The sequence below is a fragment of the Plectropomus leopardus genome, chromosome 7 (genome assembly GCF_026936395.1).
Source record: "Plectropomus leopardus strain MGB_pleo_1.0 chromosome 7, ASM2693639v1, whole genome shotgun sequence".
Lineage (NCBI taxonomy): Eukaryota > Metazoa > Chordata > Actinopteri > Perciformes > Serranidae > Plectropomus > Plectropomus leopardus.
In genome coordinates, this window is record NC_142182.1 from 4,339,875 (window position 1) to 4,411,963 (window position 72,089).

The 72,089-nt window shown below is 38.5% G+C and overlaps 2 protein-coding genes across 2 annotated transcripts; one reads left to right on the forward strand and one right to left on the reverse strand.

Moving 5' to 3' along the window:
- Window positions 1-382: 382 nt before the first annotated feature.
- zc3h18 (zinc finger CCCH-type containing 18) lies at window positions 383-37,522 on the reverse strand. The gene is made up of 20 exons (XM_088079701.1): window positions 37,341-37,522; window positions 34,619-35,592; window positions 32,283-32,367; window positions 30,009-30,157; window positions 29,533-29,628; window positions 28,832-28,974; window positions 25,485-25,514; window positions 25,047-25,161; window positions 24,399-24,664; window positions 17,643-17,825; window positions 15,905-16,030; window positions 14,226-14,318; window positions 12,766-13,044; window positions 8,545-8,678; window positions 7,630-7,657; window positions 6,718-6,920; window positions 6,337-6,551; window positions 5,608-5,701; window positions 4,464-4,560; window positions 383-1,619 (listed from the first exon to the last, which is right to left on the reverse strand). The coding sequence occupies exons 2-20, from the start codon at window positions 35,579-35,581 to the stop codon at window positions 1,409-1,411; spliced, it is 3,510 nt and encodes a 1,169-aa protein (XP_087935827.1). The 5' UTR covers window positions 35,582-35,592; window positions 37,341-37,522; the 3' UTR covers window positions 383-1,408.
- A 4,398-nt stretch (window positions 37,523-41,920) lies between these two features.
- On the forward strand, window positions 41,921-59,166 carry trhr2 (thyrotropin releasing hormone receptor 2). The gene is made up of 6 exons (XM_042496132.2): window positions 41,921-42,055; window positions 46,314-47,084; window positions 49,064-49,196; window positions 50,208-50,359; window positions 50,724-50,847; window positions 57,191-59,166. The coding sequence occupies exons 2-6, from the start codon at window positions 46,702-46,704 to the stop codon at window positions 57,776-57,778; spliced, it is 1,380 nt and encodes a 459-aa protein (XP_042352066.2). The 5' UTR covers window positions 41,921-42,055; window positions 46,314-46,701; the 3' UTR covers window positions 57,779-59,166.
- The last annotated feature ends 12,923 nt before the right edge of the window (window positions 59,167-72,089 follow it).

Sequence of the window (72,089 nt, forward strand, 5' to 3'; positions counted from 1 at the left end):
TTTAAAGCACCATTTACTTTGGTGTGTCACACAGACAAGTTCATGGTGACCTTGACCACCAGTATCTAACCAGTTCATCCTGGAGTCCAAGTAAACATTTGTGCTAAATTTGAAGAAATTCCTTCAAGGGGCTTTTGAGATATCGTGTTGAGGCATAAAAACGATATTGAAATGAACCCTCGCGCTGTTTGTAAAGCAATGACTTCTTCAATTCATACCATAGATTTCAATAAATTCTTTTTAGTATTGTATTTTTTTTTGTATAATTGTATATTCTACAGTTATTGTGCTTTCCGAAGCGTGATAGCGCAGCTTAATTTAAACAGTCACTTCTTTAGTCTTGCACTACAGGATAAAAAAACAAAAAAACAGGCATCTGACCTTCTCTTTATCAAAATAGTTTATTTAGAAGGCTTTTGTCACAAAAGCAAGACATATCTTGTCTCTAAATGTCCCCGGTCCAACTCTCATACTCCAACTAAAAATGTGACACAAATAAAACATCGGTTTATCACTTAAGAGCTAAGAAGAAAACAAAATGCTGTAGATTAAAAAAAAAAAAAAAAAAAAGAAGCAATACTTCACATCACTGTTGTCTATAATCATACGCTTTAACGAATTTGATGAATTGCTATTATTGTACAAGGTGTGACAGTGAACACTGCCCTAAAACACAGAACGCAGACGAGTCATTGGTTAAACATTGGCCCCCTCTGAACAAAGCCTGGGCTCGTGGTTGCTTACAGGGGCCGAATATGGATGCTCAAGAATTTGTAGATTTTTTACAAAGAAGTGTTGTGAAGCCCTGTAGGCTGTCAGTGCCCTGTCGAGCTGACCCAACAGTCACACCGCTCCGCAAACTAAAGAAAGAAAATGTGAGAGAACGAGACGATAAAAGGGGGCAGAGAAAGACAGAAGACAGAAGTCGATTGAATTGTATAAATCTGTCATTCATCGCACCAGACGAGGAAGATGCTTCCTTTTCACTGAAGGAACAGAGTGAGCAGCAAGTGATCAAGTGCACCTTACTACACTTCTGTGAAGTCTACACTCCAGTCCTGAGATGTCCCTCCCTCACCAAATGCCCTCCGGTTTTTCCATGATGAGGATATCCGCAGACAAGACATTCAAAGACTTTTAAGGGCCGTTAAAGTCGGGCGTATGGGAGTGAACGATGCTCTAGAAAGGAGCAGAGCCAAACCTCTCTGAGGGCAAACAAGCAGAAGATGGTTTTTGTGGTGACCACTTCCTGTTCACTTACACGACAGCCTTTATACATGAACCATACAACATTTTTTACATGTCCATTGAAGGCAGGGGAAAACGCTCAATCCCATGACCCTCACTGTGCCCCGGCTAACGAGGCCGTGCAGGCAGGCAGACGAACAGGCGGGGAGTGGGCTTCCGTTTATTTGGCGGGGATCTTTGCTCGTTTCCTTGCGATGGCGTCTTCCACGGCCTTCAGCTGTTTCAGCAGCTCCTCGCGGCGGGACAGTGTGTTGCTGGGTTTGCCGGAGCCCGAGCCAGCGGCCGAAGCGGAGCCCGGGGCGGCTGGTTTGCCTGATGGCGCCGCTGGGCCTTTCCCAGATGACTTGGGGGGTGGTGACAGAGGACGTTTTCTGCAGAGGTGAGAGGCAAAATTTAGGGACACAGTTTTACTTTTACAAGCAGAAAACACGGCCAAAGACTATAAAATAATTGATGTTGTCATATATATATATATATATATATATATATATATATATATATATATATATATATATATATATATATATATATATATATAGATGCGGGTGGAGATAACACTAATGCTCGCTGCTAGCTTGGTTAGTGAGGTGCATTTACAGCTATTAACTGTGATAATATATTCTGTTCATTTACAACAAACAGACTTAAAAATATCAAAAACGTTACAACAAAATGTTTATAGATGAGCAAAAAAAATATATGTTACAATAAAGCTTTCATGAACTCAAAAATACACTGATACACTGATATAGTGACAGCTACAGCTGCATGTAGGGATGCATGATGATGGATTTTTTGCTGATATCCGATATGTTTATATTTAACTACTCCTTTGCCAATAACTAATACTAATATCAATATCTCAACTTTTTGTCCCACCTAATTGTAGTGATCATCAAGTCTGTTCTGTAGTGGAACTAAGATCATATTATAAATAAATAAGAGAAATAACTTAACTCAGGGTTGATGTTTTGCACATGTTCATTGTCTCAATAAAAAATGTCATTTTGTCATTTTAAAGCCAGTATCTGCCGATACTGATGACACGCTGATATTATCATGCATCCCTAGTCACACCTATACTCTGCTACATCATGGTTATGATACCTAACCAACCATGTCACCGTGATAGTCTTCAAAGGACGGCACTCACCTGTATCTCAAAGCAGCTACTGCTGTAAAATTGGGCATTTTTAAACGGAGGTCTATGGGGATTGGCTGGCTTCTGGAGCCAGCCTCGAGAGGCCATTACAGGAACTGCAGTTTTTGGCTTCCGCATCGGCTGCATTTTTCAGCCGCTTAAGGGTAATGTTACTTAGAACTAAATGAGGAAATTGAAAACGCGGCAACAATAAAATATGAGCTGCGGCAATAAAATGTGGTAGGGCCACTATCCCTTTCGCTTCTCATGGCAATTGCATAATTTAAAGGACAGTGATACTCTTATAATCAACACATCGCACAAAAACTGAATACGTCCTGAATACAAGACTCTCACTCACCTGAGCTTCAGCGCTAGGTGAGTGAGAGCCCTCGTCAGCTTCACTGTCATGCGAGAGGGGGACACGCGCACCGCTTCACGGCTTCACCAACAGACAAGGGAGCAGCCCCACACATTCACCGTTAATTAAGCGAGAAAGAGACACCCTGGAGCGCCCTGAAGCTTCAGCATCAGGTGAGGGAGAGCGCAGTGTGCCTCTGGCAGCTTGACAGCAATTTTGGCACTTTATAGGCCTTGTTTGAAAAATTCAAAAAGTCTAACAGTCATGCAATGGTGGCTTGAGTATTTGTTGAGATTGATGCATAGGCCTTTTTTTGTTTTTGTTTTGTTGTTTTTTTTGCCATAAGGCTTGTTTGTTAATATTTGTATGTATTGTTTTTACATGTTCGAAATAAAGACTCCATTCATTAATTCATAGACAAATTATTACAGACCTACAAACTACTCATTACAACCTGACAAAGCCCTGTGAAACAGAAAGAGAGCATACTAATTCCAATAAATCTAAGATTTAAGACAAACTTATGTATTTATTCCCACAAATATTGAAATGACATTTGTCCTCTGGGAAAAAAAGATTAAAAAAAGAAAGAAATATGCGAATCCCGAAACTGAAAATTGAATACCTACCCAATAAACGAATAATCAAACAGCTGAATATAAGGGTCCATCTCAAATGAATACACACAAAACTGTTTGTTTCTTTTTTTGACCGAATCGTGCATACCTGATACATAATGTGCTGATTCAAATATGCACTTATGTAAAAAAACCCGAATTAATGCACAGCTGGAAATAGTTTAAACAATGTGAAAAGGTTGAAACAAAATTTTTAAGGGTGCACACACATTTAGTAAATCATTATTTTGAAACCACACAGTAGTTGGCAAGGACTTTACACAAATGCATTTACAAATTGCTGGTGCAATTCAATCAGTGTTAGGAAATGTCTGAGCTTTTTTTGCTTTTTCTTTTTTTTTTTTTTTAATAAATGAAACCGTGTCCTTATGATTTTTTTTTTTATTTTGTTATAAAGATTCATGTCTTCATGGGGATTCAGTGGGCAGTGGGTAAGAAGGTTGGTAAGTCCAAAGACACGCATTAAAATACTGTTGGTTTTGGTGTGTTAATGGGATTTGCTGACCATGATTACAGTGCAGAATAGTGGAGCATTCGTTTCAGCAGTAAAATACCCAAAGACACCACACTCAACTATTAAAAATGCAACAAGACAAAACATGATTGAAAACATATTTTAAGGGACTTTTTGTTGACATGCTGTTTTTTTTTTTTTTTTTAATCAGCAGTATTTTTAATTGTTCCCCAAAACAAGAGCGTTTAAGGCCATGTGTGACCACCTTAACAAAAGGTACTGCACTCGGCGTTTTTTTTTTCTCCAGAGTGCTCTGACATTTTAACAAACTACCTATTTCATACAGGGGAATCTGTACAAGAGCCAGTGAATATTATTATAAATATTATACAGAGAAGGTGTTAAGTCTGTGTGCTTCCACTTCTGTGGCATGTTCCTCATTTTGGTGAGCAAACATGATGAGCGGTGATGATAAGGACGATGTGTCAGACTGAAAAGTTGATGTTAGAAGTTCCACCCTTCCAGCTTAATGCCCCAACTATTTTTGACTTCTGTTGTGTGACAAAGTGTACGAGATTAAATGTCACAGTCCAGTGACAGCATGCTGGAGGTTGCACTAACCTGTCTCCCTGGGGGGGCATGGGTCGGGGCCCTTGCCCTCTGGACCGATCCATTCGAGGGGAAAGTGGGGGTCGACCAGGGATCCTCTTATCACGGCCTGAAAGAAAAAAAACTTGACGTTACTGAGGCTGTTGGAGGTATGGCTCAGTACAAAAGTGGGCCAGAGGTCCATTCTGAATGGACTGCAAGTGCCTCTCGACCATGTCGAGTTTCTGGAAAGCACACTTTATTTTCAAGAACAGTGACTTTGCAGCACAGAACTTTTATTTTGAAGAGCAATATCCTGCTGTGGAATGAGAGTTTTTTTTTTTTTTATAACAGCAACTATTTCACTGCCCTGTTCTTGGTATAATGTGGCCTGTTTTTAAATTATTTTGATTTTTTTTTAAATTGTTTTCAAACATAAGAATAGGCTTTAGGGACTGTTCTTTATTTATCTGAGGAGGGGGATGGATGTTTTTTTTTTTACCTGCCTCAAAGCTACAAATACTTGCACTTGAGCCTCCCTTATTGACTCGGGTAAAATGCATGAATTGTTCATGGGCTGTCAGAAATTTCAAAAATCAAAGGATAATTTCTATTTTCACAGTTTCTGGCTGTGATAGATGGTGTCATTTTTTGGTGATTTTTGTTTTGGCCGGCCCCCAGGATTTGAAGGCGTGCTTTCTTTAAAAATAAAATAAACATAAAATTAAAAAAATTAAAAAATAATGGCAAAATGTTTTTAGAGAAAAAGGAAATTGACAAACAATTTTAAAAAATTACCATCATTATTTAAAAGAAAAACAAATGCCAAATTGTTCGAGGTAAATTAGGATGAGGATTTGACAGATTAGAAAGAACTAATCACAACCACCATGAACTTTTATTTTAGAAACGGAACGAGAAGTACTGAAACCATGGAGACCTCTGTGACGTGTTTGTTTTGTTTGTACAGTTCCTTGTAACCCATGAGGTACTTGACCCTAGGAAATATTGTGCTGGCAATTAGATGAAACAATTGATCAAAGGACTAATAAGACAATAAATCAGCTGTTAACATGCAAGGGTTCCTTTCTGTAAGTCTGGTGTGTATTTGAGTGAAACAGCAAAAGATGCGTGAGAGTGAGAAGGTGTGTATGCTGTCAGTCGGCAGGTTTCTCACCTCTGTCTGGAGACAGAGCCATTCTCTTGCTGAGGGGAGAGCCCGGCCTGTCTTTGTCTGAAGGCAGGTACCTCTTTCTGCTGCCTTTATCGCCCTGCAGCCGACAAACGACAGGACACACAGAGTCAGGTAAAGGAAAACACACAAGAAAATTTAAGGAATTTAATCCTAGAGGCGAGGTCGGATTCCAACTTATGTGTATGTATCCAGTGCATTTCACTGTACAGAGGACCAAAATCGAATAAGCTCATCCTTGAGTCTACTCGAACATTAGAGGCAAATTTGAAGGAATTCACTCAAGGTATTCTTGTGATATCACTTCCACAAGAACGAAACTGACGAGGCCAGAGTGACCTTCACCTTTCACCGCAAAAATCAAATCACCTCATCTTTGTGTCTACTTGAACATTTGTGGCTAATTTGAAGAAATTCCCTTACGGTGTTCTTGAGATAATGCATTTACAAGTATGAGGTGGATACGGAATCAGTGACCTTGACCTTTGACCGCAAAAATCGGAATGAATATTTGTTCTTGAGATATCACATTTAAAACAATGTGCCAAACGGACAACACAAAAACACAAGCTGTCGCTGGCACGGAGGCATAAATATCTCTGGGATATCTCAACTCCCTTGCACAGAAAACTATCCAATACTTGTAGATGTGAGTGAGGAAATATGTGAAGGAATTTAAGGCTTTTTGAATGTGGAAAGAGAAACAATAGTAACCTTATTGAGGAGAGTGAGTTTGATGTCCTTGTGAGAACCTGAACCTCCGTAGCTTCCTGGGGGTCCCATGGATCCAGGTGGGGGGTGTCCTGGGTGGCCACCCCTGCTACCAGGCCCTGATCTGGGCATGGGGTTGCCTCCTCTAGATGGGGGACCAGATGACTCATTCTTTCTGCGGTCCTCCCTGAAGGATTCATCCTTCTTTGACGGTCTGTCTGTGTTGAGGACAGAAAAAAAACAGTCATCCAACCTGGTGTTCATGCTGGTGTTGACACCTGGCTTTTATCCGAATACCAGTTTAACTGAGACTTTGTGATTCGTATGGTTAGCTGTTGTGTAGCAGCCTGCCTGCTGCACGGGGACGTTGTTGCCCACACTAACCCCTGTTCCTGTCTCTGCCATGTGGAGGCCGGTCCCGCGGCCCTCGCTCCTTGCGAGAGTGATTCGGTGTTGGCGAGCGGGAGCTGGCAGAAGACACCGGGCTGGCCAGGTCAGCATACATGTCATCTGAGTCTGCGCTTCGCACCGAGCTGCTGCTGGATGATGCTGATGACACTGATGACACGCTGCTCACACTCAGCGATCTGCGGCGAGAGACAACAGGTCAAAAAGATAAAGATAAATAAAAGTCACGAACAAAATAGACAAAGTATAAAAAGTAGGTAAGTACTAACTAAAAGTAATACAACTGCAGTTAAAGAAAGAGAGTAGCAACTTCAAGTATAAATAGAAAGTGAGCAATTTTTTCAATCATGTGGTGAATGATTATTGTGCAAATGGGATGAAGAGGGCCTTATTTTATCCCTGTTTTTTATCTTTATTGTATTTCAGTTATTCTTTTTATTGTATTGACATATATAAATTGTACTGATTCTAATTACATCTATGGACTTCTGATTAGATTGTATTTTTATTTTTTATGTTGCTTTTACTGTGTATCTGTCTTTAACGTAAAGCATTTTTTTAATCTGTGAAAGGTCCTATATAGATAAACTCAAGTTACTCATTTTTTGTTTGTTTTGCTTGCTTTTTAAAAAAATATGCTATCATCTTATTGTTGTAATATTCCAATCTTACATATTTTAATGTACAGTTGATTGTTATCATTTTGCCGTGTGGAGCATGTTTGTATGAAAGGTGTAAATAAAGTTGAGTTGAGGCCCTGCTGACTGAGTGCTGTCATCACAGTGGTGTTTAAATTACAAAACACAATGCCAACATAGCTGCACGCACACACACCACACACGCATGCGCACACACAGACAAAACACCCTGAATAATAACGATACGTACCTGGATTTCCTGCAGGGTTTCCCGCAGGGACAGCACATGACGGCAAGAGAGATCACACAATTAATACATATTATATATATATATATATTTATACTCAAAAAACTGCTTTCTATCTGGTATCGAAACATAAATGCAGCCACTTGTAAGTGTCATTACTGTGATGATCACAATATCAATACAATATTTCTGTGACAAGATTCATAAGATATAAAGTCCAATTTCACAGTTCAGAAAGTAAAAACGGGGACAACTCTCTTGTCTTCTGCATGTTTGTGTTCAATTAATTTAACCCTTTACTTACGCTGCTTTAAGATGTGTTTCACAAGTATTTAAAACTTTGAACCCTGAACAAACTGGTTCGATTTCTTTGAAAAAAATGTAGGAAAAGAAAATGATTATCAAAAGAGGAAAAATCTGAGGAAAAAGTACATATCTATAAATTTAATCATTTATCATAATTACATATTTTAAATTATGTTACAAAATGGATACATTCCCCAGGTTATTTTCTTTCTTTTTTCTTTGTCCTTTATCCTTAAAATCTTTCTGTGTGTGCTAATTTCAGGTAATTTTCTTGTAGTTTCTTGCTAATTTTCATTAATTTCTTAGGTTGCTATTTCCAGTTTATCTAGGTTTCAAAGGGTTAAGTTACATTATCTGCCAACATGAAATAAAAATGTAAACCCCAAAACGTTTCAAGGCCTCATTTATCAAAGAATACAAATGTGTGCACGCACAGCTTTTACAAAATAAACAATTCAAAATCCCATCTAACGTGAAAACATCTGATTTTTCCACAAATAAGGTTATTTAAATAAATGAATCGTCCCTAAGATGCAACATTTGGGCAACAACATGGTCCAGACGGCAAGGGCCCCGACCCATGCCCCCCCAGGGAGACAGGTTAAAAAAAACAGTACCTGGATTTTCTGGATCCGGAGCGTGAGCGTGAACGTGACAGGGAGTTGGAGGAGGATCTTGATCTGGATCTGGAGCTAGAACCAGTATAACTGCTACCGCTTCCACTCACACTCCCACTCACTGTTCGCCTGGAAGAGACAGACACGGAAGTGAGAACACAGACGGTGCTTTTTTCATGTTTATTTTTATTAGCACACAAGATTAAGTAAAAGCAAGCAGATAATAAACATAACAAGAATCGTGCAGGAGAGGTGAAGGAACCCAAAGGGCCTTTTACTAAAATCCTCCCATCTGAAAATTCTCTCCTTAACGTGACATAAAACAAACAAACATAAAGTTAAAAGAATCATAAATGGAGCAGACGCATACACATCAACACAGCTAATACATTAACTACAGCACGGTTAAAGTTTTAATAAGTTTTAATAAAGTGAGGACTGGAGTTCCAACACCAGGGAAGGAAAAATGCATTATGGGTCCTTGAAAAGTCATGGAAAAGTTTTTTAATTTTGTCCATAGAAATGTGTGAGAACCCTGGTGAGTGTTTCCTCATCTGGTCAAAATGCCAGTGCCATAAACCAGTAATGGTTTATGGCATCAAAACAAAGATGCACGACCCAGCTACTCCATCAATGATTATTAAACACATTAAAAAAAACACAAAAAACAAAACAAAGTAGTAAATGATTATTAGACCACTGGAAGCAAGTGGAGTAACTTGTAATGGTTAGATGTGACATGGAAGTTTTTACGTTCCAGTCAGTTCACCACAGTCTCCCACTAATTTCGATAAATGTTGATGGAGATCTGCGGCAAGAGTGTTCTCAGTGTAAATAAGAATCTTTGCTCTTTGATCACAGTCTGAATCTTCATACAGGGTTCATACACATTTCTATCAATACATTTCCATAACTATATAACACTAACTAAAACTAAATAACCATTACTTTGAGGCCAATTTTTAAGAGCGTACATTTGGACACAACTTTCCCTTGCGCCTGCAATCATTGCAAAACAACTGCTGAAGATATTTTTCAAAATGCATTGCAATATTTCCGGATAGCTGCTGTGCAATCATGCATTTCAGGCAACAACAGTCTCAAGGACAGTCCCCAATATCTTGGACGGACGGGGAAATTTGATGCACATAAAAACAGTGCAGCAATAAGTTTTAATGTTTTGTCTTTCGGTAGTTTTGGAGAGGCTGATCTTAAAGCTTTATCTGTCTTTTGTGTTGTAATCTGTGACTCTATTAGTTTTGCAGTGTACCAGTGAGGTGAATCGCTCCTTCAAAGAGAGCAACACAGGCAGACAGTTCCTCAGTCCCGCTGCCACAGCCAGTATCACTATCCTATATCATATCTGTCAACCAGAGAGAAGTACTTTGTAGACATTATTAAAAAGCAGGTGTTGGAACTGGTTTTCCAGGATAGTTTCCAGCCTTGTGAGCCATCCTGCCCACACTCACACCCACAAAAACAGTCTCACACGCCCTTACTGTTCTTCCCTGCCCTTTAACTCTTCTTCCTCTATGGCTAATGTTGTTCTACAACACTGCAGATTTTCCTTGAGCCATCCACCCACTCCTTCACCCACACACAATCGCTATGGTCTGCCCCATAAACCACTTTCATACACCTGCAGTTTCACAAACAAAAATATGCAAATGTGTTGTGGAATACAGCTCTGCTCAACCCATCTGTTTGACAATGTCATCCACTGTCAACATACTTTTCATTGCAAATGCAGGAAGGTCAACATTCTCCCACCCACATGCACGCACCTGAAACTAACAACACAGCACACTGATGGTTTTCGTGCGTGCCCTCTCTGTGCTCACATTACATTTTAAGGATCCCTAAGCTTTCACTTCTGTGCCACGCAGCATGTAAAGCATGTGAGCGACACAGAGCATGAGTGGGAGAATTTGGAAGTAGTGTAGTGTTTTTTAAGTTGTAGGGTTCCCTTCCTCCGCCTCCATTATGCACCGGTACCACTGATACCCTGAGTTTTTTTAAAAAAAAAAGTTCTACCCAATGGATCTGTGTATTGTGCATACAAATTTTCTGCCAAAAATTGGCTGCTGCAAGTTTGACAGACAATTTTACAAAGAGCTGGGTGAGCGGCGCGGCGTGAAGGGAACAAACAGCTCATTGTTTATTTTAAAAGGCTATAATGCTTTTTGTACAATAATCAAATTATTTAAAAGATTATAAAATCGAATATATATTTTCACGAGCAGATAAAAAGTAACAAAAAAATATGAAAAAAAAATTTATATATATAATATATATAAAAGAATAAAAAAGATTATTCTGCACAAACATGCTCAAGTGTGCATATTCTGTTCCTACACAAAAATATAAATAAATAAATAAAAATACAAATAAATCAGTTAATAATTTTTCCTACATTTTACTAATTTCTTGCTTATTTTGGGGTCATTTTTTCTTCAGTAACACAATGCCCTCTTCCCTTGATTTTGAAAGAAATCCAACAAATTTGGATAGGTTTTAAAGGGCCAAGACAGGTCAAGTTTACGTTAGATTCATGACGTATTCTTACTGCGCAGAACGCACACCTGTGGCTTCATAATTATGACTCTCACTGCCCTTGTAAAATGAAAGCGTGTGGCAACTGATTTTAAGAAGCATGAGTGAAACCCATCCCAATTAAAGGCTTGAGACTGCAGTGCTGTGTACACACAAAAAAATGAGGAAGTAAAAGTAGAATGAGAAGAAGAGGAAGAGGAAGGAAGAGGAAAAGGACAGTCCCTTCAGTATTTCGAAGGTTGTTTTTGTTATTGTTGCAGCAAGAAATGCCTGATTTCATCACAGCTTTTTGAGTCTTTCTGGGCCCAATGGCATCACGTGACAGATTAATGAGAGTAGCTCGGCTGCTATGAAAATTGAATTCACTGACACGGCTTACTGGGAAATTTAAAATGTGAAGGAAGCAGCGTAATTGTTATTAGTAACACATGCTTTTCCTGCTATGACTGGATACTGAGCAAAAGGTTTCACACTGTTGAAAGTAAAAAAGCGCATAAATCAAATAAACTCAATGTATCATGGCTTAAAACAATACTTCATTTAACTTCATTATTACAGTACTTTTTTAACCATTATTTTAATAGTAGTTTATTTATAACTTTATTTTATGGCAGTAGCTACCTTTTTTGTAACTATAACTCATTTAATAATTTTGTATTTTAGTAGTAGTTTACAGAGATTTCAAAATATCGAGATATATATTGTGTATCGCGATATGGCCTAAAACATATCGTACTATTATTTAAAAGCCATATTGCCCAGTCCTACTTAAAAGTAATAATATTTTTAATTCTTAATACATTTCTGATGTTTCTTGTTGACTTTGATATATTATATATATATAAAGCCTGAATGGTGACAGGAGGATAATTCTAGTGGTTGCCTAAGTAACAGCTGACAACAGAAACTGCCCGTTCTCTGTAAATGTTTCACTACCAGTTCAGCCATGCACATTTGAATGCAAATCAACTAAAATATGACAATGTCATAACTTCAGAATTCCCCAAATAGTTGGTGTGTGTTGTAAAAGGTCACACCAGATTGGACACCGGCATTTTGACCAGTTGAGGAAACACTCACCAGGGTTCTCACACATTTCTATGGACAAAATCAAAAAAACCTATCTATGACTCTTCAAGGACACATAATACATTTCTACTTCCCTATTTTAGATTTAAACTTTCTTTAATGGTAATTCCAGCAAACTAAATACATGAAAAGAGAAACGGAAAGCTGGGAAAAATTTTTTTTAAAAAATGTACATGAACAAAACATCACACGTCTCCGTATATTAGAGGTATAGTACATCGACAGCAACACTAATTACATTTTCCGTTTATTACTGTGGAGAGTTTTACACAGAAAATTACTGAAACAACCTCATTCCAGACAACAAAATTGTGACTTTTTGAAAACTTTTGACGATTTTTACTAATTCCATGACCTTTTCAGGCCTGGAAAATGTAATATTCCATGTCTTTTCCAGGTTTTTCTTGACCATTGGAATCCAGACTAACGTCCGGTGATTAAGTTTGAACAGACAGGAACTGGAACAGGACTGTTCTTTTCCTGATTCCTGCCATAAATCAAATTTCTTTTGCAGTGTAATATAATCCGACTTTTGCCTCAAAATGAACAAAGAGCTTAAAGGTGAGCCACCTACCTCCGCGGAGGATGCTGCTGCCGTTCTTTCCGCCTGACTTCCCTCGGGTTGGGAGGTTTCCCAGGTTCCCTTGGAGGCAGGGGTCTCCCCGCTCCACCACTGCCTGCCCCGCCTCCTGCGCCTCCAGCCTCCCGGGGATTGGAGGGAGGCTTCCCTCCCTCTGGCAGAGGTTTGGAAGGCCTGCTCTGCAGTCCACCAGGTGGAGGAGGACTGGGGGCTTTCTTCATGGCAGGCTTGTCCCTGCGAGGAGGGGGCATGGCACCCGGCTTCAGCGGCATGCTTCGGGATGGAAAAGGCACTTTTTCAAGCATGCAGACAGTGATGGACAAGCATGTGCTATAAACTAGCATGTTAGCAAAGCATGTGCAACGCTATAGCTAGGGCTGCCCCTCTAAAGTCGGAGATTCGAGTCATCAGTCGGAGATCCCTCAGTTGACTGAGATTGCAGAGATGAGCATTTGATTTTTTTTTTTTGCTGGTCACTGTGCCATGCAGTGTGCTTCCAGAGATGTTTTAGTCTCCAGATTTTACAGCAGAGTGAACGCTCTTAACTTTCACGCTACTCATAAGTCGTCACTTTAAAAACTCATTAAACATATCTTTTATCTAAATAGGATCGACTCTATGTATTTCTGCTCCTGCACATTTGAATTGTTCAAATTTTGTTTTTTGACTATATTCTTTTTCATTTTTTGTGACATTTTTTTAATATCTACTTGATGTTAATTTGTTTTTGATTTCGTTTTTTGTTCTTCTTTTTGATTCACTATGTTTTAATGACTTGTTGATTTGAAGAGGAGACTTTGTCTAAGCCCTTTACACTTCTTTCCTCTCCTGCACACTTAACTTCACTTTCTAATTTTACTGTGTAATATTTTATCCATAATTTTGTGCAACTAAACTAAACTATACTCTTGCTAAGAAGTGGGGAACTTTCAGCTTACAGCAAGTTCATATGCTGCAGTCTCTGACTTTTGTTTCATATCTAGTGTCTGCAAAAAACAGTGTTGCACGTTTGTGACCCATCGTTAGTGCCGTTAGCTTGTTTACTATATCACATGAATGCTGAGGCCGAATGTCTCGCTGAGCCCCGTTAAAACTTTAAATCTTTGCATGGAAAACAAAACGAATCATCGAATATTCACATTTAACAGCCAAATCTGATTCGACCGGCAGTCGGGTAGAGCTCTAGCTATAGCTAATGATCAATACATAAAAACAATCAATATACAGGCATGATGTGATGTGATGCTAAAACAAGCCTAAACTTAACTACAGACTGCATTGTGCCTTGTAAAGTGACAAGTTGTATGTTACATTTTTTACTACAGCACACTACAAAAGTTGAGCGTGCTGTAGTTGGTTTACCAGCATATTTATTTAAGGAAAACAAGGATGAAAGCAGATGATGTAAGCATGACTGACTGTGGATTAAATGGATGTAAGTGTTTGAGATTTACCCTTTAGCTAATGCAGGGGGAAGATCTGGTTTGTTCTTAGCATTCCTCGGTGCTGCTGGACTCGGTGAGGGCGATGTGGAGAACGATCGAGACCTAAAAAACAACACAGAAGTTGGGAAAGTGGCATTATGTTTTCACACCTGCACTTGAAAATCCAAGATATCTGTTTCTGAGCCTATGCTTGTGTCTGCTTGTGTCATACTCTTTGTTCTTTACATGGCAGATCCAGTGTCCCTTTATCGTAATTTAATATCATCTGTCTGATATCTTTAAGAGATTGAGTTGCATGTTTTCTAATCATAGTAACCATTATGTCATGTATGGTTATTTATGGAATACTGATGTAATTTTTCTTTCTTGCAGCTATGACAGCAGGAAATCATTGCTTCCCATTCCCAATTACTCATCTCCTGAATTCATAAATGCCTCCACAGTGAACAGAGATTTCCAAAGCTGGGAAAATTCTTGATGAACTGAAGTCACAGGCTTCTAACAACAGTAAAACCATATCACAACATCCGTTTACAAACGCTCACACATTGTTCAGTATAATCAAAGTCTCATTCATCCAGTTGTAAACTCAGGACTTCCTGGAAAGCCCATAACAACGGGGGGGAACCGAACAGAAAGTTCTTTGAGTTCTCTTCAAAGCCAGATTCAATCCACAAAAACATTAATTTTACCTCGCTGAACATGGCAGCTGCTGGTTAACTACTGTTTCAATAAATAGTTTGTGACACTGTGCGACTTTGATGGATCCAAACTAACCCTTTAAAACACCAAAGTCATACAGTAACACAAACAAACTACGGATCGAGGCAGCGTTAGCCAGCAGCAGTGAGGTGAGATGAATGGTTTTATCAGTAACGTCAAGCTATGAAGAGAGCATGGATAAGTTTCACTTTCTGAATGACACTTGGATTATACTGCACAAAGAGTGAGAGATTTTTTTTTTTCATTTTTGGATTCTTCATTTACCTATAGCATGCAAAGACTTATTCTCCACGAACTCAATGCAAAGCGGACCGGAACAAGAGACAGTGCTTTTCTGTTGCTTCGGTGTGAATCAGTGAGATAATCACATCTCACTCATCTGAATATAACAGATGGATATAAAAAAAGGTGGGAAATAAATGTGTAACAGGAAATAAAAATCCCCTGAACTAATTAAAAGTAGTCCTGTTTTTTAATTTTCAATAGAAATCTATTTTTATATTTATTTATTTTTTGAACTGCATTGAGTTATTTATATACTTATATTAATAATAATAATAATAATAATATTTATTGCCAAACTTTCCATGACTTTTCAAGGACCCATAATTAATTTTTTTCTTGCCCACTTCCCTGACGTTTTCATGTAGGATTCAAACTCTATTCAAACAGAATTTTAGCGAACTGGCATACAGGAAGGTAAAGATACAACCCAGGACAAAAATAAGGAAATGTATTCAGTGGTAAACAAAATGTTGTCGCACATTTAATTGCACACAACAAAATGCCTTATCTTTTCCCAAAACTTTAAAAAGTTTACATTAATACATGACTTTTCCAGGCCTGAAAAACAAAATTGTGAAATTCTGTAATTTTTCCAGATTTTTCATGACTGTGAGAACCCTGTGAGATAAACACAGAGCTATACACACACAACATGCACGCACGCACACATTTGTTTGTACCTAGAGCGGCTGCCACTGAAGGAGCTGCGCTGGGAGGAGTGGCTGGAGTAGGAGCTGAATGAGGAAGAGCGGCTGCGGGAACGAGAGGACCCAGAGCCTGTGTAGGATGAAGAGCGAGATGACGACCTGCAACACAAACACACAGCACATGCAATCAGGATTAATAAACATTTTTTAAAGGGAACCTTTTGTGCTTTTCCTTATTTTATGTCACATACATAATGATACAATGGCAGGTTTAATTATCAAATATGGCAAAAGTTTCAAATAACAAGGTAAATGTATGTAAAAGTAAAAATCTCAGCCTTTGGACTGTCCTGAACACTCTTTTTTATGGTCTTCTGCTCCAGGTGCGACTGCCAGTGTTTACATTATGTAGCTACATGTGAACATTTTGGATTTTGAGGTTGGGGTCTGTGAAGTTCTTCTAAGCTTCCCAGTCATAAATTCGACCTCAGGGTGACATTTCTGACTGGGAAAATCAGAAATTCCAAATTCCCATTACAAATGGAAGACATCATTATAGAGGCAATAAAACAGAGCGTTTCAGACAAACGGAAAATAAAAGTAGGAACCTTAAAATGAGCATAAGAGATGTCTTTAAAGACCAATCAAACACTGCCGTTTTGCCTGTCCTCACTTCTTACACACACATGAAAACAACCAAAGTGGGGCGAGGGGTCTTTTGAGAGCAGTACGGGACATTCTCCATCCAATTACACCAGACAACAATCACAGTCAGCTTTGCACCAGCGGTTACATTTCCGACCAGGCGAGCGTATTTAACATTTATCCGATTGAGAATCCTCTTTACACAATGTAGATAAATCTAAAATTATAGGCACAGTGATTTTTAATTCAGTGGACAACATGATTAATAATTAAAAAGACTTTTTTTTAAATTTCTTTTCTAATTATGTTTTAAGTTAACATATACCTATCTTCTCCAGTAAAATAAACTGTAGGCATTTTCTTCCTCGCTTTCAACATGTTTTATTGTTTTACAACTCTGTATCAAGGTGGATGTGATTAGGCTTTTGACACTTATTAACAAAAAAAGACTCACTGATCTTAATTAAAGACAAATATAATTTGGCTGATTTGCATGCCGGTTTCAGAAGGGTTTCATTATAAGATTTCTGCTCTTCAGCAACAAAATTTCCATGTTGTTTTCAGTTTTTGGCTGACATTCCTTGTTTTAAAGGCATACTGAAAACATGTTTGCTGCTGATTTGTGATTAATGTGGCAACAACCAGTTTGACACATTCATCTATGTGTGATTGTCGCCATAATTAAAAGATGTGGCGCTAAGTATTGATTTAATTTTGTTGGAACTGGACAGTTCATAAGGAGTACGGCTGGAATATATCCTTACTGTACCACACTCTCAAGAGCGCAGAGTGTACTCTGGGCACAGGTGGAGAAGCAGAATGCCAGGCGCAGTGAAAGTGAAACTTAACTATTAATTGTGCTGGGTCTAAAAATGTGCTGTCACTCGCCTGTCTGATCACACTGGATCAACAGATCAATTATCCCCCCAGTGAGTCAAACTCTTCAAACCGCTGCTGAGGAAAAATAGAACTCAGGACAAGTTCTGCCTGCGCTGCATTCACAGACTCAAAGAAACGTCCAAATTTAGACAGGGGGGCACAGAAAAATAAAAAAGGGACACTCAGACACAAAATAACCTCCATTATGATGACACGGGATATCCTGACTTGAGGAACGAGCTCCTACCTGGAGGAGTTAGACAGAGATACAGAGGAGCCTGAGGGGCGATGGCGCCGGCGGCCTCTTGGTGGGGAGCCCAGCCCAGGGCGCCTTCTAGGGGATTTGGATCGACGCCACGGGTCCTTCCACTCATCTGGTCGCCTCATAACTGGAACAGCATCCTTCTTTGAGGGAGGCTCCATTGGCCTGCTGAGAATATTGGGGAAAAAAAATCATCAGAGGGGCAGCGGCACTACAATAGGGGAGTGCTGGTTATATTAAGGGGTGTAGTTAGTCTGAAACTGTTTGGGTGGGTGGGCACTGCATGCATCATCCACATGATTGCTGGGACCAAAGATTTTCCAGCAGTACACTGCATTGTAAAGAAATTATCTCTGTTCTAATGCTGTGGCTGACTGGTGTCTATAATACCTCATTCCCAACAAAATTAGCATGTGCATGCAAGGTTTCCAAACTCAGATAAACACGTTAAAAATGAGCTATAATCGGCTTTCTCATTGCCAGTAGAGCAGAGCTGTGTACACGGCTCTGCAGCAGACAAGTACACCTTTCTGTGTGTGAATTTTTTTTTTTGGTGCGCCTGTTGGACAGACCATAGAACAGGTAAACAGTAGAAAGCTGCATGGATAGAGATCTGTGAAAACTTTACATTAGTTACTTCACTTAGGTGGAGATGGACTGTCATTAGTGGTTACAGTTATCATTGCATCTCACTAGTTAGGAGCTGAAATTAGGGCAGATCCCATCAATGCCGATCAAAGCTGGAGGCGATAACTGTCCACAACCCAAAGACTTTTTACTGATTATCATCAGTGACAAGGAAAAGCAGTAGATTCTCACGTTTAACAATTTGAAACCAGCAAATGTGTTATATATATATTTAAAACATTACTGAAAGAAAATGAATTGCCAGCTATTTTGACGATCTGTTAATTTTCTACTCATCGATTAATCAACTAATTTCAACTGAATCAATCAACTAAAGTTCTAGTATACATGGGAGCTGATTTGCAATGAAGCGCCTGATAGTCCACAACTGAGATATTTTTAATTAACATGTATGGGATTTTCCCCTGCAGAGGATGGTGTCTATTTTTGGGAAAAGACATCAAGATTCAAGTGTTTATCTTAAAGGGTGTATCTAAATATTTGTTGGAGGAAATGAACAAGACGAGTGGACATTCCCACTGTGTGAAACCATACTGTATTACAGAAACTTGCACTGACTGCTTGAAGGAGTTATGTCTGTTGCTGCCTAGTTTCGGCAGAAGTTGACTATGAAAAATCATGTTATGACTGTGTTTGGGTTTATTGTTGCAACTTTGGACTATGTGCTGTACAAACCCTTTGAAGCTTAATATCACATGCAACAAGAAACAATTAAACTAACATCAATCTGAGACAGGGAAACAATATCTGCTCAACCACAACCCGCGAGTGGGCGTTATGTACTAAGTGCATAGACAATATGAGTAAATGAAAACCACATATCCCTGAGTGAGTAAGAAAACAGTGATGCAAGAGCGAGTGACCTCACAGCCACTCATTGAGCTAAAAATAGAATCACAACACAGGAGCTATTTTTAGCTCTCAAATATCTGTTACTATCAACACAACATTTCCTTTGAGGAAGGGAAGAAAAAAGGGAAGTGGGGAAATAAACCCTTTAGGCACACAGAGTACAACAAAACGTAGTAGGATGTTTGCATGCCTTTGTATGTTTAACAACTGTGTCTGAGGAACCTTCTAGATAAGCAGAAACCGGTCTGATGAAAGCAGTATCAGTAGATGCACGAGCTCAAGAGGAACTTTACATGAACCTAAGCAGTTTGGTTTCTAAAACAAAATGGGTGTTAAAAAATAAAAAAGTGTCTTCATAAAATGAGACGAAATAAAGACATTAAATCTTACACCAGCCGAAACAAATGTCCCTAATTTGCCTGTTTTAAATGTAATGTATGATCTAATCATATTGTTGTACACATGGAGTGAGTAATTGAGTTTGCATTATCTGGGTGGAGAGTGTTGTGGGGTTTTTTTGTTTAATTGCTGTTGTTTAATCATCATAAAACATATTTTGCTATGACAAATTACTCAAAGACACTGTGTTTTGAAATTATATCCCTGTGTGAAATAAAACTTTTAAAAATACAATTTGAAAAACTTTCAGATCTAATGTTAGAATAAAACCTGTGTCTTTAAAAAAGGGTGTTTTTTTAAAAACATTTAACCTATATTTAACCAGGTAAGTCCCATTGAGATCAATAATTTCCTTTTCAAGGAAGACCTGTTAACCTTCACAGACCAGAGAGATGAGAGTGTGAATTGCTGAGTAAGCACTATGTAATTCCCAGGCAAATATATCTGCGAAGAGAAGTTGATATAGAACTGCCCTGAAGGATATACAGTTCGGAAAATGCTGTCACCGACTCAGAGCATCAAAAATGTAAGCATATGATGGGTTAAAACGTAGGGAAGCAGGAGCCTCTAAGGTGTATAAGATGAAATTTCTTTGTACTCAGACAGTCGAACTCCCGTGAGTTGACTCAGCTTTATTCGTGTTATTGCACATCAAGGTCCATCACATCTGATTTAGCTGCATTAAATGTAGTTTTTTAAGAATATTTTTCACACTCTAGTGGTTTTGATGGGAGAGGTAAGGGACCAATTTGACTGAAAGAAGGGGCCTCTGAGGTTTGGGTATGGTAAACTTGTTTATTTTTTGTGGTTAACTTGTCAGATATTCTCTCTTTAAATGAACCAGAACAGTTTTTGGTGGATTCACTATTGTGGCAATCCACTGTTGAACAAGGTGTTTCACAAATATAATCTAATCCAGATCTCATTGTACTGTTAAGTGACTATAAGGAGGTAGACAAGCAAAGTTTCTGTTTGATTTTCTGTGTGCGTTTAGGTGTGTTCCTTTGTATCATTCTGAGTCTCTAAATTCAGAGGTTTTGAAGCACCAGTTATCTTGGTGCAGACCTCTTTATGAGGGTTTTTTCTTCAGTTTTTTGAGTTTGAATCTGAAGTGGGTAACTAATATGTCAATCACATTAGAGCTGATCAGATCACAATGCTGAATAAAAGGAAGAGCTGTTGCAAGGGAGAGTGTATACAAACTTTTACACCCAGTGCAATGAAGTTTCACTTTCACTACACCAGCTTAACGGTAAAAAGAAAATCAATATGTGGCGCCAGCTGTTGATATCGTGGCAGATTGCAAAAGTTAAATTAATGTGTGTGAAATCTTGTAGTGTACGTACAGGTTTCCACAAATAGTTAACCATACAAAGCTTTTTACCATTAAACCAAATATTTGCTAATATACTAATACTTGGCAGAAGGGACATCTGTAACTTCTGCAGTCACAGTGACATTGAAATTTTGTTTTACTGCAGATTAGAGAGTAATTAAAGAAATAAATCATCTTTAAAAGAAAATATTCATTTGAGATCAGCTATTACATTTCACTAATCCATACTACTATATACAGAAAATGTCTTGAATCTCAGTACCACTTGGCATTAAAATCTTCCACGGAAAAATTTAACTTAGCCCACCAAATGTGAATTAGGGCACTGCTGCAACACAGCTCACTGCTCAGTCAATTTTCCCTGAGAAAATCAACGCTCTGTATGTATTTTCAAATGTTCCACGTTGAAAGTGCTGATAGGTCCAACCAGTTCCTCTGCAATGACCAAAAGTAGATCAAAGGGATACGTGTACGTCCTTAATGACTTAGTCAAAGTGCAGGGATTCCCATGTTGCCTCTGGCAGGTAATATTGCCAAAGTGCTTTACGTCACCCATCACCGAACACAATAGCTAAACATGGGTGTCGGTTCCCAGGTGTTGACAACACGCCATCATCATTGTTAGTGTCTTCAATGCTGATGAGTTAAAAAACTAGTTTAGTTCCACAATTTCAAAACCACTGACTACAAATGCGGAAAAAACAATGGCAAAGTGTGAAACAACTGACTTCAATCATTCACTGATTAACTGTAGTCAGTTTTACCAAAGGAGGATTTTATAGACCGTTACTCACACCTTAACTTGCATTCGAAAAGCTAGAATAAAACGGGAGATTTATATATACAGTGTATAACATGCTCAAATTTTCTTTAGTTTTAAATAAAAAAACTCTCTCTCTTGAATCAAACAGGTAGGAGAGGAATGAAAATTTGATTTTGATGTGGAATAATAATCCAAACAAACAACTTCTGAGTGCTGAATCAAAGACAAAAGAAGTTAAATAAGTTATTCTTAACCTGAACATTTAATTTCCACTGATTGGTGTAATGGACAAAAATATCTGCACACTGCCTACACCATATACCTGAAAATTATATACACACCACATCTTCCTTTGTAGTATTCATTGCTTTCATAACCAAATAGCAAAAAGAGAACGTGTATGGTTGCACACAATATTACTCACTGTCATTTGCATAATAAACCAGGATTAATGGTTTGCCTCTGCAATCTATAATTAAGTTAGAGACCATGGGGGGCTATATTCACAAAGCTTCCTCATTACAATTATGACAAATTATGACATTTTCTAAGAATTTCCCCTTTAAGTTAAGAATAGATTGTGGTTATGAGTAAGTTATTCAAAAAGCATATCAGCCCTTACATGAGCTGAATGTGTAATGTTAAGACAAAGAGATAGGAGAAATATTCTAAAAATGCTGGATGACAGTAAGTTGATAAAATGATCTGTTCATGGAGGGAAAATATTTGTGACTGATACACGTCCCTTACTTTTAATAACAACAGACATTACAGTGATGACAATATCTATATATTTGGCAACTGGAAAAAAGCAACAGTGCACCGGTGGTGACCTGGGTCTGTCTCAAGCTTCCATCAACACAATCAAACAATGACACACTTTTACTAATTTTCATTGGATGTCATCATCTTGCAGGCTCACTAACAAGAATGTCTGTGACAACAAATCACACCTTTTAGAAGAATGCGTACTACCTAGTAACAGGGTCAACAATACCTCTTCATTAAGTTGTGACATTAAAAGAAATGCTGAGTGATAAAAAAAAAAAAAGATCACAATTATATCTATATAGTTTTCCTCGATAAAAGAACAAATGTTTGATATAATTAAAACACCTGTTTGCCCATAGAGGGGCGCTAATGCACTTTAAACACTAATTTCCACCTATCACTAAACAGAACAAGACAAGACGAGCCACCAAGTTAAAGGTAACAGTAACGCTATAATGTTACAATAACGTTCATAATGCTTATTAAGTTATCTTTAGTATGATGTTTTGACCATTGATAACAGCTGACCAATGGTTGAATTTGCCACTAAATGTTAAGTAAAGCAGCTGTATCGGTCAACTTATCTAATGCTAATGGTAAGCTAAAGAGTTAATGTGACTGAGTTGCAGCATTTTCATTTGAATGATAATGCTGCATGATGAGTAATTACACTTTCCTCATCCGTAAACATAATTACTGTCTGAGTCACGTCAGACTTTCATTGGCAATGGCTGATCCCACGTTACTTCAGATCATCATAAACTTCGTCATCTGACCGAGAAGTAGCAGAAATTAATACTGTGCATGCATAACTTGGACAGAATATACTGTCCGTGGTTTATTTGATTCTTTTTGTATATTCATTGTTTACATTGACAGCTTACACTTACAAAATGTTTCAAACATCTGGTTTAGGAATTTGACATGCTATTGACCAGGACTAAGATTTCTTATTTTTATTTTTATAATTGTTTTGAATCTACCTCAGATTTGTAAAATGTGCCACTGTTTGCAGAGCGTTTCTTCATCTTTCACTCCAGAGCAAAAAGCAGCCTTTAAAGTTTTTTTATCATGATAACATTCTTGGCCATATGGCCTAGCCCCATGTAGAGCACAAGTTTAGATGACTGAAATTTTACAACTTCATGACTGATACTAAGTTGTCCTGTATGTTTTTTCTGTATTAACATAAAGGAAACAAAAAGGAAACTTGAGAGAGCCATGTAATTGTAAAACTTGGCCAATAGCAGTAAGACAACAGTGGCATGTCTAAAATGCATTGTTTAATTAGTGTAATCACTGGCTCATCTCAAGTAAGAGTGTCCGGTTGTGTTTCATTCCATGTTATTGCAATTACAGGAACAACGAAGATAATGGTTGTGCAAGTTTCACCGTGGAGTGTAAGAGTCGGTGACGGTGACATAACAAGCAATAAATCAGGCATAAGAGACAAGCTGACTGAATCACTGGAATCCTGCAGGATTTTAACAGGCTTCTTTGGGTACTCTTGGTTAATTTATGATTGACTGGCATTCATTGACTTACACATGTGCCTACGATCAAATTAGAGTTTTTCCGCAGGGTTCATGAATCCTGTGTAGGTTTTCAGTACCAAGGTGATTTATGTGCAAATCTATTCAAAGATTTGCTAACATTTCATGAATGAGTTGTGCTACAGAATCAGCAGCACTCAATCAGTGGAACCGCAATAAAAGCGCTCAAGCGACACAATTGAGGACTATTAGCGTCTCTTAATTTTTAAAGAGCAAATAAAGACACTCCAACTATTGACTGACCAATGGTGTAACTTGAACATTCACTCAGTAAGTTTGGGACAGACTTTTTGCGGGCTACGCTTTGCTACGGTCCGGCCAAAAAAGGATACTACCATGATGATACCTGATGAACATCAATGTAATAGTATGTAATGATGTAATATAAAGAAAAAAAAAACAACTAAAACTTCACTTACTTGGGTGGCATGCCAAGGGGAGAGCGTGGTTTCAGTTTGTCCTCGTCTTTCTTCTCCCTGGGGTCTCGAGGAGGACGCATCCTCGGCCTCTCCTTCTCATCCCGCTTCATCCGGTCCCTCTCCCACTCCTCTTTCCGCCGCATCCGCTCCTTCTCGCGTTCCCGCTCTCTCTCCCTCTCTCTCTGCCGGCGCTCCCTCTCACGGTGATCTCTCTCCCGCTCTCGGTCCCGATGTCGCTCTCGGGGGTCACGATCGCGTTCACGCTCCTGTCGAGATGACTGTGTTAAAACTCGTGTGCGAAAACGTGTTTGGCTTCCCTTCTTTGTCTGTGGCACCTGGCCCACTCATTCCTGCTAAACTCTTACAACTCACAAATATACAATTTCAGTTTGACAGAAAAGGGCTCGGTAATTTTCCCTAAAATAGATTCCTCTCCACAAAAGCTACTCCAGCAGTAGTAAAAAGTGAATTTATTGTGGACTACTTTTGTCTGCATAAGTGCTCTCATGTCTTTGTGCGATCTGCTGTTGTGCTCTGACTGGACATCAGGCATTTTTGCTTTATTTTGTGTTGTTGAAGGGCTCAGTTTGGCGATGCAAACCTTAATGCTAAAGAGAAATATTAAAGCAGACTGTGAGGGATACTCACACTGTAGTGGTAAGGAAGAGGAGCTTCAGTGTACTGCACTCTGAAGTTTTCATACTGGCCACCTCGCCACAGGGCCTCCATTTCATAGTCGTAGTATGGATCAGCATACGGGTCACTGCAGAAAGAAACACATTCGACCAATTATAAAATGTCTTTCAACGGATACTTAAATGTTTTTTTTAAACAGAGAGGCAAAAAATAGGGCAAAATACCCGTTTTTGTTTTTTCCTTTCATGCTATTGTTTAATACAAGCCGCCTTTGGACATATCTTATAGAATGACAAAATTGCAGAGATATGTTTTAAGACTATAATTCAGTTTCAGTTTGAAGTCACTGAATGCCAAACTTATCCAGTCTGACTGCTCCGCAGGTTACATATTAATTTGTCTTCACTACGGCCAAACAAAGAGTTATTAAGGCTGCTGGTCTACACTTACCCATAAACTGGATCTCTGAACTCCATTTCACTGAAAAAGAAAGCAGATTATTATCAATGACAGAAAACAAAACAACAAACAAAGCATATTTAGTATGTTTAATGTACACTAATTGTGTGTAATCTTAACGCTTTGAAATCTGGATCGCCATAACTTTTCTTGTGCTGCATTCAGATGCCTTTCAAAAGTATTTCAACCTTTAAACCCTGAGAAAAATGATTTCTTTTGAAAACACAGGGAAAAAGGCAACGAGAGACTTGGCAATAAATCTCCTGCAATTTGTAATTAATTAGTAATTTAGAAAATGATTTTAAAAAAGCTAGAGAAAAAAAATATTGCTTAATAATTATATATTTTAATTCATTTTAGAGAATTATTATAATTTCAGCAATTTTGTCACATTATTTCCTTGTGGGAATTTTTTTTTCATTCCTGTTTTTTGTTTTGTTTGGGCAGGGTTTTTAGCTAACTTTCAGGTAATTTTTGGTACTTTTCTATGCCAATTTCTTGCCAATTTCTAGGTCATGTCTTGCTCATTGCCTTCTTCCAATGTTTTCTTTTTTTTTTTTTATAAAATCAAGCCTATTTGCAGAGTTTTGAAATGATTAAAGGGCAAACTTGTGTGTTTGGAGCAGCATAATGTAAAATATTTTCGTATGGAAAAGGATAGCCAGATATGCACCTTATCACAAATAATCATACAACAGTCAGTTCTGACCAAGTATTTTGAGAAGAGACAAGAAGTACTGCTGATAAAGAGTATGACAGCACTCGGATTTTAAACCATGCATGTATAACTCTGCTTTAATTAGCCTCCATTGAGGGTCGTTGTAATAAACTCTGGCCCGTGAAGAAGCACGCATTTACACAAAAAACATTTGAGTTAATTAATAAAAGCTCGTGAGAAAGGAGGGGAAGGAATGAAGCCTGGACACTTCAATGCAAACCCACAGGTATGCTCTAATGACTTCAGAAGATGTGGCAGCGTGCTATCTAATCAAGCTGTTAACTCTTAAACGCCATCAAAGTTAAGGCTTCACTGGTTTCCCAATAAATAGAAACATACAGCTTAAGGTAAGATGACACAAGAGCTGGTCTGTGGAAACATGTACACCTCCACAAAGAAGCACGCTAGTGTGCAGGAATGTGTGACGCCTGGCCGCAGTCCAATCCCAGTACAGGTTTGAACTGTTTGTGCTGACGGAGCTGAATAAATCCTTAAATAAACAAACAAATAATGATCTGCTGCCGCAGTTTATTGTTAACTTATCAATGGCGCTTGAGGACCTGCTTTTAATTATCTCCTGAATCACAGCCGTGCCGATCTTTAGTATAACGGCACTCCCTCTTGTGTCATATTGCTTAATTATACAGAGATTTTATCTTTGAACATCATTTACAGATATACTGGTGTGATGTAACTGGTGGTGGTGGTGGTGGTGGGGGGGGTTAATTATATAGAGTAACTAATGACAAAGACAAAAAAAGTGATTAAAAATTTTAAACTATTTAGAAAGCATCAGAGATGTTTGGTGGCGTATTCCTGTGAGAACTGTAGTTTTGTGGGGCAGTTAAGTAACAGCAAAAGGAAGAATAATGTCACAGAGGTGCTACTGACAGACCACGATGGACGCCGACTTCTCTGTGCACTTTATCATATTATATTATATTATATTATATTATATTATATTATATTATCTCTTATTCATTTAATCTGAGGTAATTTCGTAGCATTGCAAATGTGTTTCATTTTTACAACTGTTAAACTTTTTAAACTCAAAGATTTGTTCAAATAAAGAGGAAGCATCTTTTTGCTTTCTAAATTTTAAAAAGAAATGAGCCGCTTGACAGCATCTTCGTTACGGCTGACTGATGGTGCCTTTCGACAGCCATGGCTAGGTTGGTTTGGTTTGACCCGTCAACCCAGCTTTGCAGGAAGTTACATCACCATTACAAAAGTGCTACCCGCTTGAAGCTGAGTCATTATCTGATGAGGGCTTGTTTAAAGTGATGTTGTGTGAAAGCAGCGGGCTAAAGTTCCCGGGTCTTTCTGTGTGTTTTTTTGAGCGGGTGAGTGTGTGATTTTCCGTCACACAGCAGGCAGGTGAAAGAAGAGCTGTTTGCACAGATGCAGTAAGAGCTCGTTCATCTAAAGTTTCACTGCGGCAGTTTCTGCATTTACTTTCCTCCTTGCAGTATCAGTAGATTTGTTTTTATTAAACAAAACATGCAACCAAATCTATGCTAATTCAGTGATAAACACTCTGCATTTTCACGCTGATTCTTCACAATAAAAGACCTCTGTTATTTTGTTTTGTAAAAGCTAGGGCTGTCAGCGTTAACACTTTAAACGTGATATGATTAATGTGCACACATGACATTTTATTTTTTAAAACTGTAATAATCGCCGGCCAATGTTTCTGTCTTTAAAGGCGGTTACTGGCTGAGTTTTGTGTGAGAGCACTGCCACTGGTATAAACGGAAACTGGAGACCCGAGGAATCCAGTGTCACCAACCATGTCAACCAGCTTTTCAGGAACAAGTTAGGCAAAATTTTGGCGTTGGAAAAACAGAACGTCCATTTCACAGGAGTCCCTTGACCTTGGACCTCAACACACGTGAATAAAAAAAAAAGGTTTTGTGTGTACCCATGAGTCTCACCTTTACAGACAAACTCATTTTATGCTAATCCCATGCAGTTTTTTGCTGTCATTTGATTCCTTATCAAGACAATCTGATAAGATTTGCTTTCCCTTATCAATATAGACTTTAACATGTTTTTGAAATTCATGATAATGGAACTGAAAACGTGATTTAAAAAATATGATTTATCGCATTTAACTATGGAAATTCTACAACTAATCACAATTTAAAAAGCAAATTGTTTGACAGTCCTGGTAAAAGCTTTTATTGTGAAGCAGGAAAATAAGGAATTTTTTTGTTTTTTTGGCACACACGGATCGTTGTGGGTCGGCTGCGGTCGGGTGTGCTTTTGGACCTCTTTCCAAGGAGGGTCCATCTAAGGTGCAATTTGGCATGGAACGACGTGTCTAAACTGATCATGGAAATGCAAATTGCAGCATAGTTTTTAGTGGTAATGGAAACACGGCATAAAAAGCTGTAACTGATGGTGGAGCAGGGACAGGTGAGCATTTGATTACTATTGCACAAAATATATATGTTTGTATTATTCTGAAGCTTCGTTTCATCAAGTTTTGTTAAATCACGCAAGTCTGTTGTGGCTGACTGCATTTAAATAATTCAGGGGACACAAAGAAAAGAAAGTGCTGTTAGCAAGGTAAACAGGTAACCAGAAAAACAACGTGTTGGGTGTAACAGGTTCATACTCTCTGATGATGCGGTAGCTGCGTTCTCTGAAGAAATCATTTTCTTTGTCAAATTCTCTCTCGTCTTCTCCGATGGTCACGTTGAAGCGCTTCTCCTCAAAGTCTGGCTCTTGCTCCTTTCGGATGGTGGCCTTTTTCAGCACCTGTGGGACAAAGAGTCGTATAAAAAAAAACAATTCGATTAAGACATTGATAAGGCTGGTGGCGAATTTGAACCACACAGAGAACTGCAAGTTTTATGATGCCATAAAAAGAGACAAGACACCTCCAGTTGATGCATTAAAAGCTGATTTTTATGAGATAAGTGTGTTGTTCATTTACTATGACGTGTTTCTTTTGTTGTACACGCGAAGTCGGGCAGTTCCCCTTTTTTCACATGAAACAATGCCCTATCAGCATCAAGCCATATTTCAGTGAACATCACAGATAATTTTTTATGACAAGGTGGAGATCAAAATCTATTCGGCTTGAAAATACACTTTAGGAATATATCAAGGGGTGACATTTGACCAACTTTAGCAAAGACTTCCATATTTTTTCCTGATTTTGTTTATTACATTCAACATTAAATATTAAAATTTAGGAAACATGTGGGTGACAACATACCAACCAAAAATTGAACTACTATACATTATGAAAAAAGACATATTTGATGAAAATATGAATTATTTCTGTGAGAGGCATGGAAGTTGGAAGTTTACCTCTTTGGCATGCCTTAGACCTCGCTCCCAGGCACTCTCCACAGGAGGCTCCACTGGAGGAGGTGGTGGAGGGAGCTCCTCCACTGCAGGACCAGCCTAAAACAGATTCATGATAATAATAATTATTATTATTATTTTTAGGACTTGCACAGTGCTTTTCTAAGTACTCAAAGATGCTTTACATGAATAGCAAAAAAACCCAAAAAAACAAAATAAAGAATACAACATACTAAAAAGATGCTTACATGAAACAGAAGAACAAATACAACAAATAGAATACAAATACAAAAAAATTGAGGATAAGACAGTTCAGATTATACTGTAAGTAAAATGGCAGATAAGGTAGAACCAGATCCTCGTCATAAAACTGTAATGTATTTACGTAAAGTAACAATAACAAAGCAGTGAGCACAACCTCCTCAAAACTTACAAATATACACCATTTTCAGGATTTAAAAGTAAGAGAGTAAGAGTACCCAGGGATTATTGGGTATGAGTGGGTGTGGTCCTCCAGGAGGCGCTCCGTTAGGTGAGAAGAGGTCTGGCTTACTGATGAGGGAATAGTTCCCTTTGTCATTGACTCCGGGGTGGATGAATCTACAGTTCATACCCCATGTGCAATTTCCTGTGGGAAGCAAAATGTACGAATAAAGTTTAAAATCATTTGTAGTCAGTTGATAACACAGGCAGAGTTACCCAGAGTGATGTAAAAATAAATATGTACATATTTGTGGCACTTTCTTGGCTTAAGACACTGAAATAAGAGTGAGATGTTATTCATTACGGCTCAAGTAAACTACAAAAGCCCGAGGATAATGTTTTTTATTACGGATGAAACATGATGGTCTTAAGACAAATGCCAGTGAGAGGTATCCTAAATTATCTCAAATGCATTCTTGTAAAAATCTTGGTACAAATTGTGAAAAACATATAGGCCCATATCAACATTAACTGTGGTGCTCTATCCCTATTATCTCTTCTGTAATTATCATTAATGGAACAATAATTAACCCTTATATTTGTTGCTAGCTAACAAACAACTGTCTAAACTGCTTTGTCTCTATGCTTCTTATTGAAAACACGTCTGACTATGACCAACAGAAAAAAAGTCAAATCTATAGTAAGTGCAACAGCTCCTCCTGCTGTCAAACAACTACAACTAACAAGAGTTGACATAAATGGGAACATGATCCCTCACATGTTCATGTTTCTAATCACAGCAGCACAAATACATTACCACAGTTTCAGATCGTTAAACATCTATAATTATATAGATGTTACATAGTTGCAATTGAATGTTTAAGGGGGCACGGGATTTTAGAGTTCGAGTCAGTGTTCAATAACTGTTAATGTCTCTTCACTGAGTCTTATATGTCAGAGTTTAACCTAACAGCATTATTTGTGCGCATCAAAGTTCGACACAAGTCATAGCACGTTATCTTCACGTGTGTTACTTTACGGCCGTCCTAACAGATGTGACAGCAGCCCCGTGCTATAATCCTCTTTAGAAACACAACACTATAACTGTCAAAAATGAGCGCGGGACATGGACACGAAAAACCTGCTCATTAGGAATACATATCACAAACTGATTTTCTTTTTTTTATTAACACAGTAGGTATTTACAAAACATCAACCCTAAACTGAAATATTTTTTGTTATTTTGCTCAATGAATGAATATTACATACACTGAAAAGCAATGCATCTTATGTTTTATGTTATATGTTATATGTTATGTATAATATGTTTATTCCTCTACAGAGAAGATTTGATGATCACAAAAATTAGGTGGGGTAAAAGTGGATTTATTGATATTGGTATCAGCTATTAGCCAAATGAGTTGTTATCAGCACATCGGATATTGGCAAAATATCCAATTAGTGCATCCCTTATATTTGGGTTTTTGGAGTATCCCATTTATGTGTTTGAGTACGTAAACACCACATCCTGTTTTTTGAGGAGACTGGTAAAAAACTCAAATATGCTAGCTTAAATACTCCAAAGGAAACTGGGATACTGCTGCATGTAAGGTTATCCATGTAAGATTACTGCAACAATTTCATCACATACAACAAAATTTTGTGACTTTTCTAAAACTTGGGATGATTTTTATTAATTTCATTACTGTTTAATGCCTGGAAAATAAGATTGGGAAATTCAATAACTTTTTCAGGTTTTCCATGACCATGAGGAACCTTGGAATATGTGCTCATGTAAACGCCACATCCCGAATATGATCATAATCAGGATAAGCAGTGTAAATGAGTTATTCATGTCTGTTTAAATTTCTCATTGAGTTTCTAAACAATGTCTGAAATACCCACAAAGTCTCAAAGTCCAAAGTACATCTCACCATGAGTTAAAAGACTAATTTATTATCACAACAAACCAAGTACGACAGACGTAAAACTTTTTATGAATAGGCAGCATTCAGCCTCTAAAGCAGCATCATCTTTAAAAGCTTTAATGGTTTCCCAATATAATATAGAGAATCGAGGGGAACCATTAAACATGATTCTTTAAGATTTCCAACAGACATATATAGTGAGTTAGACATTTTACTTTTGAAAGATGAAACACCATTGCTCTCTGGTGGACAAGCTATGTAAGGGCTACGCTGCTCTAAAATGACCTGAAACATTTCTTTGCCGATGTGGCACTCACCTTAAAAATAAAATTTGCACTTATAATATCAGCCGTGATGATATATTTGTTGAGTTCTGGGGTAAAACCTGCTCTCACCACCTACCTTTGATGAAGAACCTGCAGATGGGACGTGGTCTGATCTTCCTGTCTGAGGGATCTTTAACCTCCCCCTCCTCCAGGTCATCATCCTGCACACAAACAAAGAGCAAACCAAAATCCATCTTACTGTTTCTGAGTATCTGCTAATCACGCTAAAAAGAATTAACATATAAAATAACTCTATTTCATGTTCTAAAGTTGGTGCAATATTCTGCAGATGGCAACTGGCATTATTTATTAAATGCAACATAAAAATCGAATAAAGCAATGAAACAATATTGACAGCTTTTGTCTTCAAAACAGGAACAAACAAAAGTATGTGACCCCGGGGTTACCACTCAGAATCAAAGTAGGTCTACGACTTCATAGGGAGAAAAATACTGAAATATATCGACAAAAAAGGATTCAAGAGCAAAAAAGTATTCAGAGCTCCACTCAGTCTGCAACATTTGAGAGCGGCACATGCACAGATCTGTGAGAGCAGAATCTAATTTGAGTGTGCGATGCCAGTCGAGCGCACATTTGTTTTTGAGTCTGTTCTGCAAGATGTCGCTTGCCAACTACTTTTTACTGGCAAACTGCAACCAGACCCTCTCTCATCCAGATACCAGAGACAGGCCTTTTTCTAAGTCTGCACAAGGAAAAAAAGCTTCTCTTCTAAAGATATTGACTGGTTAGAGGTCTGATTCTCTGCCCGAACCCAAGTGGGCTCGACCCACCCAGGCTGGACTGTAATTTGTCACTACTCCTTCAGGCTTGAATTGTTAATTGTTAATCAGATATATCAGATTCAAATTATTTTCATGCATAATTTGAGCTGGCGTACAGAATGGGAGAGACAAACAGTGGGAGAAAATGATGAATCGTACATGATTGTGAACAAAACTTCACACATCGGTGCATATTAGAGCTATGTTACGTCGACAGCTACAGAAAATGAATTTGCCGTTACGTTACATAACATGAAAGGCTCTCCACGGAAGATTTATGTAACAATTTCATCATACACAACAAATTTCCACAACTTTTTAAAAACTTTCAATTATTTTTTTTACTAATTCCATGCCTTTTCCAGGCCTGGAAAATGTGATCGTGAAATTCAATGACTTTTCCAGGTTTTCCATGAATGTGGGAAGTTGAATCTTAGTAAATTGTAACACTCACGAGAGTTTGTAATTTTTCACTTTCACCCTAATTTTCATTTGCATTTGACGGTCCTGTGTGTGTGAGCTTTAGGGATATATGGAGGCAGAAATTGAACATTCATAACTAAGTTTACATTAGCGTATAATCAGCTAAAACTAAGAATCCTTGTGTTTTCGTGACCTTAGAATGAGCTGCTTGTACCTACATACAGAGCAGGTCTTATTCCACGTTATCTGCCATGTTGTTTCTACAGTAGCCCAATACGGAAAAACCAAACACTCAGTGTGTTTACGCAGTTAAGTCGAGCTCCGGTCATAGCTCGATTAGGCCATTTAATTGTCCTTGTCCCAATATAAAAGCAACGGGGGAAAATCGATTTATTGACGGAGTATGTCCGACTCTTAGGTGAAGTAGGTGAAGATATACCCTCTTTCAGCTTGGTGCAATAAAGCTATATTTAATTCGTACAATATAGACTGAATTACAATCACAACTGTTTATTTTCAGTATCTTCAAGGCAGAAAAACCACCACGTCACGTACATATAATCTAACGGTGCTGAGCCAACTCTATCTCTATTGATTAGTTTTAAGCCACCTAAAAAAATCAGTATCAGTTTAAGTGTAGCCTATGCTATATTTAGAATATTTTCACCTCTTTAGATTGCCGTAAGACAGCCCTTACCAATCGAGATTTTCAGCTGTTATGTCAAAAACATCAGACTCCATTGAGAAAAACTGTCTTTCTACTCCACTGAACGGCAGAGCTGCTGCTCTTTTGCTGCCTCCATCAGCTGTTGTGGAAGGTAAAGAGGTGAAAATAATCAAATACAGTGTACACTTAAAATGATACTGATTTTTTTAGGTTGCTAAAATATTTTTTGTTTTGGTCCCGTCCACAGCTGTATATTGCTTAGCTTCTATGCTGCTGTTGTGGGACTGTATTATTTATTTTTTAGAGGAGAGGGGAGGCTGGGGGTGTGATGTATTTTTTTAAAATAAATACAAAATACTACCTTTTAAGTTGTATGTCACTCACCTAAGCCAAAATTAAAAACACAAGTCACTAAATCCTGCACACTTGACCTTTAAAAGTGAAATGTAAAAAAAGGCTAAGAACATTTTTTTCCATTTATCTGCATCCAGCTAATCACCAAACACTGATAAACAAATAATCCAAACTACGATCACTTACATCAATCTCTCCTTCATCAATCTCTCCATCATCCTCTTCCTTCTTTTTGTCTCTGAAGGAATCTCTGCGCATCCTCTCGGGCCCTCTGGAGTCTTTAGGAGACGGGGGGAGGATTGGTTTCTTCTCCTTCTTCTTACTGCTCTTGTCTTCACTCTCCTCCTCTTCTTCTCTCTCTGCTTTTGTGTCTTCCTCATCTTCCTCTTCCTCATGTGCAGGGATGCTGGGCTCCTCTGGGACCTCCTCGTCATAATCCAGCTCGTGCTCGTCCAGCTCGCGGGAAACAGACGCCGAGTCATCCTTCATCTCCCTCACCGCGACAGCTCTCCTCCTCTGTTCTTCCTCAGCTCTCATCCTTTCGTCCTCCTCTTCCTCCTCAGCTTTGCTTTTGTTGTCCTCCTCCTCATCATCATCATCCACATCAGCTGTCTCGGGCTCGGCTGAATCGTCCTTTCTGTAGTCATCGTATCCATCGTCCCGGTCTTCTCCGTCCTCTTCGGCAGTGAAGCTCTTGCTCTGTTCTGGCTCTGAGTCTGGAGACTGTGGCGTGTCAAAGACTCTATCCTCTTGCTCCTCTTCCTCCTTCTCGTCCTCCCCATCCAACTGGTCCCCCTGTGGACCATCTTCATCTCCTTCCATCAGCACAATGGTCCCATCCTCCTGTCCCATTCCCTCTGTTTCTCCTAACGGCTCCTCATCCTCTGGATCAGAGACAAAGTCAGGTACCACCTCATCGTCTTCTTCCCTCTCCTCCTCTAATTCAGAACTTCTTCCCCTGCCTTCCACCACATCATCCTCTTCCTCCTCACCAAGCCCCCCATTTTCCTCTTCGTGGACTATCTCACTGTCTGAGATGACCCTATCCTCCTCTTCATCAGGAGAATCCAGCAGCTCACTGTCAGAAAGGCCCTTCTCCTCCTCCTCAGGGGACTGAGGGGACTGCGTAGGGCTTTCAGGAGTATCCATTAAAGAGTATTCTGGTGTAAACAGAAAAAAACAGTCATCTGTAAGTAACTGTCAACATGCAATATCCAAACTGAGCCCACACTAAATTTCTGCTTGTCTATATCATGAAAAGAACTCATCTTTACATGTCAGCAAGGTTGCATAGCAGCTAGAATATGACTTCAGAACAACATAACCAGTGAAGCTGCAGAAATATAAATAATGCACTCTGAAAAAGAAAATATTAATATATAAAATTATTTTCCAACTGCAAATGACCACAACACAATTTCTGTTGAGGGAAAAATTCAAAAGAGAATTACCAGAGAAATTGCATTCCTTATTAAAGCTCATTAACACATACTTAACCCCTTGAAGCATGGATCGATTTAAATGTTTTGCACTGCATGTAGACACTTTTCACAACCTATTATACCCTTTGAAAACTAACCAAATTGGTTTGATTTTTTTCAAAGTGATGGGGTGAAAAAACAACTGGTGAAGAAATGAACTGCAAGAAATTAGTAAAAGGTGACAAGAAAATGACATAAAATCAGTTTAAAAAAAAAAAAGAGGCAGGGTTATTTCTTCCCGCTGCTGTCAGACTGTACAACCAGCACCGCTCCAAGTATACCACACACACCAAGTGGACTATTTATCACAACGTTCAATTATTTTCCATTTGCACTTGGTGTAAATATTTTTCTTTTAATTGTTCAGTTTTGCGTCTTATTTTACTGCTTTGATCTTTGCTTTATTTATCTTGTAATGCTGTGATGCAAATAATGCAAATTCCCCATTGTGGGACTAATGAAAGATGATCTTATCTTATTCTGTCTTATCTTATTAGCAAGTTATCCAATAAAACAGGGAAATATTATTTGTTTTGCTTAACTGGTTTTCTTGTAACGTTTTAATAACTGTCTTGTTAAGTTGTTTATTGCCTTCTCCCCATTTTCTTTTAGGAAATCACACTAATTTGCTAATGTGTTAAAAGGTTAACCTAATACTGTATGTATACTGTAGATACTGTAGCAGAGAACTGCACAAACAGACAAACTCAGTCTGGCATATGAGCCTCTCGCAGTAAAGCATATTGGACTATATCACACAAAAATGTTTGTTTTTGGGGTGATTTGGACTTTGCCTGAGCAAAGAAATGCTAACCAACGTTAGCTCGATAAACTGATTATATGAATGGAAAGGACTAGAAATTCAAGATCACTAAATGAGGTTTAGACATAATAACATGTGCATAATTGACAACTGATTTAATTACTGTCAGTTAGCTCCGTGCGCTATGAATCTAACAGCAAATACTGGCAATAGTAAGCTAGCTAACAACTGTCGAGCTATAAAAAACATCAAATGCCTCGTAATGATTAAACTACCCTATTTTAGTGTGCAAAGTTAGACAACACGTCCGAGTTTGCAAATAAATGAATGCCCCAGCAGCGTAAACATGACCGGTGGCTGAGTTAATACTTGTGTTAGCTGGGTCGCGCTAAGAGGCAACAAGGCCTTCGCCGCCGACAGAGCAGGCTAGCCGACGAGCACACTGCCCCGCCGAAAAGCTGCCTTTCCTCCACAAATATAAACAAATACACCGGTCATTTTAACGGTATGACTAACCGGATTTAGCCGCTTTAGCAGCGAGCGGACACTGTAACACACTCGTCTGTCTTTGAATTAACAATGCAAGCCTCCCCCGAAGCTAACTTTCAGCTCGCAGCGCAGCCAGCGCTCTGCTAGCTGCTAAAAAACACACATTTTCATTCACCTTGCCGACCCGGAGCTCTTCAAAGACGGCACTGCTGCGTTAACAACTGCCCTCTCCTGCCGATGGCGTTTTTGTACAGCTTGCAATGAATATTATACGGTTTAGTTTAACAGCTACGGTGGAGAAAATACAACACTCCGCACGACACGGCGAGAGCGGCCATTACCTCGACGTCATCAACATACGACAGCCCAGGGAGAAAAAAAGCCGCGCTGGAAGTGAATGAGGGCAGATCTGAGATCAGATCAGCGGGTCACCATGGAGACAGTACTAATGTAGCCAGGAGAAATAAACCGATCTGCGATCAGTGACACCGGCTCCACTGGAGAAGAGCATCCTCACTTGTTATATTGTTAGCCATCATAACGTAACGTAACGTAACGTAACGTAATATAACATAACAACATAACATAACATAAGGTAATGTATGGTAACGAAACGTAATGTAACATAATGTAAAATAACGTAACGTAACGTACCATAACATAACGCAAGGTAAGGTAAGAAAACAACATAACAACGTAACGTAACATAACGGAAGGTAACATAAGGTACCGTAATATAACGCAAGGTAACGTAACATAACATAACATAAAATGACGCAAAGTAACTTAAGGTAACATAACATAACAACGTAATATAACGGAAGCTAGCGCAAGGTAAGGTAACATAAGGTAACGTAACGTAACATTACAATATAATACAATATAACACACTATATATTATATTACATCACATCACTATTATATCCCAGGTCAAAAAGTAGTATACATTAATGTATTATAAATATCCTTTATATATCTACCAAAATCATTACAAGTATACTTGCACTTTTTGTATTTAAAGTATTTTCAAAGTTTATTTTTGAAAGATGTACTTCAATATAGATGTTATTAAGTTCAACCTGATTGTACTTAAAAATAAGCAGACCAATTCTGAAGTACTTTAAGTGGTTTTTGAATGTACATTTCGAAAAACTGTACTTTATTCTGAGTGTATTGTAAATTGTATGTCAGTGCACTTTTAAAAACCATAATAAATGTTAAATACTTATCGGCCCAGTGGTTATTTAGTGTACTTATGAAGAGTATTCTTATTTTCAAGTCCTTTGTAATACACTGCTAGTATCTTTGATTAAAGTTTAATTTAACTTTATGTCATTAGATGTGTATGTAAATATACTTACTAAAACTATATTACTGTGCAAAAACGTATAATGATCATTTTGTGTACTTAATTAAGTATACTTATTTTCAAGTCCTTTGTAATACACCATTAGTATGCTTCATTAGAATTTCAATTAGTTTACCTTAATTAGCATTGTATTTAAGTAAACTTACAAATAGTGCTCTTTAAAGTTAGCTCATTTTAAGCTGTTTTTGAGTAATTGTAAAATATATTAAATTGCAAAAACTTATAGTGGCACTGTAGTATACTCATTCATTCATTCATTCATTCATTCATTGTGCGTAACCGCTTGTCCTCGTGTGGGTCGCGGGGGGCTGGAGCCTATCCCAGCTGTCATTGGGCGAGAGGCGGGGTAACCCTGGACAGGACGCCAGACTATTGCAGGGCTTGTAGTATTCTCATGAAAAGTAATCTTATTTTCATGTTATTTGTAATATGCTATGCTTTATTGAAGTTAATTTAATTTTACGTTATTAAAAGTGTATTTAAATGCAGCCAACTTACTAAAAGTGCACTTTAATGTAAGTTCATTTTGACCTGTGTTTCAGAGCGTTTTTAAAGAGTATATTAAAGTTCCAACACTTAAGTAATAATACTAATAATAAATTCAAAATGTTTTGTACGTGTGAAATTTAAACTACTTTCCAAGTCATTTTTATATGCTTTATAAAAATGTACTTAAATATTACTTCTTCAAACATGTGCTGATATGACATTTTAAAGTAAGGCTGAATCCTTCCAGCTTCTAGCCTCAAGATGGCAGCAATAAACCTAATATTAAATGATGACTTCAGAGGTTTGAACAACCTTCTCATTTAATATTTTCCTTTATTTTAAGTATTTTAAGTATATTCTACTTTATATATTAATACCAAAGACCTCGAAACCATGACAAATCATGTGGAATTATATAAGTAGTAAATAAAATATATAAATATATGTTTTGTTTTTTAGATTCATCAGTGCAGAGTTGAGAGTTTTACACACTACTGACATGATCTTAACCAGCTTGATGAGGTTGTCAACTGGAATTTAAAAACATTTCTCAGACTTAAGAATGTTTCCAGGATTTTAAGGACATTATAGGATTTAAGGATGTGGCACTTTTTGATAAACAAGCTCTATTCTGATGCTGTTTTATGCCCTCTGGCACCATATGTATACCATAAGTACAAAAACATTTCCAGTGTGAATAACTGTTTTTTATTGTGAATTAGAAAATGGTTGGGGGGGCCCTGGCACCCTATCAGGGTCCAGATTTGACCTGCGGGCCGTAAATTCACTGTCACTGCTTATTAAATCTGGAAAATGTCCACAACTTTGAAGGCAAGTTTGAGTGCATTCACAAAAACCATCCAACGCTCTGATGAATCTGGCTCTCAGGAGGACTGCTCTGCTAAAAGAAAGACCAAGAGTCAGCTCTGCTGCAAAGGATAAATTCATTACAGTAACAGCCTCAGAAATCACCAATTAACAACACCTCAGATTAGAGCCCACATAAATCCTTCACAGAGTCCCAGTAAAAGCCACATCTCAACATCAACTGCTCAGAGGAGACTGCGACAATCAGGCAGTGACTAAAAACACCTCCAGGCTATTTGACCAAACACCAATTAAGATGGTTTTAGATGCAGAGTGAAGGAAAAATAACTCCACAGATATTTTCCACAAAATTTTCCACAGATTCAGTTAATTAATTGACATCTCATATTCATTCATTCATATTCATCCTTGTATAATAGCTTGATTTTATCTTTTAGTTAAATTTTTATCTTTATCTTAGTTAATTTTATCTTTATCTCAGGAGAAAACACAGACCACAACAGAGAGAAAATGCAAACTGCAGGTAACAAAGTGCAACTGGCACGCATTTAAAAATAACAGACACCAGTGGACATCAGCTACAGTAATGTCGCAGCTACAGTTTTGATGTTGAGTTCAGTGATGTTTAGGAGACCGTTTGGGGTATTTCATTCTGCAGGGATCAGGATTTTAATTAAGCTGTATCTTATCATTAACGTCTTGCTGTGTAAATGAACTAACTCTCTTTGCTTGAGCACCCTGATGTCTCTGGATCCCACTGTGAATGAAGCTGAATCCTGATGTGTGTGTGCACAGTGGGAGATGTTTCTCTTAAAAACATGAACCCCTGACTGATACAGGAGCGCACAGGCGGCAGCCAGAAGGCACTCTGGGGGTGAATTGTAAAGCTAGAGAATAAAGGACACTTGACTTCCTCACAGAAATTTCAAAATAAAATAATGTTCCAGCTTTGACGTTGTGTTTCCTCTCCCTCTATGCGGGTGATATTCGATTTACAACCCAAATCTGGGGTGCCGGGTAACCACCAACCATCTTAAAATTCACAATAAAACTGAAGTGATTCACACAGGGAATGGTTTTGGTACTTTTAGTATAAATAAGGTGCAAAAAAAGCCTCAAAATAAAGCTTGTTCATCAAAAAAGCTGACATGTAGCTAAGCCCCTAATGTCAAAATATCCTAGAAATGTCCTGAAATCCTTGAAACATCCTAAAATCCTAAAAATGTCCTAAAATCATAGAAATAAGTGTAAAGAAAATGCCTTAATTATAGTCTATGGTGGAAGAAGTATTCAGTTCCTTAACATATTTAAAAGTACTGAATCCACACTGTGAAAATACTCTGTGACAAGTAAAAGTGCTGTATTAAAATGTTACTGAAGTAACAGTCAGTAGGTACAATCGGGAATAATAAATAAATTAATTAATTAAAAGACCTGGAAAAAGTGTTTAAAATAAATAATTTTGTGGCATTGTTTTCAATAAGTAATTATTTTAATTAGAAATATATATATATTTTTAGTTGTTTTTTTAAAATTCTACATCTATTAACATGCTTAGTTTATGGTAAGTAGTTTTTAATGTCATTAATTTAATTACAAGTATTTTTAAAGCTTTTTAAAAAAACAGAATTTTCTAAATCTACAAACATAGTAAGTATGCAATAACATAGTTTTTAATACTTAATTATGATTATGAATATAGGGTGTTTCCTTAGCTTTAAAAAAATTGTAAAATCAGTTTGTGGGACATTCCTTACCAAGTTGCTCATTGTCTTTTATTTTCATGCTTTTTGAAAGAAATCACACCAATTTGCTCCGAGTTTAAAGGGTTAAATTCTTGTCAAAGGCATCTGAATGCAGCCCAAGAAAACTGATGATGCTCCAGGTTTTAAAGGGTTAATTGATACAAGATTGATATGAGTTTCCCGATTGTAATGGGCTTTACCTAACGATATTTACGTTGAGGCGCTTTTATTTTGAAGGCACACGCGCTGCTTCCCTCGTGAGTGCGTGTGAGTGAGCTCAGTAGGTGCTGGCAGGGCACTGTGCTGTACAGTATGTAGACATCAGCAAAGCTGTGCTGCCGACCCGGCTTTAACCAGCGACACACACTCACAGGAACAAAATAACGCATTTTATTTTTTGTGAGATTCAGGCTGAAGAGGATTCTGGAGGAAGATGACATGATGCAAATACAATAAAAGGTAAATAATAAATTTTTTTTCTGCAAATAAGTGAGGATAGAAATAGAAGTTTACAATCTGTCTGTCTCTTAATGCATCATGCTCTCTTCATAAGCCAACCATAACTAACAGTAATGTAATGTCATCCATTTATTTACAGACAAGGACATACAGTACATGATTTTAAAATTTTGTCTTTTTCATAATTTATTTATTTATATTTTCTTATTTAGTATTACTTATTTAATTTTCCAGATAATTTCACAATCAAATGTGACAATGTCACAATTATAACACAAAGTTGCTCTGGGTAACTCATATATCCACTATCACTGCACTTTTTATTATTTATTTGTTTTAAACATTTTAAACATTTTAACATTTAAGTCACACATGCAGCACCTTGTTTGATTCAAATGATCAACATATTGATATTCGTCTTGTATAAATTTAGGATGAGCTGAGCTCTGCACTGTTCCATGTTCATGCTATACCTGTCACACAGATGCCACACCGTCCTGTAATAGCTGTCACCGTGGGGTGAAGCTGCTGTTGGTTCGGTCCTTTGCTCAAAGCAGGGGCGTGTCCAGTGAGCAGCCTGGGGTGGCCCAGCCCCTGAGCTCTGGTTGGCCACCTCAGGTCCCACCTCATGATCCTAATTGGCCATATGCCCAGAGGCTTATTTATTTCAAAGGAATATTTTACCCACAAAATGACCATTTCTTTTTGAATAAAGCATGCTCTGTAACCTTGAATTTGTGAAAAAAACTTTGTGTTTCTCACATGCCTTGAGAAAATGTAAAACATTTTAATTTCCTGTTTGATTGAGGACCGCATTTAACAACAGCAAAACTGCAGTACTATGCAAAAGTCTCAAGCCACCTAAAATTTTGTTATTTCCGCAGTGTCATAATCATACATATTTATTTCGTAGTAGTCTCATTACTAAAATACAATCAGAATATAATAGAAATACATATACAGTATAAAAAAAAATCTAGAATATTTCAGAATAAAACAATGTCACCCGGCAAAAGTTAAAGTATTTAGTGTCATTAATCTTCTGGTATATTTACACCAGGTTGCACTGATGACATGTCCAAAGCTCAATATTAATTGTTGATATATATATATACATACATAAATATATATATAAAATATAAATCTTGGGAAAAACATTAAAAATGCATCCTTTTTCTAATGATTTATGAGCGCATTTAGAGTAGAAATCCATCATTACAATACTTTTTTGTGTTTGGATTATAATTGGGTTCTGAACGGGATATGTAGACGCACAAGTCCACTACAATATGTGACAGCTTGGGAAGAGAAGGTTTATTTAAGATGTTAAACTGATGAGCTGCTTCTTTCGCTTCATACCTTTCTAATGTTGAAAAGATGGTTTGCATGTGTGAATTTAAACCAGCAGGAGACCCCTGGAACAAAGTGTGTTCCTGAGGCACCTCACTCAGGAGTGATGGATAGTCAGAGACGTGCAGCAGATCGGCTCTGCTGAGCTGTGGATGTGCGTGTGTAATGGAATGAATGAAGAGTGGATGCAGTCTGACTGATGGCAGAATAGTGCAACTAAATTACTTTCATTTTATGTCCACCTCAATTTATTAGAGGCAGCCCCCAGGAGGGGAGGTCCAATATGTGTGTGTGACTGGACCGGGAGACGAGTGAAGAGCATCAGACGCCTTGCGGAGTTTCACAGTGTTGCGCACTAGTTAATTAGCTTTGAGCAGAACGTGAAACCTCGACACAAACCTGCGGATTCTTTGGATGGAAAAATGGTTCGCACTTTGTCCTCTGATAACCTCAAAATCTGTTTAAGTGGTTCTAGTGTAAAGAGGATTTTAGGAATGTGGCTGTAACTTTAGCAGAAATGCACTAGGAGGCATCATAATTGCATTATGAGGGAAGAATAAACTTTACACTCGTTTGCATGTTTTGCCAGAATATTATATTTAAATGATCTTAATGCGCTCATTGAGTGTGTTTACGCCTTGAGTGCATTATTAGGGGTTATTTGTTACACTGCATGCTCAGCAGCACCAGAATGGTTCATTTAAATATTGTCCATTAATGCCTATGCACATTGGATCTAATTAAAGCTTCACCCGGCAGGGCTGCAGCTCCAGCTCTCAATCTGAGGTCTGCAGACCTGCAGGGGAACATTAGGGAGCTTAAGTTTATTATGTTTGCATCATTTAAAGGACCAGTGTGTAGGATTTAGGGGGATATACTGGCAGAAATGGAAGAATAAATATTAAAGTTAGGTATTTTCTTTAGTGTGTAATGACCAGAAAATAAAAATTGATGTACTTTTGTTACCTTAGACAGAGCGGTTCATATTGACATAAGGAGCAGGTCTTTCTACATGGAGAACGCCATGTTGCACCACCATGTGTCAAACCAAACACTGGCTCTCGATAAGGACTTTCACGTTGTTTATATTTTTGTGTCAGCTATCATAGTTAGCGGCTCCTCTACGGAAAAAGTGTTGAAAATTGAATAAAACAGTTTCATGGAAGAAAATCTGTGTTTTTACAGGTTTAACCCTTTCAAACTAATATAATAATCCCCACAGCTAATTTTCAGATTATTTCCTAGTTACTTTTCACTATTTTTTTTAAAGGTTGCAGGACATTTCTTGCCAACTGATCTATTGGTACTTCCAATGATTTCGAGCAAGGTCAAATTCATTACCTCTGTCTTACCTCTACCTGCATTGTCATCACATATTGACACTTTGCAGTGCACTTCCATGTCTACATGTTAGGCTCTAGGTGTCCCTCTGCATATGCTGTTGACATTTCTGGTTGCCACTAAGCACATGGTGGGATAATGCTGCACATGGTTAAGTTTAGGTAACAACAGGACATGACAACCAACGGCAGGACAACTGCACATGCTGGCACGGATGGTTAGGTTTAGGCAAAGGAGGCACATGAAGAGAAAACGTAGAAAAAAACCATCACATTCAGACAGGAGACAAACACCGCACTCATGCATAGAAGTCTGGGGTTTGCTGGAAAGATGACTTTGGGCGTCGGGATCTTAAACCGATAATAGCACCGCAAAAGTGGCAGCATTTGCTGACTTCTGAATGAGAACAGGCTGAGCAGACACACACAAGCCCGTGATGACATCGGTTAATGAGCGCCTGAGCAAAACTTCCACAGCAGCTTTGGGATAATACAGCTGGTTATGCTGCTGTGTTATCAATTGTAGTGTGAACAAAGCATAATTACATCTCGTTAATTATGAGGTGAATCACATCTTTGTGTATCATAAATAAAGTCAATGAATAAAGTGGATTATTGCTACACAGTTATTCAACGTTGCCATCCTGTAGCACCCCTGTAAACGGTCGCCATGACATTCAGTGAACACGTTCATACTCACCAAAGGATGAAACATTTAGATAACATCAAGATATCGCATAATCTAGAAACAGAGAAAAAATGAAATTAGTGCTGATCTTTTCCTTACACATTTTCTGCAAGAACAACATTGCCATTTGAAACTACAAGCTTGCTTTTTTTTCTTTCATTTCCCTCCTTTGGTTTAAACTAACATCTGCTTTTGGAGCACCTTTGCTTCCGAGCAGCATTTATCAGCTGGTTCTGACAGAACCGCAGATGCCGGAGGGAGTCACAGAGAGAAATTCTCAATGTCTGTTAACCCTTTGAAACCTGGATAGACATCAGTTTTCTTGTGCTGTGTTCAAACGCCTTTCACAATGTAACCCTTGAAACCTGAGCAAATTGGTTCGATTTCTTTCCAAAACAGGAGAAAAAAAGGCACAGAGTAACCTGCAAATTGCCAGAAATTAATAAAAAATGTCAAGAAAATGAAAAATATTTTAATAAGGGAAAAATGAAAAAAAAATCTGGGGAAAAATGTTCAGAAAACTATAGTTATAGTTATTATAACCATATATTTTAAAATCATGTCACGGAAAAAAAGTATCGCCTTCTTTAAAAAAAAAAAAGATTTTTTTAATTTTCTTGTTTATTTTTTTAATAATAATTTTCATGTAATTTTCTAGTTGCTTAAAAAACTAATTTCCTGTTAAATCTTGGGCCATGTCTTTTTAAGATGCATTCAGCACTCTGCCTTTGTCTTTGAAAGAAGCCAAACCAGTTTGCTCAGGTTTCAAAGGGTTAATGTGTGTTTGACATTGACTTATTAAAGTCCTAAGCCAATCCAAAGGTTACTGTCTATCACTTCCCTGTTTGTCCAATTAATTGAACTCATTTTCTGTTTCTAGGTGACTTGATGGGGGCTGAGTGGTGTTTGGAAGTCCTGGGATCAAATTCAACATGTTTTTCACTCTTCTTCATTACTTAAAAGGAAGATAGAGAGGGGGCAGTGGAGGTGAATGTCAGAAGGACATTTCAAAGAGAAGAAAACAGGCACAAGGCTCATTTTCCATCCTCAATGATCAGAGACCTCTGTGGTGTTAACCCAATCAAAGCTGTGCGATGCTAAAGCTTCACAGCAGCCAATAAACTGTGCCACTTTAACGGCTTCAAATGAAAATTAATGCTCTAATTGAAGGAGAAAAAAACATGGCGACATTTCAGAGTCATGCCCCTCATCACTTTAATCACATCAATGTAACCTGTGATTAACGAACACGCCAGCCGATAGCAGATATGACTGACAACGGGAGCTCCAGAATTGACACCCCGACGAACATCTCTCTGAGTCCCAGCGACGCCGTCTCTGACTCGCTGGAGTACAAGACGGTGTCCGTGTTCCTGGTCCTGCTGGTGTGTGGCACGGGCATCGTGGGTAACATCATGGTGGTCCTCGTAGTCTTCACCACACGCCACATGAGGACGCCTACCAACTGTTACCTCGTCAGCCTGGCCATAGCGGACCTGACGGTGCTGGTGGCGGCGGGGCTGCCAAATGTGGCGGACAGTCTGACGGGCACGTGGGTGTTTGGCCACGCTGGCTGCCTGGGGATCACCTACTTTCAGTACCTGGGCATCAACGTGTCCTCCTGCTCCATCACCGCCTTCACTGTGGAGAGGTGAGGATGGAAGAACAACAAACTACAACTCCTCCAAGCACTGGCTTTGTGTTAGGCGGGTTTCCATTAGAGATTTGCACAAAACTTAGTAATATTGTCAAAATTTTAATTTGACACAATTGTGAGATGATTGTGTTTCCATTGAGTGATGTTATGTGACTTCCCCTCTTGCAAAAACATCCAAAGAAGCATGGTGATGGATGGATAGATCACAGTTTATTAAATTAATGTATTTCTATTTGTGAATTGGAGCAGAAGATCAAGATATTACAGTGATTACAGTAGGCAGCCTTCTAATACAGCTTTGCGCACAGCTTGAGCAATATTTTCAAAAAGCTGATAAAACAAAAATGCTAGATGATTGTATTTCCATTGAGTGATATTGCGACTTCTTCGCTTGCGATGTCATTCCAAGAAGCATGGTAATGGATGTTCAAATCATCAGCAGGTTTATTTCTGTTGCAGCTACCGCACTAGCCGTCATTATTCCCAATCGAAGGCGACGTAGGCGTGTTATGTGAGCGATAATGAAAAGGCGAGCCCCTTATATGTGGGAGCGGCGACATATGAGGGATTTATGGAGGTGATAGTCCACAATTTCACAGAGGAATTCAAAACTTCCAGCTGATCCGCTCAAGTTTTGAAGAGTTGAGCATTGCAGTAACACCTCTTGTAGCACCTGCTGCATCATGCCTGACGTCTATCACAAAGCACAAATTCGCATCAAAGGGCTTTAAAGTCTGTACCGAATAGGACACCTTTGACCCCTTGAGTCAGAAAAGGATGACAAGCAAGTTAAACTACCTGTTTTGCTGCTGCTAGTTGCAGCCCTCTCTCTCTGGACTGGACCATTTTCAAACTTGTTGTTTGCACGAGTCACCCAAACACAAAAACATGGAAAAATAGGTTCCAGGAGTTCACCATTATTGTGATGGCAAAGTAAAATATCTGTGTCATGTCTGAATAAGCCCTTTAGTCACCTACACGTAATGTAAATGTCATGACAAAGACATTATTAGCTCAGACCTAGTGACATTTAGGATCACTTTGAACATGGCACAAATTGGTAGATTAATGTAAAAGCTGCAGCAGCACAATGTCAAACATGAAGAGAGAGGGAGATAAAGAAATGTGCATCTTAATCCATCTAGGCAGGTTTCCATTAATCCTCAAATTGAGCAAATCGAAATTGCTAATATAAAATACACCTAAAGGAAACATGTCAAAAGTTTTAATGCTCACATGAGGTGGTATGTCAGGCGATTCGAAAAAGCCATATATTGCAAAACTGCAATGGAAACACTTATTTGTCTTTTCTAGGTCACATGATGCTATGGCTATGAGCTTGTCAGTAGGAACTGGCTCCCTCATGATGCAGCAGGAGCTACAGGAGCTGTTATTGCATCACATAACTCTGAGAAAGTTGAGTGGATCATCTAGAAGTTTTGAATCCACAATTCCTCTGTGAAATCGTGGACTGTCACCTCCCAGAAATCTCTCACAGTAGGCTGCTCCCACATATAAGGGGCTTACCTTTCCATTATTACTCGCATAACACGCCTACTTCGCCCTCTGTTGGAAATAATGACGGCTAGTGCGGTGGCTGCAACAGAAATAAACCTGCTGATGTTTTGAACATCCATTACCATGCTTCTTGGAATGATATCGCAAGAGAAGAAGTCGCAATATCACTCAATGGAAATACAATCATCTAGCATTTTTGTTTTATCAGCTTTTTGAAAATATTGCTCAAGCTGTGCGCAAAGCTGTATTAGAAGGCTGCCTACTGTAATCACTGTGATATCCTGATCTTCTGCTCCTATTCACAAATAGAAATACATTAATTTAATAAACTGTGAAACACAAAAGAAAAAGAACATAAATAAGAAGTGGTTTGTACTTACCAAGAGATTGTTGGCAGTTAAAATGATAAAAAGGCACGTTTTTGTTTAAACTCTCCATTTCCTCTTCACGTGCAGGTACATAGCTATCTGCCATCCGATGAAGGCTCAGACTGTGTGCACAGTGTCCCGGGCCAAGCGGATCATTGCCGGGGTTTGGATCTTCACCTGTGTCTACTGCATGCTGTGGTTTTTCCTGGTGGACATTCAGGTTAGATAAACATCGTGTGTTTTTCACAACATGTTTGTGTTACTGGTTTAACTGGGTAAGGGCCACAGCAGAGTAAACCTAAATTACTGATTCAACAATCAAGCACATGATTACTTAAGTCAAGGATACTGAACTCGCTTTGCTTGGGGGCCACTTTTGCAAAATGATTTTCAGACATTTCTGGGATTTTAGTGTGTTTGTTGGATTTTAGTACATTTCTGGGATTTTAGGACAAGTGTAGGATTTTAAGACATTTGTAGGATTTAAGGGCATTTTAGGATGTTTCTACAATTCCAGGACATTTCGAGGATTTTAGGATGTTTCTGCAATTTTAAGACATTACCAGGATTTTGGGACATTTTAAGGATTTCAGGACATTTCTGGGATTTTTGGACATTTCTAGGACTTTAGGATAATAGGGGCTTAGTTAGGACCTCTGTTTGGGGTGCGAAGATCCTACACTGGCACTTTTTTGTTATAAACAAGTTCTATTTTGATGCTACTATACTAAAAGTACAACAACAATTTCCAGGGTAATTTATTTTTATTGGGAAGCCAGCTGGCATCTTATCGGGGCCAGATTTAGCCTGCAGACTGTAACTTCAGTATCACTGGCCTAAAATGTTTGTGTACAGAGCCCACTGCAATTTTGTCAGTGTAAAAATACCCAAAATAAAGTAATGGGTACAAATAATAATAATAATAATAGCCCTCTGCAGGGAGTACATGGTGTTTCAGTAAGTACGTGAGTCATGAACTGAGGAAAAAAACATTTGTGATTATCCACTTTGGTCCATGCACTGATTCAACTGAAGGGGCATGTGAAAAGCTTTTTATGAGCGCTGTGTGATTTCTGAGAGTAGCAGCATTTTTGTGATGAGATGTGAAGATTATTATGTACATCTATGCCTGCAGCCTGGAGCCTGCAGCCTGGAGCCTGGAGCCTGGAGCTCTGAGCCTGGAGTCTGGAGTCTGCTCTAACAGCATCTCTGTGATTACCCTGACATGTAGGTCAGCAAGACCGGGCATCTGTTCTGTGGCTACAGAGTGAAACGGGAGCTCTACTTGCCCATCTACCTCATCGACTTTGCCATTTTCTACGTCATCCCGCTGCTCCTCGCCATCGTGCTGTATGGCTTGATAGCACGCATCCTCTACCTCAGGTACTGTAAAGAGTCATCAAACCATACCTTGACCTTCATTTTAGAGGCCTTAAAAATATAATTGAAAATTGTTTTGGGCATAAAAAAAGCAAAATAAAAATAAAATTTATTTAAAAAGTGATGCCACTACAGGTTTTAAATGGTAAAATGTCAAACAGCCATAAATGGTCAAAAGCTTGAAGTGACAGAAAGTGAATTGTTGAGAGTTATGTGAGAAGTTAACAAAAATACATCAATAAATCAGCAGCAAAAGAAAAGTGACGTCGCTCCAGGTTTCAAAGGGTTAAACCACCTGCTAACGCATTAATTTACTCAAGAAACCCAAGTAACCAACAAATCTAACGCGCCTCTGATGTCCCTGCAGCCCTCTGCCCAACCATCCTGACACCAGCGCCACCACGCTGCGCCGGAGCTGCCGTGAGCCCTCTGAGGCGGGGAAGGGGGGTCGCCAGGGCCGGCCAAAGAGCGCGCTCTCCTCCAGGAAACAGGTTTGTACCTCATTTCACATTTACCCCCTTTCCCAATGACCTCTTCCACGCTCTCCTTTCTTGCCATAACATCTTGTCTTATCTATCAAGTAATTGCTGTGCGATAGCTTTAGTCACATTTGACCTTGGTCTCGTCTTCGGCTGTGTGTCTGTGATCTGGTGGGAATATAGAGGCCATGATTCCCTCTTAACAGCACGGTGATGATGCCCCTGCCACCCGTTGCCTCAGAAAAGTGGCCTCTTGTCAGCTCTCTGTCCCGGCTGTTACGAGGCCCTGAAGGCAATCTTGATGGTAATGGCTTCTTTTCCTCAGGCTGGGCAGTCAAAAAGGCTACTTTTCGGAGAAAGCCCTCGCTCTTCTAGGTTGCATGGTATTAGTGCAGCGTTGCTTTGTCTCTGCTGGAGGCAGGACTCAGTCTCTCAGGCTTTTTGGTCTTGAAAGCATCGCATCCACATTTATATATTTTTAACCACTCAGGAGGGATAACAACAAAGTTCTTTTTTGACTTGAAGGGACGTTTTGCGTGTACATTTTCTTCTTTCAAAAGGTGTATGGTGAATGAAAAGACAGAGTGCAGATATTTTCATTCTCTACAAAAGCAACAGAAGTATCTGTCTCTGAATGTCAGAGGTTTTCTAGCCATTTTTTTTATCTTAGTTGTTTTTTTTGTATAAAAATATCTTACATTTGAACAATATCACCTTCCCCAGATAGGTTATGGCTGAATATATATAGCTTTTGTCCCTTTTGAAAATATTACGTTTACAAGAGGACAAAAGCAGCTCAGTGCCCCAGTGTGCTTCAAATGAAGAGCTTGTCGGAGTGTTAACTCTAGGAGCGATATCAGACAAGAATTGAGATGCAGCTTTAAGCAAGTAATGACGTACCTTTTTATAAATCATGAATTAAATTTATTGTTTTGACTAATTTAAAACACTTATTACTGCAGTCTGTAAGGCAGAGAATTTAAACAATCATATTAATTTTCATTATGACATCAACTATGCATTTTCTTGTATCTGTCTATTCTGGTAACAGTCCTCATATTTCCATTAACCCTTAAAATGTGCAAATTGAAATTGCAAATATAAAATACAACTAATTTAAACACATCAATTAAAAACAAAACCTCCCAGTTATCACAAAAAAGTTTTTACATTAACATGGGTTGGTATTTCAGGCAATTCAAAAAAGCCATGTTTCGCAAAACTGCAACGAAAACACTCTTCACTTTTAGAGGTCACATGGTGCTAATGATAATGACTGCACTTGTAGAGCACTTTTCTTGTCTTTTAACCACTAAAAGTGCTCTCACACCATGTGTCACATTCACCCATTTACACACACATTCACACACTGGTGGCTGAGGCTACTGTGGTGCCACCTGCTACTCAGTAACCATTCACACGCACTCACACTCCGATGACGCAGCATCGGGAACAATTTGGGGTTCAATATCTTGCCCGAGGATACCTCAACATGTTGCCAGAAGGAGCCAGGGATCAAAATCCTAACCCTCCGATTAGAGGACGACCCACTCTACCTCTGAGCCACAGCTGTCCTAAAAAGCATTACTGCATCGCATGGTAGATAATTCCATGTCGTTTTTCCAACTTCTGATCTAAATGCGTTCCAGTGTATCTGTTCAGGAAAACATGCAGGAAACTTATGTTTGTTTGGCTACCCTCAAAATCAGAATTACGCGGACCTACATGAGCTACCACGGCACCATCAGTGACAAGAAACGAATGGAACAATTGAATGGAAATGCCACTACGAAGTTGTTCTGGCAGGTTTCACATAAAAAACACGACATAAAAGTAAAAACTGACAAAAAGGTAACTCTGCTTCCCATTCACCGTCTATGCCACCATATTGCTGTGATGTCAATTCGACCGACTTCATTTGTATGAATCTGGCTCGAGTGTCTGATTCTGAATCTCGATGTGAATGGCCGTTCCATTGCACTTTTCTGAGTCGGAGGTTCGTTTTTTCCCCGAGTTGTAAGTACAGTGGAACATGGCAAAAGCTACGGCAAACATGGTAAGAAAAATCTGGTGCACTGATGTGATTGAGATTTCTCTTATTCTGTCAATCTCCGTCTGCCTGCACAACAGCAGCATGTTAACACACCATCATTCCCAGTCACCTGATCCCTCACCCACCTCTCAGAGAAGCCTGCAGTGCAAAACCTCTGAGCTCAGAGTTTGTTTGGCTGCACTGTAAAATATTGCAGAGTTTGCCTTCTTCTGGTGCATTTCTGACAAAGTGAAAAATGAGCTATGAAAATGAGACCTTTCACATTATTTATTTATTTTTTCCACTGTTGATACAGAAATATTAGTTTGTGCAGCTTTAAAGTTTTAGTTACACAGGCTTTTCCTTTTGACTCAAACAACCAGACATTTTCTAACACGGTTGCTCATTTTTGTATTCATGGTTCAACTGAGGGTTTTATACCCATCCAATCTGTGAAAGTGCTTTAAAGCGGTAGTCATCAAACAACACGCCCCATGCACGAATGTTGTCATTATTTTTTCTTATAATTGTTCTTGCGTAGAGCAATAAGAATAATAAGAAAATTCCTCATGGGATTCACGAAACAACAGCCAAGTTTGTTTTTACCACCTGAGTATGTTATTGAATTGGTTTTGATCTTAAATTGGATGCCTGTGTCAGGCAATTTGCAATTAACAAGGAAACGCACCAGTAAACACATATAATGGCAGCAGACTTAAGTGCCGTGTGCAAACCACAAATTAACAAGCCACTGATAAGATAGAAAAAGGAGTGGAAATGGGGAGAAAAACAACTTTTTCTCAAGTTAAAGATGTAGAGAAGTAAATAAAACTTTAAAATCAAGAAATAAAAATCATTTTCTCAAATGAATGTCAGAAATCACAGTGTAAAAGTGGTGTGCTTACATGTTCAAAAAGTGAAATGAGTCACTGTTGGGTATCAACACCACATTTTTGAAACCATCAGCCTCCATATCTTCAGGCAGTGGCAGGTGGGCTGGAGATGGAGGGGGGCACGCCATGGGGCATTGCAATATTGTGCAGAACACAGCAGGCCATGATCATTTAGCACACTTATTCAGGTGTGTATAAAAGCTGACCCCCTGCTGTGTGTAGGCATAGCCAGAGGCCTTTCAGTATACCCATAGTGCGCTCCACCACTGAGCGAGTGAGCGTCAGTATCTTGATATAGGCCACCTCTTGCTGGGTCTGAGCATTGCTCAGTGGGGTCATAAGCCACGGTAATAGAGGACAGCCACTGAACTGAAGGACAGTTGGATTAATAATGAAAGTTAAAAATGCAGACTGAAAAATTCCAATAATAGACCTGCCTATAAGTCACTCATTTACAGCAGCAACACCGGCCTGTGCACTCCCCCTGGACGTGTGTGTATGTGTGTGTGTGTGTGTGTGTGGCCATGTTAGTCCATTTTATTTATCATTCAGACTAGACCTAATTCTCTTTAATGTCTTAAAAATTTAAATCATTAAAGGCCAGTGTATAGGATTTAGTGCCATCTAGCAATGAGATTGCACATTAGACTATAATGTCTGCAAATTAATTATATTGTGTCGAGATTCAGGAAGGTCACCTGTGGAGTCCCCCAGGGATCAGTGATTGGGCCGAAACTCTTCACACTATACTTTAAAGATATTTGCAACGTCACTAGTTTGATAAATTTGTCATTTTTGCAGATGATGCAAATTCATTTTGTTCTAGGAAAAAAGAACATTTGTATGCTATAGAAAGGGAGCTGGACATTCTCAAAATTGTCTCAATATTAAGAAAACTCAATTCGTGCTTTTTGGAAACCACAGAGAAATTAATGGGGATAGTAAATTAAAGATTTGTGATGTCAAGTTGAAAGAGTATTTGAGATTAAGTTTTTAGGGGTTGTGATTGATCATAACTCAAAATGGAAACAACAATTGCAACTTACGTTATCAGCTGCAGCCATTTCCTCTTCTCATTTTCATCAATAAGAAAGCAGTAAATTGACAATTTTACTCTTTTATTCTTGTTTTGTTTTCTTTTTTGGATTCAGATCTGCTCAATCACAGTGCTGTGGCATTGTAAACTGTGGGAGGTTTGCACCTGGAAATAGTATTTTTAAAGGACATATCGTCATGACTTAAAGACTGGAGAGTGCTACTGACTGGTACTACTGTTACGTCTCTGTGCACAGGTGTTTTTAATATTTCGACATGTTACTGTGTAGCCTCTCATGTTTTTAAAGTGCTGGTTGCTGTTTGTAACTTTTTCTCATGCTGGACAGTTCCCTTGAAAAAGAGACCGTTCTAAATGGGACTTACCTGGTTGAATAAAATAAATAAATGTAATGGTTCTGGAGTGCTTTACCTTGCGACCTGTAGCATAGGTTCTGTGTCACTGTGTGCGTGTCTCTGCATGCACACGGGCCTCGGTGAGACTGAACTCTAATGCAAGAGTGCGGAGAAGATCCTAATCTCATGTGTTCAAGGGCCTCCATCTAGGAGCAGAAGATTTGCATAATGTGATTTGGGATTTACATAGAAGTGTGCTTAATACCGCAGATGATTTCACTCTCTCAGTTCTTCAATAGGCACTTTATGCTCTTTCATTCATGGCTTGATAGGCCAGCTCAATCAGATGGGAGTTTGATAAACTTGTGTATGCCAAAGAATGGCACTTTCATGATTGGAGATTAATACAGTGTGGTGTGAGATTGTATAGTTTTAATCTCTGAGAGTTTCTTCATGTCTGTGATCTCCTCAAGTGCATGTTGAGGGGGAGAGATGGGGAAGCTCGGCCATTGTTGCCCCGGGTGAGTCGATAGCATCAGAGGCTAAGTGCGAATTCTTTGGCTCAGTGGGTCGAACTGTGCCTCCACTGGATTCTGGATTCAGCCTGGGAGGATGCTGTTGTTAGCAAAAAATTGGATTTGTTTGTAATGGCGGAGTCAAGTATCCTGCCGCCGCATAATTACAGTCATTATGCATATTGAAAATGTCACCCTGATGCTTTCCGTCTCATTATGACAGTGCAGAGATAATTAGGAAGCTCTCCTCCCCGCCTCCTTTGTGTTCAATTAAACGCTTTGTTGTGTGCAAGCTTTTCCTTTTTAACTACCTGCTGAGGTGGCTGAAGGTGGCTCACCACATAAGGCGCGGACACACACCCTTATCTTAAATAGCATTTTGCTGAGAGGAGTCAATGATACCTGGTATCAACCTGGCACACCGAAGGCGGAGGAGGACTTGGCTGCAGGGTGAGGCTGGGAGGGAGTAGGTGTGTTATTGGTGACTGATAAGGATAATCACTTGAGTCTTACAGGCTGACTGGCTCTATTCCCCCCCTCTGTCTCGCAGGGGTTCAGAAATGTCTGAGCTGTTACTATGGTCACCAGCCAGTGATAGGATTGGGTGGGGTGCGGAGGAGGGTCAAGGCATGCTGAGGGTGTCGTATACACAAAGAAAAAAAAAATGCATGCACACACACATACACACATTCTTTCTGAGACACTGCAGTGCTTTGACATTTGAGGTTGAATGTCTTCACTGTCCATTTAGTTCTGTTAGTTGGCTGCCATTACTTGATAATTATTATAATTTTGTTTGTTTGTATTACTGCCTTGACCTCATTATAAAACATAATGCAGTATGAGATGTCACTACCCAAAGTCCAAGGAGAAAGTATTCAGCCCATTTTGATGCCGACATCATCAACTACAGCTGCTTCTGCAGTGCATTTGGTGTAAGATTCGTCTTGGGGTGTTATCATACTCTACTGGACAGATGCATGGCACCTGCTGCGGTAGCATGATATGTATACGGTCAGCTTCAGTCTAGAACACGGCTGAAAAGAGGCTGCTGCATTTCACCTGATCGGCCCTTTCTCAAATTGATAAAAAAAAAAGCCACTTTCTGCGTCCATCCAGAATGTGACTGGACAGCATCAGAGAAGAAAGCGCTCAGACAGAACCTGTGGCTCTGTTATCATACACTGGCAGACAGCCGGATAGCACCGGGCACGTCCACATGCAACATGCAAGGGCGGGGCAACTTGAGAACGCAACCAGACAGAACAGGTCACATGTGCATGAAAGACTGAAGGACAGCATCAGGTAATAATGTTGCTGGTAACCAACAAGTTGTTTATTGTAAATAACATGGATTATATATTTTGTTTATTAGACCTAATTTGAGCACCCTGCACTGAAAAATCATACAAAATTTGTGATGTTAACTATGAAGGAGAAATTTCAAGCTTTTATTTGAGGCCAAATGTTTGTCCCACAGGCTGCTGCCATCTAACATTGCCTGTGTATGTCATGCTTCCCTGCAGGTGACAAAGATGCTGGCAGTAGTGGTGATCCTATTTGCTTTACTGTGGATGCCCTACCGGACTTTAGTCCTGATCAACTCTTTCGTGTCCACTCCTTATCTGGATGCCTGGTTCCTCCTGTTTTGTCGGATATGCATCTATGCCAACAGCGCTATCAACCCTGTGATATACAACGCCATGTCTCAGAAGTTTCGCTCAGCGTTTCGCGGGCTTTACCGCTGCCAGCGACCGGAGGCAAATCAGAGGACGCTGTCAATGATGCAGACCGGCTTCAGCACCATACGAAACACCCAAACCTCCCAGTCCAATAGCAATGGTACCAATGAAAAGGTGAGGAGTGTGATTCTGAATACCACAAATGATATGACTACAAAGCAGAATGCAAGCGGCCATCAGGAAACGGCAACAGCCAACGGCACAAAAGCAGACCATCACACTGACATCAGTGAGGCTACTTTCAGCTGTGGTGTGGGTGCAGCTGAGACAACGCTATCTGGTGATGAGGATCTGGGTTGGCCACCAATAAATGATATGACCATTAATTCAGCAGATGGACAAACAACCAATGACGAGCAGGAAAGCAAGTAAATCTCTACTGTAGAAAACCTATGAATTAGGAAGTACCACTTAAATACAATGAGAAAACTCAACAAAATGATTAAATGGAGCTGATACTCACAGACAGGAGTTTCAGCTAATGAAAAGAGAGAGAGGAAACTTGTAAACTGCATTTATTTCATGATTTAAAATTGGTAGATTTCTCCTTGACCACTAAGGTCATCTGTTTAGAAATGAAAGATAAGTAAATGGAAAAAAAGTCACACTGTAGAATGAAAACATAATTTCTTTGGCCACAAAATGCATTCAAAATTGCATGTCAAAATGATAGCTCATAAATTAATTTGAATTTACAGAAGAGAGGCTGCATATCTTTCATTTAAGGCAGTTTTTACCTTCCAAAATACACAGAGGAAAGGTTTCTGTAATGAACCAAGACCATATCGAATTCCTCGAATCTGTTTCGCCTCATAATATAATTGAGGTCAATTATTATGGATTCAATGACAAACGATAATTAATTTGCTTTTTGAAAGATTGTAAATGCTGATGTATAAATAATTTGTCCTATCCAATATCTTGTGCAAATTTGACACATTTTTATGTGTAAAAAGGAAGACATAATTATCTTTTCAACATTTTCACCACTAATCAAAGCACTTATTCTATGATTGTACTCATGTTTTCTAATCCGTCATGCATCCGTCATTCAACTGTGATTCATTGCTGAGATACAAAATGAATGTTAAAAGAAAAAAGGCAGATAAACAGCCGCTTAAAGAGAAACACACTTTCTATTTCTCTACTACTACAACAAGCACAAACTCAAAGTTGAGCAAAAGATTAAGAGACATACATTTAAAAGATTTGTTGACCCAACAAATTTCAAGATCAGGAGAGGGCAATCTGTGTGATCTACTGTATAAACTGTATAATGTAACATTTCTGTTTTATTTGAAAGAGCCTGTTTATACCTGCGCCTTCGGTGATTCGATCATAACTGGACAGTGCTAAATACATATAATTGGCCACTATGACGCATTGTGATCCGATCACTTAAATCACTCGTTAAGACGGTGTGGGACGCATTTGACTATGTACATTTTGGAGCGTAAATGCGAATGTGTCTTGATTGGTTCCTGACAAGGATTTTTTCAGGAACCAGGATGTGCTGGTTTTGGTGACAGCGTGCTGACGTTCTATAACTTGTCCCTTTTACGACAACTTGGACAAAGCGTAGCATGAAAGTCTATTGTTTATCTCTATAGTAGGAGCGAGTATTGCAGACAGCGATATCTCAGCCTGTTCTCATTCTGTAGTCGTCAAATACCGCCAATGTTGTTTCTGCCAATGTCACTTACGCCAGGTCAAAGTGCCCCGCACCAAGTTATTACATCCACTCATCTAGCGAGAGAGTGGATGTAATAACTTGGTGCGGGGCGCTTTGACCCGGTGTAAGTGACACTGGCAGAAACAAAAGTGGTCAGCTGGAGTCGTATAAACGCAGTTCTGAACATCAATGTGTGTTGGTGGTGCATTTGTGTTTGAATCACTGAAACACATTTATACCAGATATAAACAGGCTCAAAGTAATCGGAGCACAAGGAGTGACGGGACATGAAATATGACTACACTGGACTGCTCAAAGAATCCTAAACTGAGACTGTGAATCTTTTGGTATCCGTCAATAAGTTTAATTGTCATAGTCACTTTCCGAGTTAGCAAGTGAATGAAATCTAAATGCTATTCAAGGGACATTAGATGAGCTTTTGGAGACATAGTCTTCTTTTGCAGGATTATTTTTAAGTACAAGTTTGTTTACAATTTAGTGCAAGCAACAAAAGCATTAACTGGCCAGTTGAATTGAATGTGTTCATTTAAATATATGAAATAATCAACTTACCATTATGTTTATCATCATTATCTATTTATGTGATGACACAAAGAGGGTGTTAGATGGTAACACGTGGTCAGCTTTAATGGTTGTAGAAAACATGAAGACACTGGTGTCTCGCTGTTTGTTGGCTCCTTTATATGGCTAATGATGTGTAAACTACAGTTTGATATTTTAGACCAAGCATGTTTTTCTTTATTCCAAAAGATTAAAAAGGTGTTGTGTTTGAGGAGCTGTTTCTCCCTGAACTGTATTGTTTTAAATGCAGTATTTAAAAATATTATAAACAAAAGTAAGTTTTGGCCTAAGATGATATTATACTATAAGTGTGCCATCAGCTTTCAAGCATGCCAAAGACGTCTAACATGTGCTTAGAAGTGACACTTATGTGATGTTTATACATCTAAACCCTACTCACCCAGCTTATCCTCACTGTAAAAGTAACCCAGTTGCCACTTAACATTTCAACAGCAATGTTGTTAATGTGTGGTTAGGTTTAGGCACAAAAAGAGCTTGATTATGATTGGGAGAAGACCGTGTTTTGGCTTAAAATATGCAGTACTGAGGGCACAGTCCTCACTGGTAACAAAGTTATGACCACTTTTTGTGACATTATCCATACTGTAAAAATAGCGACAGGACCCTAAAATACATGCACAGTCTGTGTCGAAAAAGCTGAAAAACACACCAGTGACTCACTAAATAAAAAAAGAAAATTTGTTTGTTCTTGGTCACAAACAGTGGTTTTTAGCTTAACAGCTGTCTCACCTAACAGTCTCGCCATCTATCATTTCCCCCAGCTCCTGCTAACAAAGTAAGCTCATAAACTACATCACTTTAAAAAATGTTAAAAAATACATTTGAAATGTGCAAATGTAACGAATTGGTGGTTTGCAGAAACGTACAATGCCAATATTCTCTTATGGTGACTGGGCTGGACAAAAACAAAATGAGGAGTGTTGAGAAATATACAGTAAAGCTTAAGTAAAAGTGAAATGTGCTGATATAGTACTTTCACGGGCATTCCTCTGTGACTTTAGCTTGCTGCTGGAGCTGACATCATCAGATAGTCCGTTAGGACAAAAGCTTCATCTCAAGACAGATTTACATACTACTTGGGCATTTCAACTTTGTTAGGTGGTAATTTATAATTTTTGCTGCAAACTAGGTTCAACGATCAAGTGTTAGAGGAATTTTTGCCAATATTTAAACCGATCTATTGGGCTACCACAGCCCGTTCTCATTCCAACGTCATCAGATACTGCCACCTTTGTGGTGCTTTTGTGTCTGCGTGATTCGCCGCTGGACATTGTCAGTGGTCAAACAGAACTGTTGGTGGTGTTATTAAATGCCTTCGGTACGGCAGTAATGACTCCTGCCGCGGCAGCATGATACTCAGACAGTCAGCGTCCGTTGATAATGCAGCTAGACGGAACCTGTTGCGTCCATATGATACGCCACTGGAGGGCATCATGATGAAATGCTGCCAGCAACAGCGTAATATAAGGAGCAGGAAGGCCCCTATAGGGCGGGCAGGAGGAACGGTGGATGAATCCAACAAACCCTCGACTTTCATGCGGGAGTCTAGTTTTTTCTTCCTGAATGTGATGTTTTTTTTCTACACATCAACATGTGCCTCTTTTGCCTAATCCTAACCATCCATTACCTCCTAACCATTCATGCCAGCATGTGCGATTGTTGACGTCCCGGCGTTAGTTTCTTTTGTTACTTAACATAACCACATGCAACGTAATATATATTTAGACACGTCCAAGTCCACCGCAAAGTGGCAATGTGAAAACTTGGGAATGTGATGGCTACCATCATGAAATATACATTTTAAAAACGTATTGTTATCGCCCTGCATCCATCCTAGCATTTCATTTAAGTTTAGTTTATGCCATCTTACCCAGGATCAGAGGATTGATGTTGATTTCATCTCTGTGGGTCCAGTACAGACATCCTGCTCATGGGTAGCCTAGCTTAGCATGTTTTCTGAGCCCAACACTGGGCATGAGACACACTGGGAGCTGCTAGCACCCTTTCTTACATTTATACATTTAAATACTTACTTAATAACATATTTAAATACATTTAAAAAGAAAAGAACCTTATTTATTTATTTGTTACTGTCGCACATTTATCAGCTTCAGTCTTTCTGCGATGAAAGGCTGTATTTCAACACACAGAAGCTTTTTGCCTTAATACGTTTTAAAACTGAGTTTTAAAACCCAACTCAACAATTCGGAAATCACAGATATTGTTCTTTTGTACCAGAAATTTGTCATGATTACCCCGGGTTTGGGGAACTTGTATGGAAGCACAAACTATACTGGTCATACAATTTTGAATCTCAAAAGCAACTGAATACCTTGAGTTTTTCATATTTTAGTTTCACAAATAAAGTGGTATTCAGTAGTGATAAAGTCGAAAAGGGAGGCATTTAGATACTTAGACTCAAATTTTATGGTAATTATTTGCTTCCATAAACTCCCTATAAGTCAGCTTACCCTTTAACCCTGAGGCACTTGGATGGACATCACTTTTCTTGTGCTGAGTTCAGACTTCTTTTACAAGTATTTTTAACGCTGAGCAAATTGATTCGAATTATTTTAAAAAACATGGGAAAAAGGCAATGAACGACTTGTCAAGAAACGCCCCACAACTTACAAGAAATTAGTCAATTTAGAAAATTTGTTTAAAAAGCTAAGAAAAAATGTCCAGAAAACTAGATTTATAATATATACTTAAGCTTCAGAATTAATATTACCATGTAAGCACTTTTTCCTTTTTCTTTTTTGCTAATTTTCAAGTAATTGTCTTTTACTAACATTTTGCTAATTTCTTAAAAACATATTTGGGTCATTTCTTCCTTATGGGATTATTATTACTCTTTATACATTTATTTTATGCAAGTATTTTCCATATGTGTTAATTTTTTTTTTTAACTTTTCTTTTTGTTTTCTAATTTTCAAGTAATTTCCTTGCACTTAATACTAATATCTTGCCAATTTTGGCTATATCTCTCCTTAAGTTGCTCACTGCTTTCATAAGATGTTTTTTTTGTAAGAAATAAAGCCAAATTTCTTAGGTTTCAAAGGGTTAATGATGGAGAACAGTAATATCTGTCATCATGTGTCCCAGCAGGCTCCTTTACGTTAATACCTTTGCACATACACGTACAGTGTATACTCTGTACTGATAGATATTAACTATCTGAAATTATTTTTGAAAAAACGTGTGTAAATAACTTTAAGACTCACTCAGTATGAGGATTTGTTAGAAAGAGTATTTTTTGTCTAGTTGGGATTTAAGAAAAGTTTGAAGAGTCTAACTTTACATATTAAGCTCTTGAGGAACATATTGCATGTAAGAATGACGTGTTCTTGCTCCTTTCTCTTTCATTACTGTAAACAATGATGTACAGTGCTGTAAGTGATATGTTAGTTATGATTGGATCTTCTTTACTTTTTTTTTGTTTTTCTTGGATTTTTAAAATGCACTGCATGCCTACACTGATCTGACTGGATCGAGTTGGCTTTTTAACGTAAATAGTACACAATATGTATTTGTGTTTTTATGCTCCTGAAAATTTGCTTTATTACTGTTGAGTAAGCAGAATTTCCTCTTCTTTATTTAAAGGGTATTTTAGTGTTTGCAAAATGATCTACGTGGATGTAGTAGTGCTGATGTTTGATGAAAATATATAGCTAATTGCAGCTTATTAAAACTTAAGGGAAATGTAATACTGTTTTGGGCCACTGTGGGGCAGTGTAAAAAGCTGTAAACATAACATTGGCGTATTATCATCCTGTAAATTTCCTTAGCTGCTGAATATGTTTAGCACCTATTCGCCAACTTTTGCTGTCTGTCATTTGGTGCTGGATAGGGAGCATACAGTGGATTTATTAGAGCTATCTTCTTGAACACAGCAGCCATCAATGACTGAAAATGAGGTTAAGGTGAACCAGTTGGTGGTGAACCAAAACACTCAGCTAAAATATATCAAAACACTCCAAAGAATTTAGGGGAAATTCAGGATTGGTAATAATTCTCTGTAGGTTCTTTACCACTGACCCTTTTTTCCACTTACTCATAATTATTTGATACGTTGCTTCAGAAAAGTGAAGTCTTTATAAAAACATCATTAATAAATGTTAAACTGATAGTTAATTAAACTTCAGTTAATAGTTTTTTTTGGTAATAAACAATGAAGTGATAATAATAATGTTTAGTAATCATTAGTTACTTAAAACTTAACTTAAAACTTACACTATTTGAAAAGTTTATTGTTACACACATTATAACTGGATTTCTATCATTATAATTGGATGACTATTATAAAGACGCAACTGATGATTAAAATACCTTGTTAAATGGTCAATAAATACTGTGTAGTGCATCTATAAACATCGCAAATTTGTAATGGCCACCCAGATAATGTTTATAGACAATTTAAAAAGTATTAACCATTAACAATGCAAATCTTGTACACAAAATGGAATAATGTATGCAACAATAAACTGTTAAAAAATAGAAAAAATAGGCTATAGCATTAGTAAATATTAGTAAAGATGATTTATTCTCATTTCATTGTTTAACGGTAAGATAACTAAAGTTTGAATAACTATCAATGTACCATTAATTAATGATGATTAATTTAAAGTGTTACAAAAACTGTTTCTTTGATGACATCTGCAAACATTGAAGTTTCCTTTATGTCCAATCATTGTTTTTTAGTTTCATGTGCAATAGACTGGTACTGCAGGAGGGTGAAAAGCAAACTGAATGGTGTAATTAAAAGGTAAAACCTTTAGGACCACAATGTTATGCCCATCACTGGAGTTTTTCCACTATATATTGATAAATTAATAGAATGCTCTGAGTTTAAAAACATTTTCTTTGTAAACTTAGTTTGTACCGGCAGTTGTATAATTGATGTAATTTTAAAGTCTTTATTTTATTATGTTTCTATATGTCTGGATGTGTGTGTTTATATGTGTGGGTATGTGTGAGTTAAAGAAGGAGCAGTAGAAACAAAGACAGAAATGCAATTCAGGTACCATCAAGTACAGTTTCCTTTATTGTTTTTGAATTCGCTGACTGTTGCTTGAGGAACAATAGTGGAATGAGTTTAGTTAATTATTTCTAAAATGTTCACACAGTGACTCACCCACTTACTTCTGTACTGCACACTTAAAAATAGACTTTGAAATCACTTTGATTAGGTATTATACCATATTATTTTTAATTTGGATAATTACAGTGTGTGGATTGGCTGTTTGTAGCATTGTAGAGCTCCTTTGAATGCGTGTGTGTGCGTGTGTCTAATTCCGTCATTATTTAGCCCTGGAGAGCTGCTGGTTTGTGTTTTTCAATGTTCTGTAATTACAAGTGTTCAGAAGTATTGGTTTTTAAAGTGGCTTTATCTGTATTGTTGCATAAAGATGATGTTTTATTGTTTTATGAAATATGCAATGCGCTCTGGTCTGTGATTTCATAGTAAGCATGTGCAGTACACTGGCTTTCTTTCAGTATTAAAAAAAGTTAATAAAACATGTGGAAGTGTCTCTAAGCTGCACATCGTTTGGACTGTTTCTTTTGGTGGTGCACTGTTTTCGAGCATACTACTGCTATTGTAAGCTTTTATGGGTGGTTTTCTGAAACACTTTCACAGCATAATTCACAAGATGCTCTGCAGACTGTCATATCAGCTCAGTGGCAACCCTGGACTCTCGAGCAGGTGGCCGAGGCAATGAAATCTTTAAACTGTAAACAGGGTCTGTTCTCACTCAGAAATCGTCACATACGTCCACTCTGTCAGTGCTTTAGGTGTACAAGCGTGAAGCCAAAAGCCACCATCTGTGTCAATCAGAGCGCAGCTGGACAGCGTCAGATGAAAACGTGCTCAGACAGAGCTGGTGGCGTTGTTATCATGTGCCGGCAGACAACCGCACAGCCTGAGCGCATACACATGCAACGCACACGGCGGCGCACTTGAGAACACAGCCGGATGGAACTGGTTGTGTGTGCATCACACGCTGAAGGACAGTGTCAGGCAATAACACTGCCGGTAATGATGTGAATATAAGGTGCACATGTGCGCTTATAGGGCGGGCAGGCGGGGAGGTGGATGGGTCCCACAAATAACTGACTTTCGTGAAGGAAATCAGAGTTCACTTCCCCTGTGGATGTGAATTGTTTTTATTTTTTGACACTCGACCATGTGCCTCTTTTGCCAAAACCTAACCACCCGTGACTTTGTTGCCTAATCCTAATCATCATGACAGTCCGGGCTGGTTACCATGTGCAGTTGTGTAAACATAAGGACTGTGCTGCGTCATCCCACCATGTGCATTTGTTGACATCATCATAATGGCATCCTTGAGCGTAAACAGCTGACGCAGGAGGATACTTTAAATATCGTAAGTAGAGGCAGAAGGTCACTGACAGAGCAGCACCATGCAATAATAATAATAATAATGATAATACATTTTTTGTAGGCGCCTTACAAAACACTCATGCAGAGTTAAAAAAACAACAGTGTTACAGGATTTAATTTACCATTAAATAACAGTTACAGATCTGATAACAGCAAAATACAGTTTGAGTTGGGATCAACAGTTGTCTCTCTAATTTAGGAGAGCCTCAGCAGCCACAAATTTCTCCATTACATATATTTAGGCATGGCTGAGGTTGTCACTACGATGAGAATAGCTGGTTCGCCTTAACCATGTTGCCCAGAATTTATGACTTCCAGTTAGTCATCACCACAAGACACTTTCCCTAATAAAAGATTCTGGTTTGGCTCTGGTGCATCAGACATGCCAGCTGAGCTCTATCGTCACCCCATGAAGAACTCTGTTAAAAATACTGAAAATACTTTCTTTTCCTTTGACAGATGTCTCTCTCCTTACTTAGTGACCTTGTCTGGCTCTGTAGTGATAGCTGTTCCTCTCAGGAGTTTCACTCCCCTGGAAAGAGATAGGCCATCGAAAGCACCATTTCATCACCACAGAAACGCTCTGTGAGAGACAAAGTTATAAATAAAATGCTGTGGAGTGGCAGGCTAGATGTGATAAGGAATACATGTCTGTGTTTGCATGCTGTGTGTGTGTGTGTGTGTGTGTGTGTGTGTGTGTGTGTGTGTGTGTGTGTGTGTGTGTGTGTGTGTGTGTTTTAGTTGTTAACCCCACTCTAAGGAACTCATCTGTCACTATCTGCCCATCTTCTTGTCATGGCCAAAAATCTCGCCTCTCCAGACTGCAATCAAGACCATGACTGAGATGCTACATCCTCAGAGAGGGAGAGAGGGAGAGAGGGAGCCCTCAGGGAAACCAAAACGACTTCAGGTGCATGTGCAGATTCAAGTTTCACATTTGTCTGTCTACTGAAAATAATTTTAAATAATCGTTCCATCTTTGCACCTCGTCTGCTCTTTTGCTATTTTTAATGCTGATTTTTATTTTAGATTTTTTAAAAATCATTTCAGTAATTAATTTTATCTTTAATATCCTATCTCTCTACTCTTCTGTGTTCTTTATAATGTTTTATATTTTATTGCAATGTAAAGCACTTGGAATTGCCCTGTTGTGCGAAATGTGCTATACAAATAAAGCCGCCTTGCCTTGAAGCCTATTCATAATAACATTATTGTTTATTATTGTTAATATGAAATAATAATCCACACTGACATACCATCAAGTTTCAATGATTCTTAGTAAAATACCAAATCTCTTTTGAGGTTTTGGGGGTGGTTTTCTTTTTTTTTTTCTTTTTTTTTTTTATATTTTTGAGTTTTTAGTGGTTCTTTCTTGTCATTTTTGGGTGTGTTATTATATTCTATATATAGTTTATATAGTGTTATATATATATATATATATGCATTGACTCTGGTTCCTCAACACTGCCAGATTTTTTAAATATTTTCAGTTCATCTAATTCTAAATCTATCACAAAAATACAGCAGGTTCCTGGCTTCAACATTAATTTAATCAGCCATCACTTCATCAAGCCAGCATTGCAAACCTTACGCAATGTCAACCATAATTGGACTGCTAATTAACTAATGTCAGTAATTAGTCTGTTGCAGTGGCTTTCCACAAGCTAGCAAACTGTCAAGACTTGGGTGTAAAGACTGTTATATTAATAAAATCATGAGTAAATTTACTTTAATGTGGTGCTACAAGTCACTTTACACATCCAACATTCACCTCAGTACTTTTTTAATACATTAACATTTACCACTTTTATCCCTCTGCAACACAAGTATAGACATGCTTTCCTTATCAAATGACAAAAAAAGAATCTACTATATAGAAAATGCTTGGTGTTTTTGGAGCTGATGTTCTATTCTTAGCCCTGCTCGCAGTTTTTCTTGCCTTTGTCCACTGTTTGTTGCTGCAGCAATGCAGTTTTCCCTAAAGGATCAACAAAGTTTTACCTTTTCTTATCAAACCAAGGACTGTGGCCATCACTGTCACTTCACTGACAATACACAACAAGAGATAAAGAAGAAAATGACAGGGGATTTTTATTTTGTGTTTATTTACCAAGTGTATTTTTGTATATTTTTCCTTTCGCTCAGTTCACAGAGCACTTCAAGGACCTTGTTTCCTCAACGGTTCATGACAGGTTTTATTGGCCAGCAGTTCACCAGCTGTTATATCACAATCAGAGAAACAGCTCATTACCATCGTGGTCTTGATGTGGCCTCGTGACCTGACTGACTCGAGGTCCAGAGATGGAGCAGCGTCTAAGCTCAAATGGACAGGAGACGACTGTTTTGACTATTTGCCAAATCCTTTCCCCAGACAGCGGTTGTCCACTTATAGATAAGAAAGCATAAAGATCAAGCTTTTTGATCTCTCCATCTGCGGAGGTGGTGTTTATGAGGCTGAAGTGAGAGATAAACTCACCATTTAAAGAAATTTGGCAGGTCAGGTCTTTTTTTCCAAACCCAAAGACACAGGAGCAAGAGAGTAAGGGGCAGATTAACAGTGTGCACTAATATCCAGCTTCCTTTTCTTTTCTTTTGTTTTTGTAATATCTTCTTTTTCTCCTTTCTTCCACTTCACTTGTCATCGTCTCCATCCTTAGTGTTAATTAATCTCACTCACATGTTACTTTTGAGTGCATGCTCCACCCGCGGCAAATACAAAACCTCCTGTTCCCACGAGATTTGTGTTTTGTCCCGCGGGAAACTAATGAGATCCCCTACTATGTGGTTTGTTTACGTGTTGTCACAGAAGTGCATATTTAAGGAGAGCTCTGATGTTACACGGTACAACACAATACTGTGCTGCTTGTTGGCTGTTGGGACACAGTGTCATTGTGTACTAATCTGGAACGGCTGCTAAAGAAAGTGCAGTTCTGGTAAAATTCAGTACATTGGTCCAGTCTGGTGTTTGGGTTAAAAATCAAACTGATTTTTAAATTTTTCACTGGCGCAATTAGATTAGACATCAACTTGTCAACAACTGATTCTGAACATGCCTAACTGCTATTCTGGTGTTCACATCTGAACAGATAGAAATTAAAAATACAGCCATGTGGTTGTATACCTCGGCGTATGAGTGACGTTACAGTTTACATCCATGTCTGTGAAAATATGAATGCTTTACACACATCTTCCCCCCCGGCAACACAGAAGCTCGATACAATCAGCACAGTTTCAAGATCAGTGTCAACAATTCAGTACTAAATGTCTCCCCTTTTGTCTCTGAATTATGATGTTGAGTAATGGTCTGAAAAGTGTACTTCCAGAACATTGTTATGTCACAGTTGACCTATGACCTCTTGGATTTAAAATGTCAGAACTTCATCACCATATACTATGAGATATTTGTGCAGAATCTGAGTATATGAACTCATGAGTCATGGCAAAAATCATTTTTCACAAAGTCATCATGACTTTGACGACCACCAGATTCTAATCTATTCATTCTTGAGTCCAAGTGGACATTTGTGCCAAATTCGAGAAAATTCCCTCACGGCTATCTTCAGATATTGCATTCACAACAATGAGATGGATGCAAGGTCACAGTGACCTTGACCTTTAAACACCAAATTCTAATAATCTCATTGTTGAGTCAAAGGGAACGTTTGTGTAAAGTTTGAAGAAATTCCCTCAAGGTGCTCATGAGATATCACATTTCCAATAATCAGACAGATGTATGGTCACAGTGAACGCACCAGTCGGACATATAGACGTACGGATGTGCAGACAACACAAAGACATAACGCCTCCTTCCTCGGTTATCACAGGCACAGAGGAATAAAAAGTTTTGTTTGATGTTAAATTCTGTATTTAATTCCAAAATAATTTGTCAAAGCTGTTCAGGACAAATGGGGGCAGCATTTTACCTCCTCCACTTTTAAATTGTAGAGTAAACTTTCCAGACTTCAATCTTGCCTCATCTCCTAAAAGTAATGTCAAGAGGCAGCAATTTACTGAACCGACCCACATTTTTCAGTCTTTCTCTTACTGGGTCTATACAGTGTTAATTAAAAGACATCAGTTATTAAAATAAAAAGCCAAATGCTTCCCAACAGAAGGGCAAGAACACGCAAAATTCATACCAACTGCTGAACCCCTGTGAGCCACAATAACATGGTTTTATTATAATGTCTTGTATATATATTTTTCTCTGTTTTCATTGATATGGTCTGTTTATTATTATTTCTAACCAAGACTCGCTCAAGGAGAAGTCTTGTTCTAAGGCCTCGCTAGAGTTGAGTCGCTGCATCAAGACACTTAACAGAGACCGCATTAAGCATAAGGTAAAAAAGCAGATGTTTCATTTCTCTGTAGAGATCTTTTCCATGTTGTCAGACACTTATAATAACAATCAGAACCTGTCAGTGGCAAAAACAAGCACTTTTAGTGGACATACATTGATAGTGCAAACATGCCCCAAAGGATTATAATAAAGCCCTCAGTGCAGCAGACTACTTATGTTCTTACAGGAGGGAGGTATCCTGCCTGCCACACAAAGCAGCATGCAATATTCATAACCTTGTACCATATATGATGCATATAAATCATGCATAAGTTATGCTACAGCACCACCTGTAACGTTGGAGAGCTGTCAGAGAAAATACTAAGTGTTAATCATATGTCCTCACTGCATATCTTATCTTTAATACTGAGGTTGCAGTTCATACTATAGTATGTGCTGCATTTAATATACTTGATTTATAGTATATATGAAGATAGTTATAATTTCATATTTATACAGATGAACTGTACAAAAAATTGATCAGATTGTTGGATATTGTTTGTGCATGTTATTACTACAAAATAATTGTTATTGACTAAATTTCTATTTGTGACACAAGAGGTTTTTATTGTCAAATACACTCAATGACACAAAATAAAATGATTTTTTTAGATGACCAGCTTTAGAACAAATCTACAAAATAAATAAAATAAAAATGAATATACCAAATACATGAAATAAGATTTTTTTGGTGTGTAATGTAATGTACCACATCACAGACAGGCTGAAGAACAGGTAGACGGCGGAAAGCAGCATGAGCAGAGGTCTGTGAAAAGTTTATGATGGTTACTTCTCTTTATATATTTCGTACTTATTCAGTCACTCTTTGAAATGCAGTGCAGACTAATTTGGATCAATGTTTTAGCGCTGCTTAGGAGGAGATGGAGGGTAATTAGTGGTGGCATTTCATTGCATCAATGCTGATCAGAGCCAGAGGTGACAAATACCCGTGACTACTGCAGAGTCACAGTACACTTTTCCACTGCATTAAAAGGCCAGATGTTAGCATGTGTTTGCTGCTTTTTACGTTTTTTTTGTGCAGTGGGAATGAGGCCTCAGTTGCAAAGTCCCACCCACATCAGCAACAAAAGAGGAACAAAAACCAAAGGTCAGCTATGCCACCATTAATGCAGATCTCTTGCTGTCTTGGTCCACAGATTAAATTCAATGCTTCGACTGATTCTCAGTGTTTCTTTCAAAGTCTTAAAGCCATTAATCACAGTGCCAGGCACAATGTCTAACCCCTACTCTTCCCACCCACGTGCAGTACTCCTTTGAAACATACAGTAAAACTGCAGAATTCTCCGTAGGGGCCACACTGGGTGCTATTAAGGTGGAGCCACTGATCCCAGTCAGGGCATCTGTCATCGTCTTAAAATGCCCTTCACCACGATCAAACCCAAAGAAAGACACAAATCATTTCTCTCCCCTCGTTCACCTTCTTTCTCTGTTCCCATCAGAAAGCGTGATGTTGGTGATAGTCGGGGGTCGTTCTCAGAAAAGTCTTCGCTTTCTGAGCTTACATAAATCTCCAGACAAAGCGAGCCCTGCGATCCCCTCCCGACGATTACCAAGCAACCAGGCAGCCGACTGCTGAGCAGATGAAGAGCCGCCCAATCTCAACATCAGGAGAGCAGCAATCTTAACATCAGCAGAGCAGCGGAAG

Excerpts from the sequence above, each read along its gene's own strand:
- trhr2 (XM_042496132.2), top strand. The coding sequence starts at position 46,702 with ATGACTGACAACGGGAGCTCCAGAATTGACACCCCGACGAACATCTCT. Across the intron at positions 49,197-50,207 it reads TTTTCCTGGTGGACATTCAG|GTCAGCAAGACCGGGCATCT; the intron begins GTTAGATAAACA and ends CCTGACATGTAG. Across the intron at positions 50,848-57,190 it reads CGCTCTCCTCCAGGAAACAG|GTGACAAAGATGCTGGCAGT; the intron begins GTTTGTACCTCA and ends GCTTCCCTGCAG.
- zc3h18 (XM_088079701.1), bottom strand. The coding sequence starts at position 35,581 with ATGGATACTCCTGAAAGCCCTACGCAGTCCCCTCAGTCCCCTGAGGAG. Across the intron at positions 25,162-25,484 it reads TTCAGAGATCCAGTTTATGG|TGACCCGTATGCTGATCCAT; the intron begins GTAAGTGTAGAC and ends TTCTTTCTGCAG. Across the intron at positions 14,319-15,904 it reads TTCAGTGGCAGCCGCTCTAG|GTCTCGATCGTTCTCCACAT; the intron begins GTACAAACAAAT and ends GTTGTTTTTTAG.